This window comes from Spermophilus citellus, assembly GCF_964194105.1.
Source record: "Spermophilus citellus genome assembly, chromosome: 12".
Lineage (NCBI taxonomy): Eukaryota > Metazoa > Chordata > Mammalia > Rodentia > Sciuridae > Spermophilus > Spermophilus citellus.
The window spans coordinates 110,862,470-110,934,558 of NC_138198.1; the positions used below are offsets into that span (position 1 = coordinate 110,862,470).

At 37.2% G+C, this 72,089-nt stretch overlaps 1 long non-coding RNA gene across 1 annotated transcript; it reads left to right on the forward strand.

The window, feature by feature from the left end:
* Positions 1-44,058: 44,058 nt before the first annotated feature.
* LOC308631808 lies at positions 44,059-58,389 on the forward strand. The gene is made up of 3 exons (XR_014018346.1): positions 44,059-44,307; positions 49,448-49,512; positions 58,312-58,389. It is a non-coding gene; the product is annotated as an uncharacterized lncRNA (long non-coding RNA).
* The last annotated feature ends 13,700 nt before the right edge of the window (positions 58,390-72,089 follow it).

The following is a 72,089-nucleotide window of genomic DNA, read 5'->3' on the forward strand; positions in this document are numbered from 1 at the left end:
ATAAAATGAGGTATTTTTATTGTGTGTGTGTGTGTGTGTGTGTGTGTGTGTGTGTGTATATACCAATTTTCTGAAAATCAATTTTTTTTTTAGAAGAGAAACCTGTGCTTGATATTAGTGGCCCACAAAGAAAAGAAGCATGCCTACAAGAACACATTTAAATATATATATTTTTTTAAATAAAACATCCTAGGACTCTGCTGCTTTCCTTGCTCATGGACATGGAGAAATGAGAACTTCCTATTCCCGCCGTGTTTTCCTGCTTTCTGGTTGTTGTAAGAGACGTGGCCGCCAGGCTCAGGGAACATTAGACCACAGTCTTGGGGATTCCAGAAAGAAATTTTCATTTGAGGACATCTTGAAGCATCAGAAAGAAATATTTCTTCCTTCAAGATTTTCCAAAGGAGATGAGTAGATGTTTTAATCAAAGGCATCTGGATCAGCAGAGTGTAATTCAGAGGAGGGTGGTTCCAACGGTCACTTAGAGCTGAGTGACTCTGGGACAGGGCCTTCTTCCCTCTAAGCTGCAGGCTCCTTTCAGCAAGAAATATATACACCATATATATATAAAGAGGACAGGGCTCCTGTCCATTTTTCTAGTTCATCTATGAAATGTGCAGCGGAGGTCTTGAAATGTAGTAGCACTCTATATTGTTGAATGACTGCAAAAGACAAGGGGGACACTGAATCTTGTCATTGTGTGAGAGAGAGACTGTCCATCAAACAGGAATTAGAAGATATAGAGGAGGCAACAGATTATAAGAGGAGGATCACTTAAAGCTAGGAAATATGGGGAGCGGTCCACCTCCAGGAAGATCATACCTTCTGATTACTGCATTGAGTCAGAGAACACTGACCTCTCCAAGGGGGAGTGAGGGGAGCGCTAATACCTGGCTAAGTACAGAGTCCATTTAGAAAGGACAAAGTGGACGTATCAGTAGCCCAAGAAAGAGATCCTAAAGACAGTTCAGGAAAAAGAACGTTGCAACCAAGTGACAAATGAGTATTATGATGTGCCTTCATGTTTATGTCTCTATACATACTTATATAACATATAAATACTGAGGGAATCTACAACAATCTGCTAGCAGTGGTTCTTCCTGAAAAATAATAGTATAATAAGGGGCTTACATATTTATAATGAACATGTGCTGCTTTCTAACATCAGAAACAACAGGAATCCTACCTCAGGGCTACTGTTTATGGCCATACAATTGTTTTTTAAATTAATTCTAATATACCGAAGGAAATGTGCCTTTTCTTTTGTGTGTATCTTCATTTCTCTTTTACAAATCAATATCAATGTAGTTCTGCTGAATATACTAATGGAGATAGATTTTTAAACAAATCCTGCTACACGATGTTTCTTCTCTTTGGTTCTAGCATCAACTTAGGCTTTTTCTTCATGGGGGAAAGAGAGGAAAGCTACAGGGATAGATCATGATTCGTGTGTCAAACATCTAGGCCTCTGATGACTCCAGATCCATGAATCACCGCATATGTTCCAAATTCACCCTATAATTGAGTCAAAACTCAATCAAGTATTATACAGCTCAGCTTGTGCTATCATTGCTCTTCACAATTGTATTTGAGGTAAAGTATTCTCTACATGAAATCTAAAACAACCAGGCCTCCAAAGATGTCTCGAAGCATAAGAATACAGAGCAATAATAGCTCACAAACTCTCGAAAAGTAGAAGTGGGCTTGCAAATGACTAAGCTCTCATGAGGCAGGGACCATCAAAGCCATCATCCCTTGGTGTCCAGATGATCAGATCATTCCTTTCAAGGTAGAGTCCAAAGGCTTTGAATTTCTTACCTGGTCTTTCCTCTAAAAATAAACCATCACTTCTCAGCTCTGAGTGTGATTCTAAAAAAGATGTCCCAAACAAGTGTTTGTAACCCTTAACTATTTTCATAATTATTGCCTATTTTCTGAAATACAGGGGAAAAAAATCTATGCAAAGGCTAGAATGGCATCTACAGATTTTTCTAAGTGGCCCATTATTTGTGAATTTCCTAGTTCCCACCGATCCTCTGCTTGGCCCGCTGGATTCGACACAGTTGGCTCTTTGTCATCATGGCTATCAGAATGCAATAAAGCCAGTAGAGTGCATGCGATGGGAAGATTGGATTGTGAGCACACCAGTCCCTCCAGACTTCCAATTAATGGTCCCAGCTTATTGGGCAATATAATTGTCTACATAGCTGTATTACACAGGGCTTATATGCAATGCTGGAGAGTGCTGTTCAGTTACCATTCCTTATGACAGAAAGAAAGGAAAAAAAAAAGTTGGAAAAGCCATGCCAGGAGAAATGAAATCAACCAGTAGATGTCTCTGTGGTGCTTCCGTTCAGTCATGCTGCCTGCTCACCTACAGATGTCTGCTGGGCTGCAAATGTAACGATAGGAAGATCTGTACCTTTTCTTTTGGGCGGGTGGGAAGAGAACAGAAATATACCAGAATTCTTTAATAATATCTTTTCTGTACTTACTGCTAATTAATGTAGCCATTAACATCTGTACTTCTTATCTCATCTTTTTAAAAACTATGTTTGACTTGCTTGAAGATAAGCAAGAAGGAAACTTTGAACAGATTTTTGTAAAAGGATCACATTAGTAATTTCAGAAATGCATGAAAAAAGTTTATCCCAAAGGGAAAAAAATACTATTTCATACTAACTTATTCTAATCCCTGAATCATAGAGGAAGGGACACTCTGGAGGGAAAGAGGACATCACTGAAAGATAAGTCAGAGGTTCCAGGGGCCAGAGAACTCCAGCTTCCCGACCACTTACTTTCCAAGCCTCCCACTACTCAAGTAGGGGGTTCCTGGGTTGGAGCACAGGATATCACACAGTGCTGGGTACCTGCCCTTGAAAAATCAAGCATTTCCAAAGACTTCCCTTTGATTCTTCTAAGCATCTTGGGGTTAGAATTTAGAGATTCTCCTAACATCAAAGCAGTCACCTCGAATCCATTTTGTAAGTAGAATATTTGAAGGATGATCATTGCAAAGCGGGACTTGCCTACTCTTTAATAATGAAAGGAAAATTTGACAAATGCACAATGCATTTTAAACAATGGCAGATTTCTGCAAAATGTAGAATCTAGTTCTTTTTCCTTGTGAATTTACTACAGAAAAATATATTATGTAAATTTAGTTAAAGAAAGAATTCTTGTGACAATTCTCTTGTGAGGGTAAAAGTATTTTTATTTAGTCAAGCAAATGACTTCCTAGTATTTTCTCATAAGTGTAAATCTTTAAGTCCATTTTTAAACTGGCATTTTTATTGAGATGATTGTAGAGTCACATGCAGTTATGAGAAATAATATAGAGAGATATTATATATTTATTTCTTAGATGTTACAAAAATGAAATCATACAATAGATAAGCTGTTGGGATTGGTATTTTTTTCTTCAACATAATTCCCTGGAGATTCATTTAAGTTGTCACGAGTATTCATGGTTTGTAGAGTTTTATTGTAGGCGTAGCATTTACTAATGTATGTACCACAGTTTGTTTAACCACACCTGTTGAAGAACATCTGGACAGGTATCAGTATTTCACTATAGCTGCCGTGAACGTTCACTGACAGGTGTTTGTATGAACATAAATTTTCATTTTTGAGATTAATGGTTAGGATTGCAATTGTTGGGTCATGGAATATATTTAGTTTTTAAGTAACTTTCTAAAAAGTTTTCAAAAATGAGTATATCATTTTTAAGTTCCCACTTATAATGCACAAGTGACCCAGGTTCTCTGCATGCATGTCAGCATTTGGTGTTGTCACTATTTTTTATTTTAGATATTCTAATAATTTCATAGTAAGACCTTGTTGTGGTGTTAATTACATGTCCTTAATAGGTAATAATGTTGGAAGAATTCTCAAATGCTTTTTCTTCACCTATCTTGCCTCTTTAATAAATGTCTATTCATTTCTGTTATCCTTTTTCTAACTGGATGGCTTAAAGGTTTTACTGTGAGTTTTGAAAATTTGTTGTATATTCTAGATACCCATCCCTTATTAGGTATGTGACAGGCAAATATTTTCTTTCAATCAGTAATTTGATGTTTCATCCTTTTCACATGAGCTTTCATAGTGTGAATTATTTCTTTAATGTTGATAAGGTCCAATTTATCAATTTCCCCTTTTATGAATCATTCTTTTGGGGTCTATAAATATTCTGCCTAACCTTACATCCCAAAGTTAGGATTTTACATTTCATATTTAATTCTATGATCCATTTTGAGTTAATTTTGTAAGGTATGAGAGATTCAGGTCCAAGTTCCTTTTGCCTGTAGATTCCAAATTCTCTACCACCATTAAATTGATTTTGCATCTTTGTTAAAAAAAGGAAGAAAACTTGAGCATATTTATCAACATCTGTTGCTGAGTCCTCTATTGTGTTCTATTGATCAATGGCAGTATAGACATTTATTGTTTGAGTTTTCTCAACATTGAATACATAGATAAGCCTTCCCCTGCTTCTTCTTGTCCTGGGAGTCTTCATTCATTTTTTCATAATCAACTCCCATGCTGTCTCCCAATTATAAATTCTCTTCCTGGGTTAATCATAAATCCATGCTCACATATCGCTTTCTGTGTCTCATCCAGTGTTAAATAAACTCTAACTTGAATTTCAAAGACCTGTGAAGGGTCTGTTTCCCCCAAGGAGCCATTTGCTCTTTGTGAGCACAGACTGAATCTCATTCTTTTTTCCTATGTCCCACAACAACTGAGCCATGTGCTCTGCACAAGGAGGATGGAAGAGGTTCAAGAAATGTTGTTAACTAATGAACTAATGACTGATACACTTAGATTGTTGTTGAACTAATGTTGCTGAACTAATGAACTAATGATACACTTAGATTGAGGAGATGGAAGTTTAAAATTTTGCTGCCTAGGGAAAAAAAAATCCTCAACCCCATAGGGTTGATAAAATATAGACAAAATTTCTGTCCTTGTTCAGTAAAAAACGAGTGTTGTTGTTATATGCAAATGAGTATTCTACGTAATTGGTATAGTTCATTAAGACTTGCCTATTACTGATGGATTTGGGGTTTAGTTTGGCTAAGATCTGCACTCTACTATAAGTAAACATAATAATGCTGCAGAATTTTCCTTGTGAACAGACATAGTAAACACTTAGTCCAACCAACTAACCAAGTAATTGACACAAGGACTGAATGGAAACCAAGAGAAGGGCTCACCCAAAGAATCAAAGTCACTGATGGAAAACCCCTAATTTTATTCTAATAGTTGGGCACATGATGTCATAATGACATGATATTTTTTATTTAATTTTTTCACCATATAACTCATGTTTTCTTTTTTAAACACCTGAAATTACTAAAGTGTGGAGGAAACAAAGTCAACAAGAAGTAAAAACTCACTGTTCTACTTTACACTTTTACTCCATGCATGTATCTATTTATATATTCATTTGAATTAAGTCTGGCATATGTGTGTGTGTGTGTGTGTGTGTGTGTGTGTGTGTGTATAGATAGATATATAGAATGATTCATTTAACATGAAATCATAAGCATGTCTCCTTTTAGTCAATATTTTATAGAATGTGATTTTAATGGTTTTCTAATATTTAATATTATGATTATTCAGTTACACAAATCCACTAATCATATTCAGATAATTGACATTTAAGAAATTTCCAGTTTTTCATTATTTGATTGGAGTTCTTTGGTTGCAAGGAGTAGTAACAACTTTATCTAATATAATCAAACAGGTAATAAACATTAGAAGGGACCTAGGAGATAAAGGAGCAGGCCGAGGGCAAGCCAGAGACACAGTGGCCCTGGAAATCTGAGTCAAGAGCTCCTTAGAGCTCATTAGATGTCACTGTGACAGGTCTTCGGACCAAATGAGTCTCTCCTCAACAGTGAAATTCCTGGGAGATGCCTGGCTTGGAAAGTCCCCCTAACCTTCAGAGTCTGACCAGAAAGGGACAGAGAGGTAGAAAATGCTCCAGGCAGATAAGAAGGGCCATCTCCATTGACTTCTCAGTTTCACCGACACTCACTCCCGGCTCACCTGGACTGCCTCAGCCTAACATCATGGTGACACTCCACATAAAACGCTTTAAAACACTTACATATTCTTCAAAATCTTGCCTGGATCCCAAGCCTAGAGACCATGTAAGATTTGGAGAAGAGGAATGCGGCTCAAACTCAGAACTGGCTGAGAGCATAAGAGCACGTCATGTTTCCCAAAGCCTCCCGGCGCCCAAAGGATCTTCACAAGCAGGCAGGAAGACTTTAGAGATGCCAGTTGCCCTCCTTCCTTTGCCACTTCTGTGCTCACTGGGATCATGAACAACGTGACAACTTGTGGCATAATTGGAGGCTCTGTACCTCATCCATTTGACTTGTTCAAAATGCAGCCCAGATTAAAAAATACAGGGTGTAAATCCGAATCTGAAAACCCAAACATTCCAGGTCGGCTAATTCCTGGCTTGACTGGTGTTGCTATAGCAGAGAGGCCTCTTGCCTAATTCCATGGGGGGCGAGTCCTTTAATTCAGGGTTAGTTTTTGTGCTCTTAAGAAAGAAACTTTTCTAGTCATATACTTCCAAATTCTATGGCCAGATTTACACCTTAAAAAAAGAGAAATAAACAAAGATAATAAATTAACTTGTTCAGCTTGTAGTGTGAAAAAACTTAAATATATTAAAAAGCCAAGAGATCACGAAGCCTCTTCTACCTACCCACCCAGCCTCAACACTTCCCAGTTCATTTCCCCATATACTTGACAATGACTCTAGCTTATTTCTGTACTGTCTTCCAGAGCTTTTTTTTTTTTTTAAAAATCCTACACCAATTCTGTATATCCCTTTTCAGATTACGTACCACGTTTGGCATGAATAATGGATCAGGTGAGAAGGGTTAGCATCTGAGGGTTTGGAGGTAAAAGATACCCCTTCTCTGGAGGGGTATCTTTAGGCAAAGGAGCTTTCCTGGGTATTGGTAGGATTTACTTCTGCCATTAAAAAGCCTCTTTGCTATTTATTTTCTATGTCTTAAGTGTTTTGTTTCTCTGTCTCCCCATCTGCCTTTTAAATGAATAGTTATTTTCTAGTATACTACTTTGATTTCCTTGTAGGAATGGGATTAAATTAGAAATCAATAAAGGAAAGAAATTTGGAAAATTCAAAAATATATGGAAATATTTGCCAACCAACATAATTCTAAATAATTGACAGGTCAAGGAGACATTACAAGGATAATTTGAAAGTGCTGTCATATGACTGACAATAAAAACTTATAGGATATAGCAAAGGCAATAATCAGAAGAAAATTTATATCTGAGAGTTCTTACATCAAAAAAGAAGAAAACTCTCAGATAACCTAATTGTTCACCTTAAAAAGCTGAGGAAAAAGATGAGTAAATCAAACAAATAATAAACCAAAAAATAATAATTAAAGAAAGATAATAATAATGATAATAATAAAAGTAAATAATAGAGATAGAAGGAACACAGAATCGAAAAGCAAAAATATCAACAACCTCAAAAATTTATTTCTTGAAAATATCAACAAAATGGACAACTGGCTAGACTGAACAACGGGGGAAAAAACAGAGGAGATTATAATGAGTAGAATCAGGACCCAAAAAGAGAACATTGTGCTACCACCTTACAGGAATTTTAAAAGATTATAAGGGAACGCTGTGAACGATTATATGCCCTTAAATTACATAACCTTTTATATAACCTATATAAATCTCTTTTAAGAGATGAACAAATTCCTAGGATGACAAAAACTACTGAAACTAACTCCAAAGCAGTAAAGCTGAATAGAACAATGACAAATACAGAGAATGAATATTAGTAATTGTTATAGTTTGGATCTGAAATATCCCCAAACACTTATGTTGCTGAAGGCCTGCTCCCCAGTGTACCCATGTTCAGATGTAGGGTGTTATGGTTTGAATATGAGATGTCCCCCAGAAACTCATGTGTGAGACAATGCAAGAAAGTTAAGAGAAGAAATGATTGGGTCATGAGAGCCTCAACCCAATCAGTGAATTAATCTTCTGATGGAATTGAGTGGTAACTGAAGGCAGGTGGGGTGTGGTTGGAGGAGGTGGGGCATTGAGGATGTGACTTTGGGGTAAACATTTTGTATCTGGTGAGTGGAGTCTTTCTCTCTATACTTTCTGATCATCATGTGAGCTGTTTTCCTCTGCCTCATTCTTCCGCCATGATCTTCTACCTCACTTGAGCCCCAAGGAATGGAGCCAGCCTTCTATGAACTATGAGCCCCCCATATAAAGTTTTCCTCCTGTACAGTTGTTCTAATCAGATCTTAGTCCCAGCAGCAAAACAGATGACTAAAACACAGGGTTTGGGGAAGTGATAGGATTGTGAATGCGCTGACCTTATCAGTGGATTCATCCATGGATGGATTCATACTTTGATGGCCTTATTGGCAGGTGATAAAACTGTAGGAGGTGGGGCTCAGTTGGAGGAAGTATGTCACTGGGAGCATGTCATTGAAGGATATATCATGTCCATGTCCCTGACCTTTCAAATAATATACAAGAGAAACTCCAAGAAGCCAGACGAGGTCAAACACCCTGCATGGTGTGGGAAGGGGAATGTGAAGAATGGGAAATCCTTAGGAAGACAACTCGTAGTCATAACTCTGTGATGAGCATCCTTGAACTAAATCCCTTGTCTGAATGTCAGTTATTTCCTTAGAATGGATATCTGGAAGTAAATTGATGGGGTTTAGAAATTGGAAAATAAAGTGAAACTATAGTTTCAAACACTTGATATCATAATAATTGCCCCCTAGAAAGTGTGTACTAATATGCCAGGCTCCCAGAACTACAAAACAACCATTTCACTGTGTTTTTATCAACAAAAATTATTACCTCTTTAAAAAAATTGACAATTTTGTTGGTGAGCAGTGATATCTTTTTGTTGTTTGTTTTGGGAATAGGATAAAATAGTCCAAATGATGAAATCAGATTCAAAAATTTCTTTTTTTTAGATGCTTTAGCTTTTTGGGGGTAAAAGTTATTTTCACATATAAGTACCCACATTTTAAAAATGAATTATTTAATTTAATTAGCTTTTGAACTTTACGAATGTTTTCATGTACTTTTTCATCTTTATGTAGTATCATGTGACATTTAATATATATGATGTATAATGATGAAATGAGGGACTTGACATGTCTATCACCTTAGCCGTATATAATATTAATTAGGTTTCAATGTTAATTTTCTTGGGGGAGAGAACTGACATCATCAGACTACGGCGGAGGAGATAACTTCATTGAAACCTGCGGCTACAGGTGTGTAATTCCCTAGCCTTCCCTCTCCACACATCGGGGAAACCTTAAGGGCCCCTCCCAGCTCTCCCGTGAGTGCGATAGCCAGCCCGAGGGAATCAGAGGTGGCGCGGGACCCCTGAGGTCTCTTGAAACCAGCTACCAGGGGCGTGGCTACCGGAGGGCAAGTAAAATTCGCTGAGGATTCTCAGCCCCAAGCTCTACAAACTTAGGGTCCGAGGGAATGGCAAACTGGAAGAGTGTGCCCAGTCATTCATGAAAACAGGGCTCCTGGGAGCAGCAGACCTGGCGTATAGCCAGTATTGTGGTGAGCGGCACCCGTGAGAGGGGCCTGGCTAGAGGAAAAGTGGGAAGTGACTAGACACAAGAGGAGGCCCTAGGCACTCAGGATTGGAGACTCGCCCAGTCTGGGAGGAGCTGTTGCACAGTGATTGGTTCCCGCGTATTGACAGGAGAAACTTGGCCTGGTGGGCACAGCGCCACCTACTGGAAGAGAAGTTAATCAAACTCTAAGACTGCATTTATTAGTTTTTTTTTCCTTTTTTTCTTTTCTCTTTTTTTTGATTTGGGTTTTTCTTTCATTTTCATTTTTCTTTCTTGTTGTTTTTATAAATTTTTTTTACAATTCTTTAAAAATTTTTTTTCTTCTAATTTTAATTTTAACTTTTTATTATTATTATTTTTTTAATTTTTTTTTCTTTTTTTTATTTCCTATTTTTTTTCTTCTTTTGTCTTTTCATTTCTCTTATCCACCCTTCCTTGAATTCTACCTGCTTACTCTCATTCTCTTTAGTGACTTCTTCACTTCCCTTCTAATACCTTTCCTCCCAAGCATCAAATAAATTTATAGGAGTAAACAGTAACTCAGCAGTCAAAAAGAACAAGAAGTAACATGAGCAGATTCAAAAAGCAAGGAAGAAAAGGCGTACAAACAATGCAGGACAGCCTAAATATTCAGGAGGACCTAGAGTCATCAGAAAAATGGTCATATAAAGAACTCAAGGAACACCTTAGACAGATGGAATGGAACCTTAAAGAGGATACAAGACAGCAAATTCAAGCAGCAAAAGAACACATTGAGAATGAATTACATAAACAGATAAAAGAAGAAGTTAAGCATCTTTATCAGGAGATAGAGATTATAAAAAAATAATCAAACAATAATTCTAGAAATGAAGGAAACGATAAACCAAATTAAAAACTCAATTGAGAGTATCACTAACAGAGTGGAGCAAGTAGAAGCCAGAACGTCAGATAATGAAGACAAAATATATCATCTTGAAAAGAGTCTAGAAAAATCAGAAAGGCTGGTAAAAAATCATGAGAAAAAAATCCAAGAGTTATGGGATAACATAAAAAAACCAAACTTACGAGTCATCGGGATAGAAGAAGGTACAGAGATTCAAACCAAGGGAATGAGTAACCTGCTGAATGAAATAACTACAGAAAACTTTCCAGAAATAAAAAAGGAAACAGATATACAAATTGAATATGCATTCAGGACACCAAGCACACAAAATCACAGTAGACCAATGCCAAGACACATTGTTATGAAGATATCCAATATACAGAACAAAGAGAAAATATTAAAAGCTACAAGAGAAAGGAGACAGATTACATTCAGGGGTAAACCAATAAGGTTAACAACGGATTTTTCATCACAGACACTGAAAGCAAGAAGGTCATGGAACAATGTATTTCAAACACTGAAAGGCAATGGATGCCAACCAAGAATTCTGTATCCAGCAAAATTAAGCTTCAGGTATGACAACGAAATAAAAATCTTTCATGATAAACAAAAGTTAAAAGAATTTGCAGCCAGAAAACCAGCATTGCAAAGCATTTTGAGCAAAACACTACACGAGGAAGAAATGAAAAACAATAACCAAAACCATCAGTAGGAAGTGCCTCAGTAAAGAGAGAGGGCGAGGGGAAAGATAATCATGGAGAAACAAACTAAATTTTTTAAAAAAAGGATAAATAATCAAACATGGCTGGAAGTACAAACCATATATCAATAGTAACTCTGAATGTTAATGGCTTAAACTCTCCAATAAAGCTACATAGGCTGGTATCATGGATTAAAAAAACAAATCCAACAATATGCTGCCTCCAGGAGACACATCTAATTGGAAAAGACATACACAGGCTGAAGGTGAAAGGATGGGAAAAAATATACCACGCACACGGTCCTCGTAAGCAAGCAGGGGTGGCCATCCTCATATTGAATAAAATCGACTTCAAGACTAAGTTAATCAAAAGGGATAAAGAAGGTCATTATATACTGTTAAAAGGAACCATTCACCAACAAGACATAACAATTATCAATATTTATGCACCAAATAATGGTGCTGCGACATTCATAAAACAAATTCTCCTCAAGATCAAGAATCAAATAGACCACAACACAATAATTATGGGTGACTTCAAAACACCTCTCTCACCATTGGACAGATCCTCCAAACAAAAGTTGAATAAAGAAACTATAGAACTCAAAACCACGATCAATAACCAAGACTTAACTGACATATATAGAATATATCAACCATCATCAAATGGATATACTTTTTTCTCAGCAGCACATGGATCCTTCTCAAAAATAGACCATATATTATACCATAGGGCAACCCTCAGTAAATATAAAGGGGTGGAGATAATACCATGCATTTTATCTGATCATAATGAAATGAAACTGGAAATCAATGATAAAAGAAGGAAGGAAAAATCCTACATCACATGGAAAAAGAACAATATGTTACTGAATGATCAATGGGTTACAGAAGACATAAAGGAGGAAATCAAAAAATTCTTAGAGATAAATGAAAATACAGACACAACATATCGGAATCTATGGGACACAATTAAAGCAGTTTTAAGAGGAAAATTCATCGCCTGGTGGTCATTCCTCAAAAAAAAGAAAAAAACAACAAATAAATGAGCTCACACTTCATCTCAAAGCCCTAGAAAAGAAAGAGCAAAAGAACAGCAAATGTAGCAGAAGGCAAGAAATAATTAAAATCAGAGCGGAAATCAATGAGATTGAAACAAAAGAAACTATTGAAAATATTAACAAAACTAAAAGTTGGTTCTTCGAAAAAATAAATAAGATCGACAGACCTTTAGCTATGCTAACAAAGAGAAGAAGAGAGAGAACTCAAATTACTAACATACGGGATGAAAAAGGCAATATCACAACAGATGCTACAGAAATACAGAAGACAATTAGAAATTATTTTGAAAACCTATATTCCAATAAAATAGAAGATAGTGAAGACATCGATAAATTTCTTAAGTCATATGATTTGCCCAGACTGAGTCAGGAGGATACACACAATTTGAACAGACCAATATCAATGGATGAAATTGAAGAAGCCATCAAAAGACTACCAACCAAGAAAAGCCCAGGACCGGATGGGTATACAGCGGAGTTTCACAAAACCTTTAAAGAAGAATTAATACCAATACTTTTCAAGTTATTTCAGGAAATAGAAAAAGAGGGAGCTCTTCCAAATTCATTCTATGAGGCCAACATCACCCTGATTCCAAAACCAGACAAAGACACCTCAAAGAAAGAAAACTACAGACCAATATCTCTAATGAACCTAGATGCAAAAATCCTCAATAAAATTCTGGCGAATCGAATACAAAAACACATCAAAAAAATTGTGCACCATGATCAAGTAGGATTCATCCCTGGGATGCAAGGATGGTTCAATATACAGAAATCAATAAATGTTATTCACCACATCAATAGACTTAAAGATAAGAACCATATGATCATCTCGATAGATGCAGAGAAAGCATTTGACAAAGTACAGCATCCCTTTATGTTCAAAACTTTAGAAAAACTAGGGATAACAGGAACTTACCTTGACATTGTAAAAGCTATCTATGCTAAGCCTCAGGCTAGCATCATTCTGAATGGACAAAAGTTAAAGGCATTCCCTCTAAAATCCGGAACAAGACAGGGATGCCCTCTATCACCACTTCTATTCAATATAGTTCTCGAAACACTGGCCAGAGCAATTAGACAGACAAAAAAATTAAAGGCATAAAAATTGGAAAAGAAGAACTTAAATTATCACTATTTGCAGATGACATGATTCTATACCTATAAGACCCCAAAGGGTCTACAAAGAAACTACTAGAACTAATAAATGAATTCAGCAAAGTGGCAGGATATAAAATCAACATGCATAAATCAAAGGCATTTCTGTATATCAGCGACAAAACTTCTGAAACGGAAATGAGGAAAAACACTCCATTCACAATATCCTCAAAAAAAATAAAATACTTGGGAATCAACCTAACAAAAGAGGTGAAAGATTTATACAATGAAAACTACAGAACCCTAAATAGAGAAGTATAGGAAGATCTTAGAAGATGGAAAAATATACCCTGTTCATGGATAGGCAGAACTAACATTATCAAAATGGCGATATTACCAAAAGTTCTCTATAGGTTTAATGCAATGCCAATCAAAATCCCAACGGCATTTCTTGTAGAAATAGAGAAAGCAATCATGAAATTCATATGGAAAAACAAAAGACCCAGAATAGCAAAAGCAATTCTAAGCAGGAAGTGTGAATCAGGCGGTATAGCGATACCAGATTTCAAACTATACTACAGAGCAATAGTGACAAAAACAGCATGGTACTGGTACCAAAACAGGCGGGTGGACCAATGGTATAGAATAGAGGACACAGAGACTAATCCACAAAGTTACAACTATCTTATATTTGATAAAGGGGCTAAAAGCATGCAATGGAGGAAGGATAGCATCTTCAACAAATGGTGTTGGGAAAACTGGAAATCCATATGCAACAAAATGAAACTGAATCCCTTTCTCTCGCCATGCACAAAAGTTAACTCAAAATGGATCAAGGAGCTTGATATCAAATCAGAGACTCTGCGTCTGATAGAAGAAAAAGTTGGCTCCGATCTACATATTGTGGGGTCGGGCTCCAAATTCCTTAATAGGACACCCATAGCACAAGAGTTAATAACAAGAATCAACAAATGGGACTTAATTAAACTTAAAAGTTTTTTCTCAGCAAGAGAAACAATAAGAGAAGTAAATAGGGAGCCTACATCCTGGGAACAAATTTTTACTCCTCACACTTCAGATAGAGCCCTAATATCCAGAGTATACAAAGAACTCAAAAAATTAGCCAATAAGATAACAAAGAACCCAATCAACAAATGGGCCAAGGACCTGAACAGACAGTTCTCAGAGGAGGACATACAATCAATCAACAAGTACATGAAAAAATGCTCACCATCGCTAGCAGTCAGAGAAATGCAAATCAAAACCACCCTAAGATACCATCTCACTCCAGTAAGATTGGCAGCCACTATGAAGTCAAACAACAACAAGTGCTGGCGAGGATGTGGAGAAAAGGGTACACTTGTACATTGCTGGTGGGACTGCAAATTGGTGCGGCCAATTTGGAAAGCAGTTTGGAGATTCCTTGGAAAGCTGGGAATGGAACCACCATTTGACCCTGCTATTGCCCTTCTCGGACTATTCCCTGAAGACCTTAAAAGAGCATGGTATAGGGATACTGCCACATCGATGTCCATAGCAGCACAATTCACAATAGCTAGACTGTGGAACCAACCCAGATGCCCTTCAATAGATGAATGGATAAAAAAATGTGGCATCTATACACAATGGAGTACTATGCAGCAATAAAAAATGACAAAATCATAGAATTTGCAGGGAAATGGATAGCACTAGAGCAGATTATGCTTAGTGAAGCTAGCCAATCCCTAAAAAACAAATACCAAATGTCTTCTTTGATATAATGAGAGCAACTATGAACAGAGCTGGGAAGAAGAGTAGGAAGAAAAGATTAACATTAAACAGAGACATGAGATGGGAGGGAAAGGGAGAGAAAAGTGAAATTGCATGGAAATGAAGGGAGACCCTCATTGCTATACAAAATTACATATAAGAGGTTGTGAGGGGAATGGGAAAATAAACAAGGAGAGAAATGAATTACAGTCAATGGGGTAGAGAGAGAAGATGGGAAGGGAGGGGAGGGGGGATAGTAGGGATAGGAAAGGTAGCAGAATACAACAATTACTAATAGGGCATTATGTAAAATTGTGGATGTGTAACTGACATGATTCTGCAATCTGCATTTGGGGTAAAATTGGGGGTTCATAACCCACTTCAATCTAATGTATGAAATATGATATGTCAAGAGCTTTGTAATGTTGTGAACAACCAATAAAAAAAATAAAATTTTCTTGGGGGAATAAAAATAATATAGATTTTAATATATTCAGTTGTTCCAAGTAGGCTCTCAAATAACCACACACATTTTGTTATCTAGTTTATGAATGTTTACAGAAAAACAAGTCCATTGAAGAATAAAATGTAGTTATTTAAATTTTGACCCTAAGTCTAGAAAATCTCCGGAATATTATGTGAAACCTAAGGTAAATGTCAACAAATTACTATTCTGAAATGTGATTGCTCCAGTGCTTACAACGCAATCCACAATTAAATAACCAGATTGAAAATGGACATTCCATAATGAGAGAATGTAAATTTGAGAAATCTTAGCTGGTTGACAGTGAGAATTGTGCCAAAAGTTAATGAGAAAGGAGAAAAATCATGGCCCACATTAAAAAGGAAGATTTCCTGGAGAAGCCAATCAGGCATAAATCAAGAGTGGAAATCTCAGGTCTCGCACACGGCAACAGTTTGTCAAAACCCAAGACTCAGTGCCATTGTTGAGAATATTAAAAAGAATTACATTCAAATTGTGCCTGAGTAAAGCACATAAAACAAATCATGCATCTGAAGGAAAGCACATGCACAGTAAAACTGCCTCCCATGGGTCGTTGCTTAGCAACCTACTAGAAATGAGGTAGCAGGAAAAGTCTCAGCCAAGAAGGAAGCAGGTCAGAGGCAGAATTTCAATGGCCAGAGAATTTCAGGGCAGCAACAGTGTGCAGGAAATAACTCTACAAAAGGACACCTGGGATTCAAAGGGAAATGCAATTGTCTGTTTTTTGTTGTTGTTGTTGTTGTTATGACAAAACACGTGAAGTTGAGTGGCTTGTAATGAAAAGAGGTTTATTTAGCTCACAAGTGTGATGCCAGGGAAGCCCAAATAGCATGGAATCTGGGGAAAGCTCATGACTGCCTCACAACATGGCGGGTGGCAGCACATGACCAGGATGTAAGTGAGAGGAATGCTCAGTGCGTGGGGAAAAGTTCACATGAAGTGGGAGGAAGCAAGGGACTGTTGAGGGGCGAGGTTCACTCTTTCACAACAATGACTCTTGGGAGAACTAATCCAGTCCAGCCAGAACTACATTATTGCCTTCCTAGGGTGGTGCCCCATGACCTAATTATCTCTTCAACACTCCACCCCTTAGTGCCACTATGTTGGGAATGAAGTTAATAGCACATGTAACTTAAGGTGACACAGTCAACCATATCCAAACCATCACAACAGTCATAGACACTAATCAAAAGAGATCTAACTGCTGAAACTTCTCTCTAAATTTCCAGAGAAGTTTTTATAGTTTGGGGAAAAAGTAAGTTCATGAGATTATTGGGGCAAAAAGATCTTTGGCACTCCCAGAATACAAATACTTATTAAATATTACAAGCACAAATTATGAATGAATGGACCTAGTGAGGGATTTTGGTTTCTAAACTTAAATGTGCCTGAAAGATGTGGGGTGGGGATCTAGTTCATGGAACAACATTTACCTAGCACATGGGAGGCCTGGGTTCTATTGCCAGTACTGCAAAAAATAATAAAAATAAAATTCTGATAGACAAAAAACTATGAAAAGGATTACTTGATACTGAAAACAATACTTCACACACACACACACACACACACACACACACACACACACCCCAGAATATTGTTTTCAGTCTATTCAATAAATATTTAATAGTCTCCACTATACTTAAACGAAGTAGAAGTCATACAAAGAAATATAAGATAGTCTTTGCCTTCAGGAGAACTGCAACATAATTGTTGCTCAAGTAGTTGGGAAGTTTGAATAAATGAGAAAAGAAAAAAGTAAGTGAACAAATATTTATCCAGTCCTCTATGTACTGTGCTAAGAATTTTTCATTGACTTAATGATAATTAAAGAGTCATCATTATGTTATGTTTCTTAAACCTGGTCTTAACCCTGTTTGGGGACTCTTTTAAGAATCTAATGAAAGCTATGTGCCCGCTACAGAAAAAAAAAAATGAAAAATATGTACATCTATGTAATTTTGCTTAAAATAGGAAATTTGAAGACTTGTTGAATTTCAAGTTCAGAAATCTGCTATTAGACTTAGGAAGCACTGCACCGAATTAATTGAGGATGCAACTGAGCATTAGAAATTTATCTACTTTAGTTACTCTACAAAGTCATACGTGAAGTATGTCTGAGTAATGGTTATGAGACCCCAACTCCTTCTTCACTGCATAGAGGAAATCCCTTTAGTAAAATTGTCAAACTATGAAAGGAAATATGAGGTATGAAAATTATCTTAAACCTTGAAGAACATATTAGAAATTTTGCAGAGAACTCTAGGATAGCTCTAGGATGTTGTTCTGCCTCTCTGAAAGATTGCCTCGTTTCACTAGAGCATTCCCTTGTTAAATGTTGATGAAAGCTTTCTGGAAATTTTAATTATAAGTTTCTTGAGGTCAGTGTCTGTGAATGCCTGTTTTTTTCCCCCAAGGAAAAGAAATTCATTTGTATTCGTTCAAGCAAGTAGACTACTCAATTAATGAAATTGTTCCGAAAATAAAGAGGAAAGGGAATTTTGTGAAAGGTGAGAAGAATACCACACACCTGGAACGAGGAATGAGAGAAGTATCAAGGGACTAGGAGAGAAGAGAAGAATGCTTCCCTCTCACTCTCCTTTTTGGAATTTTCTGGCTCATCTTTGCTTCCTTATCACATGTTGGATGGTGGCCAAATTTAGCTTCCAAAGTAACTTGTTCTCACCGTCAACAATTAGAAACACCTGGCACATTGTCTTAAATTTGTGGAATTCCAACTTTTACTCCAGTTTCCTTCCAATTTTACTTGTTCATTTTGGTTCAATTTCCAACTGTTTTCTACAAAGCTATTGTTGAGGGGAAGGAGGAATCAGCTATTAAAAACACGATGTGAGGGACCCATCTCATGCATGCGTACGAGATGGGGGGCATTAATTCCAAAAGGAGGAAATATTTTTAGGGTTTGTGTGCCACATATTCTTTGTCACGATACTCAATTCTTATTGTAGCACAAAAGTGGCCATCCTCAACACACAAGCTATGAAAACATTTGTGTTCCAATGAAACTTGATTGGTAGACACTGAAGTTGGATTTTTATAAAATTCCACGTATGGCAATAAATTATTCTTCTTTTGCTTTTCTTTCCCTATCCATTTAAAAAATATAAAAATCATTCTTAACTTGAAAGCCATACCAACACAGATGACAGGCCAGATTTGGCCCATTGGTATAGTATGGTAACTCTTGGTTTGGAAAGCTTACTTTTACAGAAAGCTTACTTTTCTATAAAGTTGTTGTTGGGCTTTCCTCCACCTAGTGTCCTGGAGATCCATGCTTTATTCATCTTGCTTTGTCCCTGTTTCAGAATGTGGCTCCCGAGTTCACGGTAGCAATGGGAAATAAAGAATGGAAGGAGCACAAAGACTCTGAACTGCCCTGACCCGGGAGGGTGCACATCACGCATTACTGTTGATAGTCCATTGACCAGAACTAGTCACATGATCCTAAACTGCATTAATTAGGATTCTCTAGAGGAACAGAACCAATAGGAAGTATAATCATAAAAAGGGGACTTATTAGGTTGGCTTACACAACCAGAAGGTGGATAGTCCACAATGGCCCCCTGCAGGCCAGAGAGCTGGGAGAACCAGTAGCTGCACAGTCCAACAAGCTGAAGCCCCAGAACAAGAAGGATCAATGGTGCTCCTCTAGTATAAGACTGAAGGCTTCGGCAGAATTCACTGGCAGAGTCTGGTTTGGAGAATGAACAAGCAAGAGCCTGATATCCTCAGACGATCATAGAAGCAATCAAGGAGCTGTTCCAGAAGAATGGAGCTTGCATCTGCTGCTGGTTCCTTGTTCCTTGTTCTTATCCTTATTCTATCCAAGCCATCATCCTATTGAATGGTGCTGCCCACACTTAGGGAGGGTCTCCATTTCAGTTGGTTCTCACACATGCCAATCATTCCTAGGCACACCCTCATTGACACACCCATAAGCTTGATTGATTAAATCCAAATTTTAAAACCTGCCTGGTAATGAAACTTCTCCATCAGTTGACTTCATCTCACTTATCATCTCAGAGTATAACCTTCAAATTACATAGCTCATCCCTTTACCTTCTTTGCTTACACTTGACTTAGTCCCTTTACTGTCATTATATAAAAATATGCTATGACTCTCGTCACTTTCTGCTATCCTTCACCTTATATTTCATTCAAATAAATGTTTACACTTCTGTGTTACACATGGTGACACATCCCTGTAATCCCAGTGACTCTGGAGGCTGAGGCAGGAGAATCACAAGTTTGAGGCCAGTCTCAGCAATTTAGTGAGGCCCTAAGCAACTTAGATCCTATCTCAAAAAAAAAAAAAAAAAAGAAAGAAAGAAAATTGAAAAGGATTGGGATAATATGGCTCATTGGTGAAGTCCCCCTGGGCTCAATTTCTAGTACAAAAAAAAATTTCATTTCTGTACTCTCTGAAGTCTTACCAGATGAGTCTGGCCTTATGTTACTCATCCCTAATCTTAATTTTCTCACTGGTGAGGATCTGAATCATATTATCATTCACTTACTAATATAGTTTCAAATGGTTTTATATAATTTCTTTAAATATTATTTCCTCACTTAGAGTTTAGTCTTCTCAGTGGCTGAGGTAGTGTGTTTCCTATTCAACACAAACTACATTACATAAAACACGCTTATTTTTTATATTAATCAATTGGCACATAAAGGAAAACAAAGACCATAGGATTTTTTAATATTTAACATTTTAGAAATAAAATATTATTAAATGTTACTTGTACATATTGCTGAATTTTAGAGGAATTGCTTTTAATTAGTCAGCTACTGAAAAATGTCATCTAGAAGACAGATGATCAATGCATTATGTGTGCATCCTAAAAGCATTTATAATCAATTCATTTAAAGCTTAACTCACAAGAATGAGCTCAAACCTGTACATGCATCATTTTATGGGGAACATTTTAGAGCACTATGCAAATATGAAACATGTAGCAGATATATAGAGCTAAAAATAAAAAGTTCTAAAAATGATTAGACTTTTTTCTCCATGGATTTTTTGCACCTTCTTAGGAAATAAAGTTGTGATCACAATTATTCATTTTCCTATACTGAGAAGACAACTGTTACAATGAGGTGTATCCTGGTGATTAGCTTCTTCAAGAAAAGAAATTGCCCAAAAGGGGAAGTACAGATCATCGTATGAGGAGGTCAGCTTAGTAGCTAAGCAACATGGGACAGAATCAGGGGCTGTAAACTGTAACTACAACACTGTACATGAGCTAGGGCTTTCTCAGCTGATTGCTCACATGTGGGGCTTACAACCTGGTCCCAAACCGAGTCAATCACCTCGGTTCAATCAGCTGAGAAATGAAGATGAAGTTATGACGTACTAACGATTACACAGAGAGCTTCCACATAGAAGAGAGATGAAAAGAAGTTAATTGAGGATGTGAGCAATCCTGGTGACTAAATATCAAAAGGAAGGAAACAAGAAGAAATATAGGAGATACTAAAAAAAAGTCTCTAATTCTCTGATTTCTAAAAATTCTCTCAAATTGCTTCAGAATTTCATTTCAATGACTACTAATGATGCAATTTCAGAAACCATTAGCTTCAAACATCTTGGTCCAATAGAAAGGAGTCTCAAGTTTCATAAAGAATCATACGGAGAATTCCCTTTGAAGGCCAAATTAAGTCATTTTAGATTTACTTGAGATATAGACCTGCTAATAGAGAAACAGTTTATACTAAAAAATAAAGGACTGATTCTAAGCACAAAAATAAATATCTCCCATTTGAGCACATTTGTGCTATAGTCAAACGAAAAGCACTGAATTTAGAGCACACAGAAAATAAGAAATCAGGTTAAAACTCTTGACTTGACTGACTCCATACCTTAGTTTCCTTGCTTTTTTCTGTAATTATAAGTTGAGATGAACAAATTTACATATATTAACTTTGTTCCCAATATTTAATCATTGTGAAGGTGATATAATATCTCAGGCATTTATTCAACATTTATATATTTTATGAGAGAGAAATTTGTTATGACTTAGTTTCTGACCAAAAAAAAAAAAAAAAAAAAAAAAACCTTGGTTCTTTTCATCACAGTAAGAAGGAAATTTCAGCAACAGAAGACAAATAATCTTCTGTTACATAAATTTATTTACAGTGACAAATAAGTTATATTGCTGTACTTCAAGAGTATTAGTCAGAGCATATTTAGATATCTCCCTTACTACTTCTCAGACTTTATCTGAAAGTGGGAAACTTTGTCCATTTAGATCATCTTGGGCTCTAGAACCCAGATAGATGTCCCATAAATGGAGTTCACAGGAAGCTGAGTTTGTCTACAACTAAAGTCCTGGGTTTAGATTACTTTACAAACCCAGGAGACTTTCTTATACAATGTACTTGATCACAAAGCTGTGAACTCCCTCCAGATGACATTCCAAGAGAGAGAGTATTCTACTTATAGATATAGAGACAGATTTCCCTTATGAAATCTGGTACATAAATACATGCAGAGAGATATCTGTGGAGATATGCAGATGCTTTGCAGGGTGGGTCCAAGTTACTGTATGCAGCATATTCATTTCTCCAATATTGGTCCAATGGAGAAGTCTTCTCTGGTCACCATTTATAAAATAACACACATACTTTCACTGTTACTCTTATGTCAACCTTTACTCTGCTTTATTTTTCATGCTGCTTATTATCATCTGAAATGTATACATTCACATATATTTGTTTAATTTCTGTCTTGCCAGAACCGAATATAAATGTCATAGGAGCAGGAACTTAGTTTATTTACTATGCAGACTAATGTTTAATAATAGTAGATTCATAACACTGTTCTTTGAATGAACGGATGAGTAGGTGGATGGCAGTATTTGGGAGACTTCCAAGGCAGTAATCCAATCAATTCATTCCATGGGGGCTCTTGTCCATGGATAAGAGTGATCATAAAGTGGCATGGAAAACAGAGGACTTGAGATTGGCTTTGAAACACGTAGTCAAGGATAAGGGAAAATAAAGGGTCCAAGAAAGAGAAATTATTTGAATATAGTTGTAAAGTAGGGATATATGCATATTTGATGAAGACCAGTGGTTGTCATCAGGTTTGTGTAAGGGATTATATTATTAGTTATATTATAATGTTATTATATTATATTATTAGTTAGAAAGCAGCCTTTTTAAAAGGCTTTGATTGCTACATTGCATCTAGATTTTAAATTTTATCCTACAAAAATGTGAATCACTGATGGTTAAGGAACAAGGGAAAGCAACATAAGAAAATCAGTACACTAGGAAGAAATTAAGAATGTATAGGGAAAATTTGAGGTATAGGAAACTAAAGAGATACAGAATAATTGGAACCTACTTCAATGACAAATATTCCCTAACGTGGAATTTTTTTCAAAGGAGGATAAATTCAAGAACTATTAAACACAGGAAATCAAGCAAATCAGTATAATTTCTTTTGAAACCCCTAGGAGAATAATGGAACCCATCTTCTTCCATAAGACACTAAACATATTTAATCTTATAACACTTTACAATCATCATTTAATAAGCTGGAGTAATAAAAGGAAACACAAAAAAAATAAAACTGACATAGAATGAAACAATCTTCCTAGTTTGCTTCAGTGATTTTAAAGTACTGTTTATAGTCTTCATATTTTTTGTTAGTCAAAATAAAAACAGAACCAGATGATTGTGCTCCCTATAGCTGATACTTGGCAAACTGTCATATGGGTAGGACTGACTATAACACTGCATGAATGCTTTTGAAGGATTGATGGGATAAAACTTTAAAATCTCTCAGACCTCTATAAATCTGCAAAACTCTAAAATATCAGCATGAGTTAGGAAGAAAAGAACAAGGAATAAAACCTTTTGGTAAAATAAAGTTCATCTTTCTTTATATTTTTATTTTTAATTCAAGAAAATGAGGAAGATATAATGAAAATACACACAAAAAAAGAATGTTTAAAACAAGATAGTGAGCTTTCCAGTTTGCACTGATTGAAGCCCAGGAACAATTTTCAGTTTAACACTGAAGGCAGATTGTATCTTTTAAGTCCTTTTTTGTACTCTACACAGTGGTGAGCATGTCTCCTTAGTTGTCAGGATAATAAATGCTAATCGGAAGGCACCCGAAGGTATAATTTTTTGATGCATTCACCTGTGCTTTCTACATATGCCTATTCACTTGTCAGTGTTACGGTCAAGTGACAATACATTTCATTTATAAATATTGTGGAATTAATCATTATAATGCTAATTGCAACTGATATATCCCTTCCCAGCAATATCATGGCATAAGAAAGCTCTGACATTCTTTGCAAAATTCTATTGACAGTTAGTGCTCTACTTTTTTTTTTTTTTTTGGTGTTTTCACATCTCACTACATCTGACATTTTGCCAATCTTTTATAGTTTTATTGCTTTTCAGAAATTGGTCAAGTGAGACAAAATATCACAGAGCACATTTGACAACTGGAGAAAGCAGATTTCTTGGTTAGTACACTCAAATTATTAAACATTAAGAAAAAACAATCACAAATTGAATTATAGTAAAATAATATACATATACATTCTGACACATTCACTCAGTGGACAGAGGGGAGGTGACACACTGGGCAAAGGAGCCCATGTACAAAAATTACAGAGCATGCAATTTCTTTTATATAAAATAACAAACTAGGCAAAGGTGATATTAGTTGTCAGATGTCAGGGGAATGAGTTCCTTTCAAGGAGTGATGGTGGCAGATTGTTGTTTATGTTAGGAAGGAAATGAGAAATCCATTGGGGTTGTTTTTAGGTCGGCCACCAGGTGCCCCAGATCAAGTATGAGAGTGAGTGACTTTCCGAACCCTTATGTCACTTACGAATGGGATCAATCTTTTAAATTCGGACAATGTGATTGACAAAACATACTAACTCATTTCTGTTAGAATGTTCCAGATTTGTAATGAGGGTGAGCATCTTTTCATTTTATCCTACCACATCTTCTTTTGGAAATTTGCTCTCCATCTAGTTTTGTCATTTTTCTAGTAGGTGCATTTTAGCTTTGTTAATTTGATATTATTCACTATTATTTAATTATGCATGTCCATCTTTTCCTTGATACATAGTTGGTATTTAAATTTTTATAGTTCAAATTTTTATGTATCATTCTTATAGCGTCCATATTTAGTGCACTGTTTAGGAAAACTTTCCAAATTATAAAAACATTCCCTTAGAGTTTGTTTTTGTTTATTTTTAGTTTTTAATTTACTTAATATATTTGGATTTATTTTTGTGCATGGCGTAATGTAGAGGTCTGACATCTTTTCTGCAAATGGATGACTGAATGTGCCAACACTATTTATTAAATAGTCTATTATTTGGTATAATTTTATTTTTAAAATTTATTTATTTATTTACTTATTTATTGGTGCTAGAGATTGAGTTCAGGGCATCATGCGTGTTAAGCATACGCTCCACCACTGAGCTATTCCTCCAGCCCTCAGTACTGATTTTAAATTCTACATTGATACAAAATTATATTTTGTACTTTTTACACTTAAATTTTCCATACTATAATGTGTAGATTATGCACAATGCCAAATTTAAAAAATGAGCCCAGCATATGATATGGTTTGACAGTTCATAAGACAAGAGAAATCTGTGCTTTTCCATATCAATTTGTTAATACTTAGAAGTTTCTTTTGGTGAAATTCATTGGCATTATGCTAGTAGATGAAATTGATAAGACTTACTGTTCCTATGAAATTAAATTCTTTTAATATAGAACTCCCACCCATGTCTCTCATCCCCCCTTTCTATTTGTCTTAAGGCTTTTAAACACCTTAGTAAAGACCCACAGTTTTCTGTAATTCTGAATTTATTGCTAATTGATATGTAAGAATTTTTTTGTATTTATATTGATATTATGAATACTGAACTTACATAACCGATCTTTATCTCATTGGTTTTGAAAGTTTATAGATCCATCATTCACATCAAGCCCACGTTCCTTTCTTTCTTATTCCCTGCGGTTGACTTCAGGTCCTCTCCACACTTACCTGACGTAGCCACTATTCAAGCCAAGTCCTTTCGTGGTTCCTCTTGTCCCACGTCCTTCTTACCCCACTTCAACCTTGAGCTCTCTCTCATTCCTGGACCCATGTTGCATTTAACCAGAAGCTTGTTTTCTTTTCTTTGTATATTTAGAGTGCTGCTAAGTTGCATGATTAGACAAACATAAATAAGGAAGAAATAGTTTTAATAAACATTTTCGATCTTTTGTTCTTTTAATACATCTTTTATTCAGAGCATTTCTCAGAATAATAGGGAGCAAGACCTGAAAAAGAGATTCAACTAAAAAACTCCACTGTGTCCTGGTGCTTTCCTCCTCCCAAGCTCACCTACTGTCACAACCACCTTAGCATTTTGCAACTTGTTTCTTACAGCTATTTAAGTAGCGTGCATACAGGACACTTCCAGTGGCCGGATGAGGAGTGTTGTAAAAGAAAAGGTGATTCTTTCACTGTAATCTGGGAAAGTCTTTAGGAGATCTGGATGAAAAGCACTAGGGAAAATACTTCTGCTAGGTCTGCAATGATCAACCCACCCACAGTGAGATGTCTGCTCTAAATTAACCTGCAGATAGGATCATTCAGTAAATTAACCTGCAGACAGGATCATTCAGAACCATCTCTTAGACTTTTCCTCACTCTCTCCAGCCTGGGTTCTCCCTCAGAATAAGGCATTGCTGTTATAGATTTGCTTCAGGCTCTATTTTGTAGCAAACATAGGCTAATTTAGGGACCTCAAGTGGTTAAATTCCCCTGGTCCTCAGTTTTCTTGACCATAAAATGAATGGATCGACCTAAATTATTTCATCGATTATATTAAGCTCTAAAATGACAATATTATGCTTTCACTACTAAAACTTTTGAGCAAGAAAGTATGATAGAAACCCTGGTAGTCCAGTAAGGATTGTTGGGAATAGAAGGAAAATGAGCCGAAGCCACCTGGGAAGAACAGATACCTGCAAAGTGTGCTGTCCTGGTCTGATAACTACTTCAGAGGAGAAGATACAATCACAACTTTCAGAACCGTTGCTGAAATTGCACTATTTTAAACATAAATTTAAAAAGAAAGATTTACTAAAAACCCGTGCAAAACATGTGACCATTGCTTACAGCACCATTGAAACAAGAAGGGCTTCCTAAATCCAATGATTCATGCTTCTGAGCAGGACATTGTAACTACTTTATTTAGAAGGCTGTAACTCCTAGACGATTCTAAACTGGAAATAGCATATTTTTATATATGAAAGAGTTCCTTTACAGCTCAGTGACTTCTAAGAAGCTTTAGTTCCCCAGGATGCTGACTGCGTCTTTTTCAATACACTCAACTCTGTTTAAGCCACCAAATAAAGTGAGTTCAGTTTTGGGTAAGGAGGGAGTTGTTCTGGGAGTTCTCCTAATACAAAATCCACCGAGGGCAGCCACACAAAATAACGTAGACTTTAGGTGGGTAGGTATAACAATTGGAGACATTGTCCTTTGTTTTGTATATTTGATGACAAAGTATCCAGGCACTCAGAAACGGACAATTGTAGATAGTACCTCATGAGCCCTATGTTGGTTTGGTTTGTGTTGCTATAACAAAATACCTGAGACTGGGTAAATGATTTATCTTAGAGTTCTGGAGGCTCAAGGGCATGGTTCAGTGTTTGGCTCTGGTGAGAACCTTATGGAGATGGCATTACAATGTTGGGAGCCCCTTTAGATAGATCACATAATGAGACAGGAAGTAAGAGACTGGAGAGGGGCCAGGTTTGCTCCATGATTGCCATCCCAATTATGCAGGAACTAATCCAGTCCCAGGATACCTGCGTTTGTGTCTTCCAAGGGTGGTGCCACCATGACCTAATTACCTTCACTGCGCCCCATCTCTTAAAGTTGCACCACCTTAGTACTGTCTCACCGAAGACCAAGCTTTGTAATACTGCATGAACCTTTGGTGGGCACTCTCAATTTATCCAAAGCCCAGCAAGCCCCTTCACTTCACTTGTAATAGAAACCCAGAGAAGTAAAATAACTAACCCAATGTTACACAATCAGCCCTAGTGCTGATTGTTTTATCTCCACACTTTATAAAAGATGATAAGCCGAGCTGTTGTTCAGCAAAAAGAAAGTACAACACATCATGCTGGAGATTTGTTTTACTTTCTCTACTAGCAAGGGCTTTGCAATGAACTGATGGTGTTACATTCTATGGATAATATTAATTATGGGTAGTACATTTGTCTTATTCCTCTGGTGTCTGGGGCATTGTAAATATGCAACTCTCTGATATATTATAAAGAGATGACAAGTATAACCCACTGTATAGTTGGAGCCTGATGTAATGAAGCAAAATAGAGCAAGAAGCCCACACGGCTCTTCCATTGGGCAGGTGGCCTCAGGTTGGTGAGGATAACACCACTCAACCCCTATTGAGCAAATGGATCAACTGGAACTGCCCTTGTCAAGTATAATTAGACGCACTTTCATCCCTGGTTGGCTTGATGTGCTAATATTGAGTCTTGATATATGATGAGGTGTGCGTATTGAAAAGTACACTCTGAATGTCAGCTGGCTGGGGGAAGTGAGGGGGAAGCCATCTTGGGGCGAGCACACAGCCAAGGCCATGGTGGGACCCAGGAGATCAGGGGACACACACACAGAGCCACAGTGTCCCAGCAGGCGCCTATCTAGAGACCTAGGCTGGGTCTGATGGAACATGATGCAGAGTACCCAGGAGGACTTGAGTAGAAGGGCCAAGGGGTGCCCAACTTGCTTCTCCCTTGTGTGGCCACTCAAGTGACCTGCTGAGGCAGGCCAGGAGTCTGAGTGGGTGGGGGTGAATACACTCACAGATGAAACCCCGGGAAAGGCTGTGCTCCTGGACAGCAGAGCGGAGGATCGCCCTGCTGCCCCATGATTGGATTTCTTGGGAGGATCCTGAGAACCAGACAGAACCCACAGAAGAGATCTTCTAGAAGAGATCTAGCCCTGAGTGGAGGGGTCAATCTAGTCCCTCCAAAGAGGGTCTCATCTAACCCTGAGGCCCAATTAGACCTCAGTGCCAACTGCTGCAGCTCCCCTCACAGATCCCTGCAGAAGCAGTACCCTGGAGAACGCACTGAACTGGTCTGAATGACAAAATGCCAATCGGCAGTACTTCCTGACCCATTCCACCTTATACTGGTGAGAAGGGAAGCTGAGTCTTGAAGCAAACAGCTTCTAACTTAGGCCATTCCAACTATCAGCTCAGAGAGCAACAACAACAACAACAAGTAAACCAGGAAGGGGTTACTATCCCACCCCCTGCTCTCTCTCTGTACATAACTCAAGAAGAATTGGAAAGAAAGACAGTGAACACCTTGTGGCTGTTCATTTCCTTCATTTTTCACTACGATTTTGGATTTAATTTTTTTTATTATTTTATTTTTAATTTTTAAAAATTTCTGTGTGTGTGTATATGTGGGTGTGGGTGGGTGGGTGAGTGTGCATGTATGTGAATTCTGGCTGTGATGATTGGCTTAGATATATATATATATATATATATATATATATATATATATATATATATATATATATATATATAAAGTTTGTTTATTTTTCTCTCATTTTGAGTATTTTTTTCCTAGAATTGTCTTTTGAGCATTCAGTTTCTTTGGATTGTATATTTTTGTTTGGTTTCATATTATTTTCATTTGTTTATTTCTCTTTCTTATTTTCTCCTGCTGACAGGCAAATTCTATTGCTCTTTCTCCCTTTCTTCTAATACTTTGGATCTGCTATTTCCCCCATCCATCTACATAAAGGTCACCCACTGTATCTCTTCTGCATTCTCTCCGTTCACTTTTTGAAATGGTAAAGTCTTTTATAACTTCCTAACATATTTTCTTTTCCCCTAATTAACTGTAGTTTTACCATCTTTCTTGACTAATTGGCTTATATAACTCCTGCCTCCCACCATTAATACTAATACAGTCATTACTGCTGTGGATTATTTAGTGGACACCTGCTCTTTGCTCTAAAGCTAAATAAGGTTCACAGTTATTGTTTTTACTGTTGACCTTTGCTGAACCCACCATTCCTCTTTATTGGTGGCCATGAATGTTGAAGCTGTCATAGCAAGAACTGGGTATTTAACACTGTGTATTGCTTGTTGCTTGCAACGATTGTTACTATTTTTTATTTTGCCTCTTTCTGTGAGGTGCTGGGAAGGTACAGGGACACTAAAAGTTTACAGGTGAGAGACTCTGCCTCTGAACCTAACATTCACCGACATTACTGCACCTTGAAGTGCAGAGAAACAAGCCCCCAACCAACAACAAGAACCGAGGGGGAACAATCAGAGAGAGAACTCAGGTCCAACCCTCTGACATGTACACATACATCAAAACTAAAGAGAAGTCCCAGAACAAATAGGATAATTACACACAAAAGGACATGTGCCAAAAAAGAGTAGAGGAATCGCCTCAATGGATGTGCAAGTCCAAGACCTCTGAAAACATGAGAACACAGGCAAACAAATCTCCTCCAATCCACATTCCCCAACGAAGAATCCCAAAGATGGTGAGGTGAATGAAAAACCCAGAGAAAGGTTATAAAAGACTGATTATTAAAATGTTCAATGAACTAAAAGAAGATCTAAGGAAGGAATTAGGAGAACAATTACAGAAGATGAAAGACCACTTTAATAAAGAAATAGAAATAGTGAAAAGAAACCAAGCAGAACTCCTAGAAATAAAAGACACAGTCAAATTAAACACTCACTTGAAGGCATCACTAACAGGTTAGATTGTGCAGAAAATAGAAATCACCCCTTGAAGACAGAAACATCAAGCAATGAAGACAGGTTATATGTTCTCGAAGTTAATAAAGGAGAAAGTTATAGAATATAATCAGAATGTACAAGAACTCTGAGAAAACTTTAAAGGTTCGTAGGACTAGAAGAGAACATGGAGATACAAACTAAAGGCCTAAAGAACATTTTCAGTGAGATAGTTACAGAAAACTTTTTTCCGTATCAGAAATGAAATAGATATCCAATACAGGAAGCTTACAAGAACCCCAATAGACCCAGTCAAATAAGAAGCTCACCAAGACATATCATAATCAAAATGCCTAACAGAAAATAAGGAAAGTATTAAAAGCAACAAGAGAGAAACATCAGGTCGCATTCATAGGCAAACCAATAAGGCTCACTTCTGATTTCTCAGTTGAGACCCTAAAATCAAGGAGGTCTTGGAACGAGATATTCAAAGCCCTAAAAGAAAAGAACTGCAATCCAAGGTTACTATACCCAGAAAAGCTCAGTTTCAAATTTCAGGGGTAATAAAAACTTTCCATAACATGAATAAGCTAGGATTCATGAGCACCAAGCCAGCACTACAAAGAATACTCAAAGATAAACTGCACAAAGAGGAACTAAAAAACAATTCCAAAATCTTACCAAACAGAGGAAGAATAATTCACCAAGTAAGAATTAAGATAGGGTAAAAAAAGAGCAAAAAGACAAAATGACAGGAAACCACAAACAAATATCCTGAATCCAAATATCCTGAAATAACACTGAATGTTTATGGTCTCAACTCCCCAATTAAAAGACACAGATTAGCAGAATGGATCAAAAAACAAGATCTAGTTCCATGCTGTTTAGAAGAAAACAAGCAGAAGCTATTCTCATATCTGACAGTGCAGATTTCAAACAAAAATCAGAGGAGACAAAGAAGGCCACTACATTCTAGTAAAAGGAAAAATCCAACAAGCAGACATAGTAAACATTTATGCCCCAAGTGTCAGTGCACCCAATTACATGGAAGATCTGCTTCATGACATTAAATTCCACACAGACTCCAACAAAATTCTGCTGGGTGATTTCAATACACCCTTATCACCAATAGGCAAGTCATCAAAACATAAAATCAATAAAGATATCTCCAATCTAAACAACAATATACATTAAATGGACCTAATAGACATCTACAAGAGTATTTCACCCCAAAACAGCTGAATTTAATTTCTCAGCTGTGCATAGAAATTTTTCCAAAATAGATTATATTGTAGGCCACAAAGCAAATCTTAGAAAATACAAGAAAATGGACATACTCCCATATATCTTATGAGACCATAATGAAATGAAGTTAGAAATCAACAGCAGGAAAAATAATAGAAACAACATAAACACATGGGGATTGAACGATACTATCGTAAATGATGAATGTGTCAGAGGAGAAATGAGATAAGAAATCAAGAAACTCTTAGAGATGAATGAGAACAGGAATACAACCTTTCAAAATCTCCGGGACAATATGAAAGCAGTTCTGTGGGGAAAATTTATATCACTGAGTGCCCACATTAAAAAACATTAGAGGGTTGGGGTGTGACTCAGGGGCAGAGTGCTTCCCTAGCACATGTGAGGCTTGGGTTCAACACATAAAAAATTAATTAATTAATTAATTAATTAATTAAAGTTACATAAAAATTAGAGACGTCCCAAATAAGTAAGCTTATGCTCGACTTCAAGGCCTTAGAAAAAGAAGAACAAACTCACCCACAATTCAGTAGAAGACAGGAAATAATTAAGATCAGAGCAGAAATCAATGTAATAGAGAATAAGAAGATGATACATAGGATTAATGCAACCAGAGTCAGTTAGTTGAAAAGATAAATAAAATTGAAAAACCCTATAAATATGATTAGCCAAACAGACCTTAAGAAATTGAGAACACCCAAATCAACAAAATCGGAAATGAAGAAGGCAATATCACCACAGATAGTCCTGAAATTTAGAGCATTATCTATTTTGAAAATTTATGCTTTAATAAACTAAAAAATAGAGAAATTGTCAAATTTCAGAAAACATAAACAGAGCAATATTAAGTAATGAAATTAAAACAGCAATTAAAAGCCTTCCAAAAAAGAAAAGCTTAGGACCCGATGGTTCTCAGCTGAGTCCTACCAGACCTTTTACAAAAGAACTAACACCAGTCTTTCTTAAATTACAATATTGAAAGTGAGGAAATACTCCAAATACTTTTTATGAGGCCAGTATAACCCTGATACCAAAACCAGACAAAGATGCAGCAAGAAAAGAAAACTACAGACCAATATCCCTGATGAACACAGAGGCAAAAACCCTTAATAAAATATTATGAAATCACATTCAAAAACACATAAGAAAGATAATACGCCATGATCAAGTGGGTTTCATTCCAGGGATGCAAGTTTGGTTCAACATATGAAATCAATAAATGTAATTCATCACTTGAACAGAATTAAGGACAAAAATCATCCCAATAGATGCAGAAAAAGCCTTTGATAAAATCTAGCACCCATTCACATTAAAAACACTGGAGATTGAAGGAATGTACTTCAACATCATAAAGACCATTTATGACAAACCAAAGCCAACACCATACTAAATGGAGAATAACTAAAAGCATTTCCTCTGAAATCAGGAACAAAACAAGGCTGTCCACTCTCACTGCTCTTATTAAATATAGTCCTCAAACATTAGCCAGAGTGATCAGGAAAGAAAAGGAAATTAAAGGAATACAAATAGGAAAAGAAGAAGTCAAACAATCTCTGTTTGCTGATGACATGAAGCTTTATCTAGAAGACCCAAAAACATCTACCAGAAGACTTCTAGAGCTTATAAATAAATTTGGCCAAGTAGCAGGATACATAATCAACATACATAAATCGATAGCTTCCTATACTCCAACAGTGATTCAGCCAAAGAAGAAAACAGGAAAACTCAAAAAAACAAACAAACAAAAAAAAATATTTGGGAATTAATCTAACAAAGGAGGTAAAGGAGCTCTACAGTGAAAATTATAGAACACTGAAGAAAGAAATTGAAGAAGACCTTAGAAGGTAGAAAGAAATCCCATGTTCTTGGATAGGCAGAATCAATATTGCCAAAATGGTCAGACTACCAAAAGCAATATACAGATTAAATGCAATCCCCATCAAAATGCCAATGACATTCTTTACCAAATTAGAAAAAAAAAGCAATTAAAAAATTTATTTGAAAGAATAAGAAACCCAGGATAGTCAAAGCAATATTATACAAGAAAAGCAAAGCATGAGCCATCACAATGCCTGATCTGAAATTAGTTTACAAAGTTGTGGTAACAAAACAGCATGCAGTCATGTAAAGACTGTGCCATTATAGCCTTAGATAATATGGAAGCCAATGCGCATGGCTGTGTTCTAATAAAACTTTATTTAGAAACTTTATTTAGAAAAATGGCTACCTTTTGCCTAAAGGCTATGGTTTGCCTACCCCTTTCATTAAAAAGCATGTTATGAGTTAGGACAATATAACAATATTGACAATAATAATTAAGGTATAAGAAATGACAGTCTGTAATATGTTCAATTTCTGAAGTGTAAAGTCGTGTGTGTGTGTGTGTGTGTGTGTGTGTGTGTGTACCAATCTTTAAATAGAATGCATCAGTGAATGTTGCCACCATTTTGGATTTTACTTTTTCCTATTCATATTTTCACATTTTATACAATAACTACATATTACTTTTTTTTTGTAACCAGGAAAAATGCTATTTTATATGAAATCCTGTAGTGAGAGAATTGAGATGAGATTACAAATTGAGATGGTACATTAAAACCTTAACTCCAAACTAATAAAGCAAATCTTCACAAAGAATTAGAAAATTCCATTGACACAGGCATTCTGAATTCGTGGTGTATATAACCTTGATGGTCTCTGGAGCTCTGCCTTTTGGGAAGTCTGCAGTTGTTGCATGCCTAATCAGCACCCTGGCTAAGAGAAGCAAGGTCAAGTTTGCAAAGAAGATCTTCCAAACCCGGCAAGCACTTTACAGGTAGCCACAACAACATACTCCCCCACCCCCCCACTTTCCATTGCCCTCACCTGGCTTTGGTAGCTTTCCTTTTGTTTCTCCTTTGGTCTGTGGGTTTACTTTGATTTACCCTTTCACTGCTGTTTCCTCTGTGTAGACTAGGGCTTGTCTGCCTCTTAAGAGGCTAGGTATTATTCGTTCCTAAAGGACTAATACAAGATATATGTAAGATTAAATACATAGTAACACAGTGAACGTCCATACCCCAAGAATTAGATCATAATATAGATGGCATGTCATTTCTTTACCATCTCGCCACATAAGTAATCATTAACTTAACTGTGAAACCCTTGCTTTTTAAAATATCTTGTGTATTATATTTGCACATATGATTAAATAAGAAACTGTTTAATTCTGCTATTTTAGTTCTATAATCACCGTATGTCTGGAATTTACTTTTGAAAGCATTTTTATTGGTACATAATAATTATATATGACATTGAGACTCATTGTGACATATTCATGATATAATTTGATCAATTTTACTCTCCAGGACCACTCCTCATGCTCCCCTCCACCACTACCCTGATCTTCTTCTTCTACCCTACTGGTCTCCCTTCTGTTATCGTAAGATTTCTTTTTTCTCCCTAACTTCCACATATGAGAGATAACATGAGACACTCAACTTTCTGAGTCTGGCTTATATTGCTTACCATGCTGACCTCCGGGTCCATCTAACTTTAAGATCATATATTTTTATAGCCATATTTTATTCTTAGTGTAAATAGAGCATGGATGATTTACCTAGTCTCATTTTCATGGCTATTTGAACATTTCAGGTTTTTATCACTTAAATATTGATGTTGTGGGCAGTCTCACACATGTCTCTGTACCTTTCCATGGGTAGAATTGCTACATTACCGAGTATTTTACATTTTTTTTCTTTCATAATTTTTGATCTACAAATTTTCAGTCCATTTTGTTAATGAAATATAACTTTATTAATCTTCTTGATGGATACAGCTATCTTCATGAGGTATAATGAGGAACTAAACTACTCATCCAGAAGTGTTCACCCCTATCCCTACGATGTCTTTGTCTCAGAGCCTCTTTTGATAAGCTGTTCCAGTTTTATTTTGGTCAACATTTGATTAACATCCATGCTTCGTTAATTCAAATTTTCTTTGTTATTATGCCTGAAGTGTACCTCTTAAGGACAATAGCATTAAATCTTTTTCTTTTAATCCAATCTGATAATCTGTCTTTAAAATGGTGATTTAAATATTTATTACTTTGGCTATTAAGATGTTTTTACTTATTTCTCTCTGTTACTTTTGCTTTCTAATTATATGGTTGTTTGGGGGCTATGTATGTTTATCTAATTCATTCATTCCTATTTGATATACAGACACACACACACACACACACACACACATATATATATATTCTAGATTTTATATTTTCAGTGATTACACTCAAAATTTTAACTAGGCGTGGTGGTTCATACTTGTAACCCCCAGCGACTTGGGAGACTGAAGCAGGAGGGTTGCAAGTTCAAAGCCAGTATAAGCAACTACCCTAAGCAACATAGTGAGACCCTGTCTCAAAAAAAAAAAATCCCTGGGGATGTTGCTCAGTGGTTAAATGCCCCTGGGTTCAATCCCCGGTATCAAAATTTAAAAATTAAAAATATACAAAAAATAAATAAAATTACCATGCATATTTTCTTTAAAAATCTGAAGAAACTTCAGTTATATCATATTCTTCCCAATAATAAAATATATGTAAAACATTTTGATTTTCAAATTTCCCTTCCTATTACATGCTACTTGATTCTTTTTTTTCCCTCATTTTTTAGCTACAGAATATTATGCACTTATACATACTCATATTCTGTACCTGATTTCTCAATTACAGTTTTTGATCATTTAAATATGGTCATTTGGTCATTTGACCCATTCCCCATCATAGTGGCTTATGTTTTGTGTGTATGGTGATATGTAAGTATGTATTACTGCTTGATCTCAATCATTGGGAATGCTGAATTTCTAGATTAGGAATTGGGAAGCTTTTCTTTTTAATCCTGGAAAGAATTTGCTTCTGTTCAAAAAAAGGAGCAGATGTGCCCATCCTGGGATGAGCAACCAGCCTGGGCCAGCCTGCCCTTCTGGCTGCCCATGGTGTGATTGTGTGGTGCTGGCCTGGGATGCTTTTTATTACCCAGCTCCAGCTTCTGTCTTCTGTTTTGATTTGTTTTCTTTTTTTCAGAGTCAATGACGATGGTAGTCTGTGGAGCCTTCCTTGGTCTCCTGTGGGACCACCGTCCCAGAGAGTGTGTGCGTTTGTGTGCTCAGTGTGACTCGTTTGTGTTTTAAGTTTTTGTTTTGTCCTGGACTCCACGGGTGCTGGTGTCTTTATTGGCAGCATCAGGCAGAGGCCCAGGAGGAACAGGAATAAGGCTTCATATTTTCATGCTTGAGTACAGGGGAGGCCGCACATGGGATTGGAAGTCCTAGGCTGACTCTAGCAGAGGACAAAGGTGGACAGCTTGATGGCCTTTGTGGGTTAACAGGGGATCTGGTTTCTTTGTGCTGTCCCCGTAAACATGGAGTTGAATTGGCTCCTGTGCTCCTCATCATGTGTCTTCATGTGACAACTGTCTCCTTACCATCTGAGTCTCCCCTGGTGCTGTGGTTTTTACCATATCATTACGGGTAGCTATGGGTTCCTTCTGTGACCATTCTACACATGTGCTTTCCCCTTAGCACTTGGGATTTGCCCCTTGTCATCTGGGAGTAGTCCCCTATTTTCAGATCAGAGTGGTCTATTGTCCTGCTTCAATGGATGTGATTTTAGTGCCCTTGGCTTGGCTGCATAGTCTCGGAAGGCCGAGTTGGCTTTCTAGTCTCCAGGTGTGTTATCTTAATTCCAGAGCCTGAAGATCTTTCTACCATTTTAACTCACAATTTTCTGGTATGTCTATTAACCCCATAAGATAACCATCCTGGGGTGAATCTTCCCCTCTAGGCCAGCTGAGCTGTCTCACCAACACCCAAAGTAAAAGTTGAAGATCATTTTTAAAAGAGCAGATTAATAGAATGTGACCAAAATTTTTAAAAAAGGAAATTGAAGAGAACAGAAGAAAAAAAAATAGTGCAGGTTACAGGTAAAAAAAAAAAAAAAAAGGCTAGGATCATTATGTGAAATTTTGGTTTTAATTTTAAATTAAATTGTGTTCACATGGGCATAGTAAGTAAAAAATATATCTTTGGCTGCAAAAAAGTCTGAAACCTACTGGTTTAGAAGTCTCATTCTTTGGCCTTCTTCCTTTTTTGCCTAATTAATTGCTTCTTACTTTTTAAAGGTTAGCTTGAAGGTCATTTCCCAAGAAAAGCCTTCTTTGTCATACGGTATAGATTTTGTCCTACTGACAATTGCTTTCAAGGTTAATATTTTTCACTTTAAGTCCTTCATCTCTGTAGTTGAAATTCATAATGACATTTGATTGATGTTTATCTCCCCAAAAGAGTATGAGTTCCATGAAAACAGGCTCCCCATGACTTTGTTTATTGTTGTATCCCCAGTGCCTAGAACAGTGCTTGAAGCTAAGCCAGCGCTTCACAACTTTAATAAATGAATTTCTGTTTCCTTGAATTCTTCCCTTGAGATCATGTTTTAATAGAACCAGCAATATTGGGACACCCTGCTGGCTAGGGCATGTTTAAGATGAGGGCATCTTGTCTCACTAGAGGTGCCCCCTCTCTGTGAGTGCATTCTTTAAACTATAAAAGCACACAGCTACTGGAACAATCACTGAATGGAGATGATTAAAACCCTTCCCCCATTGAGATGCCCAGCCGCTTTAAGTAGAAACTGAAAAATATTTTAATAATTACCTGCAGTTGAGCTTTTCTACTAGCATGAATGCCATTTACATTTCCCAGTAAAATATAAACCGGATCCTCCACCAAATCTTCTGCTCCAACTTCCCGTGAAGGCAGGAGAATGCCTCTCTATAAAGAAAGAGCAAGGCATATTTAACACCTGGCTTTTATTAACAACTCTGTGATCATGAAAATTCTAAAGAATACCAACATCTTTAATAAAGAATCCAGTGCAGGTGAGCAAGTATTCCAGAAAGCAGACATTAACATATTATTGTTATATTAACCATAATCATGTTTACTTTCTGATATGTGTGTATGGCAAATAATATATATATAAATATATTTGTGTGTGTGCGCGTGTGTCTGAGGCTTTACTACCAGGTGAACAATGAAACAGCCACTCATGTCGGCTAATCAGATTATCCTTGACCATTTCTTGTTCTCATTTACACCAATTTTAAAGAAAATATTTTCAAGACATTCTCCAGGTGGCCTTACCCACTGTGCAGTGTGGCTTCCACACTGTGACACAAGGCAAAAACTGTAGTCGCTCTCGGTCTGACTGGGATTTCATGCGTGGACGTGTTCTGTCTGTGCCACACTCCCTGGGTTCTGCTTAGTCTGTTGGCAATGAGTTTCTGTGCTACAAAGCATTTATATTAGAATCTATTGCTCTAGTGTCTGTTATACATAGTGGAGCAGAGTCCTTGGAAAGGCCTTTTCTTGCATCATTATATAGGTCTAATTGGGTTTGGGCCAGGAAGGCTATTATCCAAACAAGTTACAGGGAGGTGGGATGTGGTCAAGATGTAAGGTTGGTCATTTAATATAGAATGCTAGTTAATGTAGGAATTACCAGATTTCTTAAATACTTATTGTATTTCTAATAGAAAGTATTTCCAAACATTTCCTAAAATATTTCCTAAGCATGTTGCCAAAACTTAAAATATTTTAATGTTAACTTATTTGCCAATCTTATAAAGTAAGGCTAAGTGAGTATGTTTAAGTATTAATTAGTGTCTGTAATTTCTAGTTTTTGTTCTTTTAAATGGAGCAAGAATGCAAAAATCTCTGTAGAGTCATCTGGATACAGAATCCTATATTTTTAATAAAATTTACCTTTAATCCCCTAGACATTATTTTTTGGTGCATACCTAATTGGAAGTAATTTCTTATAGCACTTCAACCTTTATCTAATTTTACAAAACATCACATTTATTTTTCTTAGAAAGGATAACTCTCTTTTGCACTTATATTTTATCAGTGTGAACACCACTCCATTAAATGATACAATCACAGCGAAAGTACATCTGACAAAAAGAGTTTGGGAGTACACACGATTGCTTCATGCTTTGTGGACAAGTTGATCATAGAATACAAAGAATATGAATATGCCCAAGGTCAGACACTAGCCTTCAGCCTGTGTGTGTCTGTAGTATGTTCTGTAGAGAGGATGGGGTAATTTAGTTGGGGATTCAGGGATTAGGGGACAGTGCAGGGGATGGCAATGCTGATATTCTGGAATTTTTTTTTTAAGAGAAAACTCTATCTTTAAAAATTAAGTATTATCATTGTTGATATAAATAACACAATCCTACAATAGTAGCAGGTAACTCCTTAAGAAGGTGCTGATTATACTATAGAATTCAAATCCTTACAGAGACCGGTGGGGCTTGTAAGAAGTGCATTTTCAATACAGTATAAATTGGTCTCACACCTGGTTCTTACATGGGTCATGAGAGTTGATTTTATTATTCAAAATGTATTTGATTATCCCAGATCATGAAGAGCATGGTGCACTCATTTGTTTTAAGATAGATATTTCTCTGACTAGATGAATCCAGAATGCACATGATATACATTTTATATGCCTTCAAGAGAGGTAAGTTCTGCCTTATTTTAATAACAATAACACTTTATTGACCCATTCTTTGATTCACTTATGGAATATTCATGCATGCATAAATCCCACACAATCCTTAACAAACTCTCTGCAGAGGTATTATTAACTAAATTTTACTTGCAAGGAAACGGATTCAGGTCCCCAGGGTTTCATCGTGAAAGAGACTTGAAAGTCATTGCTGTCTTCTGTGCTGAACATGTCCAGAGCAGCTTTAATGATACAAAATAGAGTAGTTTCTTTTTTAAAAAATAAAATTATTTTCATTTTTCTGGTATAGTTCTTTCTATTTTTTATTTTTATTTTTTGGTACCAGGGATTGAACTCAGGGGCACTTAACCACTGAGCCACATCCCTAACCCTATTTTGTATTTTATTTAGACACAGGGTCTCGCTGAGTTGCTGAGTTGCTTAGTGCTTCACTTTTGCTGAGGCTGGCTTTGAACTTGCAGTACTCTTGCCTTCTGAGATGCTGGGATTATAGACATGCACCACTACCACCTGTCAGAGGGACTGAGTTGCCGTGGCTGTTACACAATGTATTAATGGGTAGTTTCTGTGCTAGAACCTTGATTAAATGTTGTTTCCAATCAATGGTCACAAGAAGCCTATGAAGTAGTTAGTATTTATTCAACTATTATGGAAGCCAAAAAAGCCCATTTAAACCTAGGTCTCTAATCCCAAAGCTAGTGATCCCACTCTGTTCTGTTCCAGAGGTATTTGTGTAAGCATATGTTTGACCATGATTAACTAATATGTGTGTATAAATAAGGCCTCATGTGATTGACAATCCATCCCACGGGATTTGAGCCTTCACCTGCCCATCCAGGGTCTCTAGTCCCTTACAATATCCTTTACCTCACGATCATCTTACAAAGCCATAGATCCATGCAGATGATACTGTTCTCATAGTCACCATAGTAGCTTCTGGCCACTTCAGTCCAAAATGTGAGACCCCCCCCCCAACAACCTCCCCCCTGCTTTGCCAAACTAGGCCCTGTGACTTGGCTGTCCTGGCTGTCCATGGTCTGGTAGGACCCCATGGATTCCTCCAGATACTCAATCTCACACAGCTGTGTGAGCCCAGCAGACTGCAAGGGAAGAAGGAAGTAGCACCTCCACAGTTCAAGTTTCCTTGGGCCCCAAAGTCTTATGGAGTTTTGAAAGGTGTCTTAGTCCATTTGGGCTGCTATAAAAAAAAAAAAAAAAAAGGACATTAGACTGGGTGGTGAGAGCAAGAGCAATTTCTTTCTCACAGTCCTGTAGGCTGAAGGTCTGAGATCAGGGTGCCAGCTTGGGTTGGTTCTGGTGAGGGCCCTCTTCTGGGTTACAGACCTTTGACTTCCAGTGTGATCTCACATGTCAAAAAGAAGATGAGTCTCATCTCTGGGTCCTTTTCTGTAAGAGCACTAATCCCATTTATGAGATTATTTTCATCACAGTCTGCATCCCAGAAAGGGGCTGCACTGGAGGGGTCTTTTAGCAGTCTGCTTTCCCTCCCTCCATCTGGTCTTGTGACACACATAACAGCTTAGTGTATTTCTAGGATCCAAGCAAGGACATGGGGCATCATTCCCAGTGAAGGTCTCCAGCATTCATAAAAATCAAAACTATAGAGAGATGCTTGATGGAAGGGCATGGCGCCCCTCCTGTGCCAGCCATAGTCACTCCTTAGTCCTTTCTCTGCACCCTTTGTACTTACAAGCATCTCTTGAGGGTGCATGAACACCATTTCCTGCTGCACTTTTTATTTATTTATTTTTAACACAGTCTCATTTCAGAAAACATGCTGAATTGGGAAGAAGTGAAGAGAAGTGCAATAGATAAGCAAATTCCAGTTCCCTTGGCTCAACTGAGCAATCTTTTCATTGAAGCAGAATTATTCTGGGCTAACCCGACTCTCTAATAACCTGCACAACTCCCTATCCTTCTGCTACTCCCTAGTTACAGCTGCTTGATCTGAATGTGACTTCAGATCAATCATGCTGATTGATTTCCAAATGGTTAGATCATTAAAATACATCAGTCCCCCTCATTGTTGGGCTCACTCTGATCCTTGTCTCTTGAGTCTCTAGTCTTTCAAGGAGCTTATCTTGATCTTTTATTGATGAACCCCTGAGCCTCAGCTTTCCCATTGCATTTTATTAGTGGCTGATAAACCTCCTTGAAGTATGACTGCCTCAGTCTAGATACCTGGATCACCAGGTATGAGATGGCTCTCTCTGCTTCAGAAGGCAATCATCTGTTGATAGAAGTGGAGATGCTCCTATGACTACCACTCTCCTGCTGCCAATACCATATTTTAATCCAGGCCCTACAGCACCCACCCTAGAGCATCCCCCCTCTCTTCATCTGTCTTGCTACATGTAGATACTCTGTGAAGCTACTGCTAATAAATCTTACTGGTGTTAACTTTTCTGATTCTGGTCCCTTCTATACCAAGCTGCCCACTGTCACTCCAACTCTACGACATACTCTGGGAAAATGGAAATCAGTATTAAATATTCAGACCTAATCCTTCAGCTCTACACCATACTCAATATCAAAACCTAGAAGCCCCTAGCAAATATAGCACATCTTGACTTATATAGTCCATTCTCTATGACCAATATTTTACGCATACATAAATTTTTATTGTAGGTCTATATTAATATATTTTCTCTATGTTTAAATTATAAGTTTCTAAGAGGTAAGGGTGTCCTTAGCACAGTCTCTCTCTTTTTTTTTTTTTTTAGAGAGAGAATTTTAATATTTATTTTTTAGTTTTCGGCGGACACAACTTCTTTGTTTGTATGTGGTGCTGAGGATCGAACCCAGGCCGCATGCATGCCAGGCAAGCTCGCTACCGCTTGAGCCACATCCCCAGCCCCAGCACAGTCTCTTAATGAGAGTAGTTGCTTAGAGAGGTGTGCTACATTAAATTCAATTGGCTAAGAGACTGACTCCTGCACCCATGTAATATGCTGCAGTTTCTCAGCTTACAGCCCAGGTCAGGTCCTTCTTCTCAGACATTTACTAGGGCTTCTGTGTGCTCAGTAATCTTCTCAGGGTTCCTTTTTCAAAATAAATAGAACATGTTCCTTCCTAGATATTATAGTGCAGTGGGGAGTTGGTTGATAACTAAATAAAGAAAAAATAAATGTCACTTGAGAAGGTACTACAAAGAAAAAAAAATTGGGGCAGTGAATAGAGAAAGGTGAAGGGTGTTTCCATGAAGTGGCACTTGTACATTTTGTCACTTTTAAAGAATAAGCTGCTGGAGGTTTTGTTTTTGCCTTTGTTCCATTTTATAATTGTGAATAGGACTCACCTGAACTCCATAAGACCTTAATGAGCAATGTTTACAAATATAGGAATATCAGACTTTTTAAAAAAAGCCCTCTCTTCTTTATCTTTCTCCTTTGCATTTAACTATGGGGAAAAATAAAATGAAAAAAAAAAAATGGATCCGTAAACAAAACAATTGCATGTTGGTTTCCTTTCCAACTGCCTTCAACATTTTAACACGCACCTTTTACTTAAGGGATTTAAGAGATGTGATCCTTTTTGTTTTCTGTAACAGATGACACAAGCAAACTTATCATTTCTTGCATAAACAAACCCCCCGGTTACCCTGATGATCACCATCCCTGGAAGAAGAGCCAGAAGCCAGGAGCTCCTGGTGACACCAAGTGCGCTAACCTGGGGCAGGCGCTAGGACCGCCCAGACGCCCGGAGCAGCCACGCTTCGCCGCCCGTCAGAGGGACTGAGCCGCCTTCGCTGTTACACAAGACCGCGGCGAGCGGCGCTGGGCTGGCACCCTGCCCCTTGGGGCCCATCGGAAGGCATTTACCAGCTATTGACCTCCCGGGTTCTGTACCCAGTCGCGTGCGTTTAGTGTTCCTTGCCTCTGGTGCCCTGAGCCGCTGTCCAGCACTCACTGGGTCCCTCTGTTATTTGATGTCCATTTCCACAGCGGATGGAAGCAACAGTGCCCTGAAGACATGGGCTAGGTGTTCCCAGAGGCTGCGAGCTGGAAGCGTTTGGAGGTGTAAGTACATCGTTCACAGGTCTCTGGGGCTCTGGCTGGGTGGGTTGTGTCCTGTGACCTCCTTCTTGCTCACCGGAAGAGCCAATGTGAGATGCCATCTGCATATTTCATTCACGAAGGCAGAGCAACTAGACGGCGACACAAACCGCTAATGATGGGCCTGAAACTCCACTTTGGAGTGGCCGTGGTGTTCCCTCTTCTCGCTTGTGGGTTTTGCAAGAGAAGCTGGTTTTGCAGTTTGGATGGGAAAGAGGTTTTTTTTTTTTTTTTTTTTTTTTTTTTTTTTTTTTTTTTTTTTTTTTTTTTTGCACAGGGCTGCAGACAGCTTGCTTGATTTTTGCTTTCTGTTTTCAAAGCTTTAAAGACAGTCCTTTTTAAATCATCGCTGTGGTGCGGTGTAGGAGTCTTGTTATGCTTGCTTTATTTCTGCAGTCCAAATACTCTTATCATAAATGTGGACTGCCAGGAAGCTCTTAAGTCATTCTGGGCTCCCAGAGTAAAGCCACTGAAGGGAAATTCAGTTTGCCTTCTCTCCACCACTCTAAGCTCAATACCATGGTTAGCACACCACACACAGAAATGTGAAAAAACGACAGCCTAAGATTCCCTTCTCCCTTATGTATGATAAAGGAATAGCTTGCTATTAGAATACCCCCAAAGATGATGATTTTATGAGAAAAGTAAAAATTTTCTTTAAATACTTGACAAATCAATTGAAGAGGGTTTTCTTCAGGGCCTTGGTGTCAATTTCATGAATTAAAAGCTCCTTGAAAACTTTTAAGACCTTATCCAATTGTTAGGTGTAATTATTACCTCAGTTATTAGTTCATGTATCTTATACAAAATGCAATAGACAACTGTATTCATAAAATAAAATATTGAGTCCTATTAATGGCCAATTTATGGTAAATTTTAAGATAAACAGTGCCATTAAATTTTATCTCAGGAAAGGAAATAAAAAAGATACAATGCAAGACATCAATATTGAAATGTGACTTAAATGAAGAGCATTTATTAACCTTTAAAACACTCTTAATGTTTCAAAAATTTGTATTTAAACATTTGTATTTAAATATTTGATAAATAGAAATACCATAAATGAGATTTCAAAATGCTTAGTTATTAAGCTTTTGAAAATATGCCTATAGTTCTTCTAAAATTCTTTATTTGGAGGAGGAAGGAGAGATAGAGGGTATTATGGAGGGAGGTGCAGAGTTTTATTTCATTGAGCTATACTTTCTGATTTGAATATTCTGGTATAATGTTACTATGTTACTTTGCTACCTACATGGTTTTAAATGTAACTCAAAGTACTAATGGTTGTAATCATTTGCAGCATCTTGGAGGTGCTGTAAAGGCAAACAAATACAAAAGTAATTTTAAAACCCATAAAAATTGCCATATAATATTCCATAGAGTAGGAAAATCATTTTTTGAAGATAATATCTAGATTCTGACGGAAGTTAGGGAATGTTGTAAGTCTTGCCCAGTACATAGTGATTTGCAACCTTAAACTTCATTCAGCCTTTACTGCATTCATTCTTATACATATGTCTTACCACAAATGATTTTCAAATAGCTTCATTATATGTTGAGTCTACAGACTCATTGGCTTGAGTCTAAAGATTTATGATGGGGGAAAAAATCCCAAGAACACACATTTTATTCAGTGAGGCTTAAGCTCAGAATAAAACACTTGGGCTAAAGCTAATTTATTAAATTGTGAAAGCAACGATCATCTGGAGATTTTGTTTGATGCCTCAGGATAATCCCCTGAGACCTTGATAAATCTTGGTGCCTGGGATTTAGGAAAATGGCAATATTATCTAGATTTACTGGACAATAGCAAGGTAGATGCTTAGAAGAGATGAATTTTAACACACAGCTTTGACAAAAAGCAAATCTGGTCCCACTTATTTCACTGTCAGCATTTCTTTTTTTTTTTTTTTTTTTTAATTTAGAAGACAGAAGGCATTCCCCAATGGAGACTGTTGTATGAATAGAGTACTTGGTAAGACATTTTAAAAAGAGAGCTTTATATTGTTAAGCTAACCTCAATAATGGAAGAAGAGAAGCATCGACTAAGTTGTTCTGGTATTGAGTTTACCTTTATCTTTGTCTTCTAAGCACTCAAGCTTTGTATATGACATCTCCTAGTGGAAGCCACAGTAAGATGCAGTAAGTCAGCTAGGCCAACATCCCAGGGAAAGCCTGGGGAGACCCTGGTGTTTGCTGGTGGATAAAGAAACGAGAAGAAATGACAAATGGTCCTTTTTGATTTACCCTGAAAGGTAATAACAATCATAACATGAATTTTTAAGAAGTGGTTGGCCACACACATAAGCCACCATAAGCAGGAATCCCACGTAACTTGAGATTTTCTCTTGAAACCCCATTATGATCTCCCCTTGTTAAATGAAAGACTTAAAGGGAAGAGAATGAGAGTGTATTAGTGGCATGCCGCATCCACATTGGTTAGAGTTGTGTGAACCAGGAGGGACAAAGTTATGCATTTTATTGCAGCTTAGTGAAAGGGGAAAATTATTATCTAAATAGCTTTGAGAAGAAGTCTTTCTTAAAAGCAAAGTTCTCGTCATTTCCAAAACTGGATATTACTTATAAAGAAAAAAGTTTGTAGGTACAGCAGAAAGCTTTTAAATATATGAGATTCAGTCTTAGAGTATAAAAGACCAATCAGTAGTATGAAATGTCTGTCATACGTTTGCTGATAAGCAAGTTTCTCCAAAACATTGTTTGAATTTATCTTTCCTGGTTCACACAACTATATCTGATGGGCACATAGGACTCCACTAACATAGTCTCATCCCTTGCCTCATAAATCTTTGATAAGGAGAATGTTAAAAGAAAAAAAAACTCTTAAGGAAACTTGTCAATAAAGATTAATCGTGATTTTACAGATGTTTATGTTGAAACCTAGCTTTGCTATGCCCCAAAGTGTAATATGATCCTTGTAGTGTGCACTTTGGAATTTGTGTACAATTCTTTGGTCACAGCATTTAATATCTTTGGACTATTCTTTTTTGCTAGATATTTGTTGATCCCTCACTCTATTCCAGGTATGGGAATGAGAGTGGTAAGCAAGATAAGTCCTACCTTTCATGGTCTCCATCATTTGGGAGAAGAATATCAGCAATAAACAAATAATTGAATATTATTAACTGAATAATAATACATTATTATTAAAATGATTTTACTATTACTCTAACTTATTTCAAATTAAGTGAACCAGAATGTATCTGATAAATGCTAACTTGAAAATGTAAGGAGAAGACTACCTTAAAAAATGGTAGCAAGCTACAGTAAAGTACAGGCTTAGAAGCTTATGTATTTGTTTTGCCCACACTTTAACTTCTGTCAACTGACATATTTTAGAAATACCAAAAAATTACACCCTTTTGCTATCATTATTATAACTATGATTCATTTATGTGACACAAGAACTTTAGTTTTTTTATTTACCTTTAAACATCATAAAACAATAAAGGCAAAAGTTTATAATCTATTCATGTATGTTTTCATACAATCATTTCTGTCCAGAGAAGAAATCATGTTGTAGCTATTGACTGGAAGCAAATCCACCATGAATTGGCCCAAATACTTACTTTTTAGGATCATATTTTTAAAAGTTCAAGTTTGGCTTTCCAAAGATGATCTCAATGGGGAGATGTGTAAAAAACATGGGGGATTTTTTTTGAATGAAGAGTTTCATGTTAAAGTCAATTAGAGTAATAAAAACAATGTTGATCAAGGAGAACATATGGATTTTTGTAAGCATTCCAAAACTAAACTAGGTTGAAAAAGAGGTGACTTAACAACATACGTGTGGAAAACACTTAATAGTTTGAATCCTCAGTAAATTCAGGATGGTGTGGCTGCTAGAAACACTAGTGAATGGTTAGCCTACATTAAAGCAAGCAAAGAGTCTAGAACCCAAGGTGATGATCCTTGACTCACATGGTGCAGGTTCTGCTGTGTGATTTTACACATCATGAGGCTCTAGGTTCATTAGAAATCACATTCAGGTTAACAGGGTAGAGAAGTTTCAAACCTTTTCAAAAGGTGAGCATAGGGTATGGGATGGGGAAGGGAATAGTTGAGAGTGACAGTGACTTTTGCTTTAACTTAGCCATTTGAATGGTTGTGACATAAAAGAGCATTAAGACTTGTATATTGGAGCACAATACAAGACACCTCTCCTGGACCAATGGTGACAGCTTAATGGAGACAACTCAGTGGTTCTCTGCAGGAATGATGAGGCTGATGGCAGATGGGTGTATCTGAGGCAGAGTGGTGTGGGAAGAATGCGGTTTGGGGAATCAGATCTGAGTTAACCCCTACGTCTGCCATTTTGGACTTCTGTTTCTGACCTACACTTCCTTATGTGAAACAAAAGGAAACCAAACTGTTACATGACTCACAAGGTGCAGGTTCTGCTGTGTGATTTTGTTTAGCAATAAACAAATAATTGAATATTATTAACTGAATACATTATTATTAAAATGATTTTACTATTACCCTAAAATAAATTTGGTGGTAAGAATTTTAGGAATAAATTAACATTGTTAAACAAGGAATAGATATAATATATAAATGTCTTACAGACATTCTAAATGAAAACTGGAGTGACAGTAATTATAGTAGGCGTATTTTAAAGTAAAAAAAAATAGGATTTCAAGTTGTGAAATAATGATAAAATGTACAATTCACTAGTAAGATATCTATCCTGGATCTCTAGGTACCTAATTAGACAACCTAAAATGTATAAACAGAATATATAAAGCATATATATATATATATATATATATATATATATATATATATATCAGAAATTTAGGAAGCTAAATTAGCCCTGTACAATATAAGGTAACATAGTCCATACTTCACAATCTTGAAAACAGTGTTCAGATTTCCTTACTTAAAAACAGTTATGAAACCTAATTTGATCACATTCAAACTCCACTTTTATTTAGGCATCTCATTACTCCCAGCCAGATACACTTTCCCCCCCTACTCCAGTGTACCATGCAAAGATTTAGACAAAACAACCAGATTCCTACCAACAACCAAGTAAATAAGTAATTTAGAGTAGCTGTGGCTCAATTTTTTTTTTGTTTTACAGTAAATGCATGATTCTGATTCTGATGCCAAATTTCTACTGGATCTGTTTTGGTAACTTTATGATCTGTGAGTAAATCCTTATTTTTAAGGTTAGAATCAACCAATAATTGGATTTAAGATGGTCTGTATTGCAATATCCCTTTTATTTATTTATTTTCTGATTTTTAAAGATTTATTTATTCTATTTAGGTATACATGACAGCAGAATGCATTTTTATTCATTGTACACAATTGCAGCACAACTTTTCATTTCTATGGTGTACATGATGTAGCGTTACATCATATGTGCAGTCATACATGTACTAAAGTAATGATGTTTATTTCATTTCACCATCTATCCTGCCCCCATGCACCATTCCTTCCCCACCCTCCCCTTTGCCCAATCAAAGTTCCTCCATTTTTCCTGTGCCCCTCCCCCCCATTTTTGGATCAGCATCCACTTATCAGAGAGAACATTGGCCTTTGGTTTTTGGGGATTGGCTTACTTTGCTTAGCATTATATTCTCCAACTCCATCCATTTACCTGCTAATGCCATAATTTTATTCTCTTTTAATGCTGAGTAATATTCCATTGTGTATATATACCGCAGTTTCTTTATCCATTCATCTACTGAAGGGCATCTAGGTTGGTTCCACATTTTTGGCTATTGTGAATTGAGCTGCTATAAATATTGATGTGGCTGTGTTACTGTCATATGCTGATTTTGAGTCCTTTGGATATAGACCGAGGAGTGGGTTAGCTGGGTCAAATAGTGGTTCCATTCCCCGTTTTCCAAGGAATCTCCATACTGCTTTCCAGATTGGATGCACCAACTTGCAGTCCCACCGGCAGTGTATGAGTGTTTCTTTTCCTCCACATCCTTGCCAACACTTATTGTTCTTTGTATTCATGAAAATATGACTGGTATGAGATGAAATCTTAGAGTGGTTTAGATTTTCATTTCTCTAATTACCAGAGAGGTTGAACATTCTTTCATATATTTGTTTTTCAATTGTACATCTTCTAAGAAGTGTCTGTTCAGCTCCTTAGCCCATTTATTGATTAGGTTGTTTATTTTTCTTGGTGTTAATGCAACATTCCTTTTCTTTTAATCTTTTATTTTAATTGACATATAACTGTACATATTTACAGGGCACAGTGTGTTAATTTAATACACGTATACAATGTGTGATGACAAATCACAGTAATTAGCAGTTCCATATCCTTAAACATTTATCATTTCTTTGTGTTGGGAAACTATGCTTTTCTAATTCTTTATAAAATACATGATGAATTGTAGCTTGTTATAGTCACCTGAATGTGCTGTAGCACACTAGAATCTGTCCATCAGTCCTCCAACCCTTATTTTCTAAATACCAAAATCTTTCAATCACTGTATAAAATAAATACCAATCACATCCATTATTGATGGATGAAATCCCAAAATTATTTGTCTGGCATCATGAATATTGTGGGTGTTATACTTGTATCTATGTTGCATTAACTATTATCTTGCTTTTTATTTCTTTTATAAACCATATTAAAAATAAGCATACAGAACACTTTTTGACCCTTGACAGATCATTCCAATGATCTTCTTTGAAAATTTTTAGTTATTGAAAATTTTCTATTTGTCTAAATTCAAACTAGATCAATTTCCATTTTAGATCTGTTGCGATTTTGCTGTCTAAGAAGATTGGGAAAACATACCATCTGAGTATTGCATATGCTATCTGATAAAGGATGACCTCATTTTATGTCTTGGCAAGAAGAAAATAGCAGAAAAGACATAAATCTTGAATTTTTCTGTGTGGATGTCAGAAGTTATCTATTTGAAGTACAAATGCTCAATTAAAGAGCGATTCCTTTTGGCAGAGTTGTTCTTTAAACATGCTTTTTCATTTAGAAGAGATCATGATATTGTAACAAGATAGTGTATTCCAGGTCCATTTGAGTTCTTTTCAGAATGATCAAATTTCTTTCTTTCAATAATATCCAATCTTCATTAGTGTAATCTAACTTCTCAGTTTTGGCATAAACTGAAATTTGGGAGGGAGTTTTGAAATCTTGGCCAGCACCCTCAGTTTAGAGCTAGCCAACCTGAAGTTCCAAGAGGTCGGGTGTAGTCTATCGTTACCACATACCGTGTCTGGAAGGAGAAGCCATGTCTATTACTCTCAACCTGGTGTTTGTTGTCCTAGCATATAGTTTTGTTGAAATATAATTTTGAAAAGAAAAATCATAACTCTGTAAATATAAAATGGACATGTGTAAAAGATTCTCTTTAACTCATTAGTTAATGTAAAAGGTATCAGTAGGATGCACTGAATAATCAGAGAGCATTTAGGAAATTAGGCATGTGTTAGTGAATTTTTAAAAATGTAAGTGGAAGATTGCTAAGTTTAAAAAAGAAGGGCAAGGTGGAGGGGGCAGCATTAATTTTTGGGCTTATCCAGTCTACCAGACAAAAATAATTTCCATTGCTATGGGACAAAAGTCTACCAGCTAACAAAAAGTTCACTAAATATGAGACTTTGAATTAATAGTGGACAAGAACATGACCCTTCCCTTAGATAGTCCTGAGTAGCCTTTGTCTTCATATGTTATTGAAAATATTTTTTTGTTCACCTTTTGTTTTATTTATGGCTTAGATTAAGGGTCAACCAATCAAGCCTTTGTGTAAATCCAACCAACACTTATTTTGCAAAGAAAGTCTTATTGGAGCACAAGTTTGGTCTGATTACTTCTATATGTGTATCAAATTAACCACACAGTTCTCCTCACCTTTGCCAATGTAGGGTTTACAGTATCTAGCAATGACTGTGGCCACAGAATTCCACTTCTGTTTGGATTTCCATAAGGGACTTTGGATATGTATTTTTCTTGCTATTGATGTTCTAACCCAAGGCTACGAAGCCAGTCCTAGAACATTCTCCCCACTAGATTTTACATGTAGGTCCTACAAATTTAAGTGAAATCTTTATTCTAGAGGTATCCCAAATTTGTTGAGATCCTCAGCCTGCCTGAAGTGACCTCTTTATTAGTTCCAGTGTTTTGGCAGTGGGTCTAGATAGACCAGTTGTTTCCTAGAAAGATTTGAAGTTATCAGCTCCATAAGGATTCCTTAATTGTGACCCTTTACACTTGGTTAAATATGGTACTGCATGTACAGAGTTGGTTGCTACATTGATTTTTGTAGTTATATTCTGTTAAAAAATGGTAGTGATTTCTTACTGATATTATGCAGATAATTTACTATCACAGAAAATAAGAACAATCTAGAAAAATTTGCTTCTGGATTCTGAGCGATTCAGTGAGACTTTGATACCATTTTGAAAACTTAGTTTCAGTTTCTAAAAAAATTACCTACTAAGAAAAGGGTTAAAAATAGCTGAAGAGCAAGGCAAAGTGTTTCCTTATCTATTTATTATTAAACAGAATATTAAAACATGCCTTATTCCAGACAAATAACTGCAATGATATTTTCCTCCTTTGGCCCAGGTGGTTAATTCTTGCATCCTTGTACCTGCTAGCATGGGGCATGCTTCCATGTTCTCTGTTAGTGGACCAAAAAGAACCCAAGAAATCATGACTTGTTCCACTGGCAGAGCCTGAAAGTGGCCCAAGCCTATCCCAAGCCTAGTCTTTGAAGAGTACTTGATGATATCCTCTTAGTCCTGTGAAGCTCTAGGACGGTCCTCTGTTGAAGATATTAACTCTGTCTTACAGCTTATAGCACAGCTTTCAGACATACCAAGGTGCCACCATTTATGAGACTGATTGGTCATGGTTAGTTTATTATTATAACCCATAATATCAGAGCAGAGGAGACTAGAATTCTCCAACAGGTTCTCATAATGATTTGACTAATGTTTTCCCTGACAGCCAGAACACTGTGGGAGGCCTCCTCGAAAAGTATATAATTTATAAAAGAAGTCCTCAAAAAACATAAATTTATATTTATATTTTTATCTTATAAACTTAGACTAAGGGAGACTGAGGATCTCTCCTGATTTTACAGTTCTTCCCATAGAGTTCTTACAATAGTATTAAAAAAAAATAGTAAGTGTGAAAGCACAAAATGAATTTAATTATTTCTAGCATTTTTATTTATAAAAAATAAAGGAATAAGTGTTTGTAATTTTTCAGTTAGGTGTTCTCTAGAGAATTTCATAAACAATTTTATGAGTGAATTTTAAGGGCTTTGGGGGATGGCCTCCAAAATTATTAAATATTGTGAAATCATGACTCTCAGGAAAATATAAAAGGCGTCTATATAAATGTTATATAATTTATGAAGGGAGGCTGACACTGTGATCAGTTCAAAAACTGAAAAAAATTCTGTGTAAATATAAAATTTACCAAAGAACTAGAATAAAAATTTGAGCTAGATTTTTTTTAATTGGCTAATATCTACTATGGCATAAATCTTTGGGGTTGCTTATAAAAATCATTTGCTTATCTAATAAACACAATTCTACAGATAAACAAGTTATTTTACTGGTCTGGGACCTTTAATTAATAGTAGAAAATGAGATAAACTGAGTATATATAGACCTAGACCTTTATTGTCCAGAAAGGGAGCCGTTTGCTATTTAAATATACCTGTTGGAATCCAAGCTTAAACTACTTCAAATGCAAGGTAATAAAGACATTAGCTCCTCAGTGACGCTCTCCACTTTTCAGGTGCTCCCTGGCTCAGCTTGCTGAGAGGATACCATATGGAGCAGTGTTTCCATCATGAAGAAGAGTCTCAGGATGGAGGATGGCTCTGTGCCTGCCCAGATAGTTCTTGGGTGGCTATGAACTTTGTGTGCTATGAAAGGAATGTAATGCCATCCTTTCAGCTTATTTACAAGTTTCAGATGATTTTTCTGATGGTTTTGGTTATGATAGAATTTATAAAAACGTAAAAATAAAATTATACAAATGAATACCTGCTATGTGCACGAACTTTACACACATCATGATCATGCCAAATTGGATAATTTTATGAATAGACCAAATGATACATGATTTATTTTAGCAGTGTTATTTTAAAGAAGCAGCTTTTAGAATAATATACATTTTTTTGAAAAGTGGACTATTAGCAAAGTATTCTATATACTATTTGGTTTTCTCAGGGTGTTTTCAGTTAACTCTCACTAAACCGTGGACGTGGGATACGGTGAATGTCTGGTAAAACAGACTTTGGTCAAAACAGAAGGAGGTGACCACAGTATCTAAGGAAATGTGTACTGTCTTTTGCTTCACATAAAATTTTATTTTTCTATGTTTAATTATGATGAGATTGAATTATATTTGTCATTGCAAAAATAACATGTTAAATAGAGCCCAGGCTTTGTAATAACACTCAATAGTGCTATAAGGAAATACAACATTCTCCAGTGCTATTAAAATCGAGAGTTAACTGTGTAGTACAGAATGATTTTGCTATGAATATCTCATTAGTAAAATGAAAGAACTATTTCCCTGAATTTCATTATTGCTGCAAATTTGATCATTTAACAAATACATAGCTATTAATAGCTATTAGGTGCCTATTATGTAAACAAGATAGAACAGAGTCTGTCCATGTGGAGGGTTTGAACTGGTGGAAGACAGAAAGTATATAAATAACTAATTAATTGCAAGTATCATGAATTCGGTGAAGAATGATGAGCACTTCTGAACCTAGTCTGCTGGGTAAGAACTGGGTGTGTGTGTGTGTGCGCGCGCGCAGTGGTGCAGTCCAGAAAGTCATTTCTGAGAAGTGACATTTAAATTAGGACTGGGGGATAAGTAGGGCTATTCCAGGCTAAGGGGGGATCACAGAGGGGATGGAGCAGGAAATTTTAGAAAGGAAACTTACAAAGGAAGGCCCTGACAATCAGGTGAAATGAGCACTGAGTTTCTGCTCGGATGGGACACCATCAGGTGGTCATATGTCGGGACAAGACAGAAAGCAAGTGAGCTTAGTTTTGCACAACCGAAGTGTACACTCACCCATGAGAATTTAATCATCAGGAATGGAAAGATTTGTTGACTTGAAAACACTGGGTTTTAAAAAATGTTTTTATTGCCTTTGTTCACAAAAAGAAAAGAGAGAAGAGATGGGTGAAAATTATCTTCTTATACCAAGTTGCAATCGAGGAAATACATAATATCCTGATGACCAGCTTCTTGTTAAAAATTGCCCAAAATATTTCTGTCTGTGGGAGAAAGAAAAAAAGACGTTAAGTTTATTTGACTGGTTCTCTTAAATGAATCTTTGACTTTAAAAGGATATTACTGTATCTAGTTTGACTAAATAATTTGAAGATGCAAGATTTTGGAGAAGAGAAAATATCAATTTTATCAACAGTACATACCTCTTTATTTAACACTACTATATGCAAATTGGCCATACAAAAGAGGTATCAAACATGGTTCTTACCTTCTAGAAGTTTATGACAAAGTTGAAAAACAAAAATATGTGCTTAAAATTGTAATGGCCAGTATAGAAAATATTTGACAAATGCCAAATGAGTACAATAAAAAGTGAAAGATACCAAAATTTGGAGATAAATCCTAAGTAACATCTTAAAAACCATGAAAGAATAAAGTTCTTCTGTAACTGACTCTTTGGATTGGTTTTAGATGCCTAACCACCAACTCCACCTGTCCTGCATTTATCTCTCAGTATTTATTTTATCACTGCTTGCCTTGGAACATATTACTTATATTCTCCATCTAAGAGGAACTGGAAAGGAAAAGAAGCCATTAATATTTGTTGATCACCCACCATATCCCAGGTTCTGCAAGCAAATTCTTCCATAGGTACCTCAATCATGAGCCCCTTTTCACAACATAACCACATACATGATCTTTCTAATTTCATCTGTGCCTTTTGCTAGTTGTGGAAGACATCTTGATCTAGATGCAAACACTTTTGAAACACAATTTTGTGGTATACTTCACAGAAAAGAAACCTCGCCTCTTGTAAATGTACAACTTACTGATTCTTGAAAAATGTATAACTCTTCATTCAAGATACAGAATTCTATTGTCACTCCATCAAATTCCCTGATGCTCCTTTGCAGTCAACCCTGGCCTTGGGCTACCCCTGATATGCTATTTGTCATTGTAAGTTAATTTGCCCTTTCTGGAATTCCATACAAATGGTACCATAGAGTAATGTACTTTTAAAATATATATATGTGGCTGCTTTTGTTCAGTGTAATATGCTTGTGAATCACCCAAATCCTTGCATATGTCAGTAGTTCAAGTTTTGCTTTGGTCTGATTTCATTGTAGCATTTCATCATATAGATAAATCAATGTCTGTTTATTCATTCTCCTGCTGATATAAATTTATACAGTTTTTTTTTTCCTTTTTGGCTACTATGATAAAGTTGCTGTAACCTTTGACTTTCAAGACTTTGAACAGACATGTTTTTATTGCTCACAGTAAATTCCTGAGAATGGAATGGCTAAGCCACATGACATGTATACTTTTAGTCTTCCAAAGATGCTGCCAAATTGTTTTCCAAATTGCTTGTTGCATTTTACTTTCCCAAGCAGAAACACCCAAGAGCTCTAGTTCCTCCACATCCTCACCTGCAGTTGATATTGTCAATGTTTTCCAATTTAGCCCATCTAGGGACTTCTTGGTGACTTGAATTTGCATTTCTACAATAGGCTAATGCAGTTGATCTTATTTATGTGGGCTTATTAAACATATCTTCTATGTGCATTTAAATCATTTGCTAATGTAGATGTGTAAGAGTTCTCTGTTCTGAATGCAAAACATTGGTAACATGAATCTATTACAAATGTATCCTCTCATTCTGTGGCTCGCCTTTTTGTTTTCTTGACAGTTCCCTTCTAAGAGTAGATAGATTAAATTTGACATAGTCCCATTTACTTATTTTTGTCTTCGTGTTTGCACATGGTCTGGTGACAAGTACACAAGACTAGGGGGAGAGTTCTTTCCGTGGCTACGACTATGAAAGTTCAGTTACATGGCTGAATCTGCACAAGGCGGTTATAGTGAGAGTCTTCCTACAGCACCCATTGCTCCTTATACCTCTTATTATCTAGTCACCTGGATAATGAAACACTTCTCATATCTTGTCCTCCTAACACCTTCCATGTGTAAATTGAAAGAATTACAGAGCCTCAGGATTAGAAGGAAGCGATAAGATGTTCTTTTCACCCTCACACTGGATAAACATTTTAGCAGTCAGATCATTTATCTAACATACACTTCTAGGACCTACTTTTCATTATAGACAGCAATGTGGCATAATTCATTTGAATGTTAGAAGAGGAAGGGAAATGGGATACTTCTCTCCAATTTGTCATTTATGGGAGCCTGCCAGTGTAGCCATGGCTTGGCAGTTGAATGTCGCCTGCCAGCGTGGCACTTACTGTCAAGTGGAGTCAGGCAGCCTTGGGAGTGGCTGAAGTGCTCCTATGGCGCAGGATGCGAGCTTTATAAAAAGGCAGAATTAGGCATGCGGGCTGGATTAGCAATTTGGGTAAGCCATGGTTTCCCTCATCTGTAAAAGGAAAAGCTTGGGACATACGCCTGAATATAGTTTGCTCTAACTAAATATTTTTTCCTATTTATTGGTGATATAAAGGATGAAATGGATATATATATATATATATATATATATATATATACACACATAAATACATACATACACACACATATAGATAGATAGATAGATATCAAATAGATATCAAATGTATATATTTGATGCTGCAATTTTATTAATAGGGGAAAAAAGGCTGAGAAATTGATGGAAAAGGACAAGATTAAAAACTTCATCTTTATTTTAAATAAATTTTACTTAGGCTTCTAATCATAATAATAATCTAATTGTGGTCTGCTTTCATAAGAAGCATATTATTTTGCAGGTCATGGATATGGAATAGTGTCCCTGGCATACAAAACCTAAGAGCTACGTGGTTATCAGAATTATTTTCAAAGGTAAGACAAACAGTTCAATGTTACTAAGACAGGCCATATCTTCCCATGGGATCTTTTAAATTGTTGAATAAGTAATATAAAATTCAAACAATGCACGGGTTATACCATGAAGACTAACCACCATGCCTCATCTGGTCACCAAATCCCCCATAGCATCACTCCTGAGAGCCTATGTGGTCTGTTACCTAATTAGTATCTCTTTATGCCTGTACAGGCAAACATGACTCTATGTCCTTTACCTCCTTTTTGTGACACAAAAATCACTATGCTGTGCACATTGTTGGGCATCTATCTAGCTTTAAAATATATATATATATATATATATATATATATATATATATATATACACACACACACACACACACACACACACACACTCGGATTAGCATATCACCACTTTAGAGTACCCACCATAGCTTCTAAATATCTTTCCAACCTTATATAATGTGCCTGAAGCAAACCCTGCTCTAGATCCAAAGCAACTACCTCCATGGTTTGATGGGTTGGATCTTCCCTTGTGGCCTAGGGGCACAAGATGTCTGAGGTGAAGAAGTCAAGGAGACTGTAATCTCTGAAGACATATTCTAGGGTTTAACTGGTTGTGAAAACAAGCTCTGGGAATTCTGACATCCTTCCTTCTGGCAAAATCAGTGTTGAGGGGTTGGTGTCAGGCTGAAGGCTTATGTTCCAGATGAAAGTATATTTCTACATAAAAACCAATGCAGTTTTCATGGGTGAGTGGATGCTTTTATGTGTAAAGCTGGAAAGGAGAAAAGAATCTAAAACAGTCTTAGTTTTCTGATTAGGACAAATGACTGGGAGGAAATACTTCTAAGGCAATTGTAAAGGCAATTTAATTGAAACCCTGCAGAAAGCTGGACCCCTCTTTGAACACTATCTCCCTGCAGGCCTTTCTGCCAGTCATATGGTAGGTGGTACACAGTGTTGAAGTCACTGTCATAAATGTAATTTATCTTTTTGCTAAAATGCCTGAATATCGTTTCATCTTTCTGACTTTATGAGAATCCTAGCTTGTTTTAAAAATCCAAATATATTTGATCTATGTAAGAATGGAAGGCAGGAGGAGGATGGAGTTAGTGATACAAGTATCAAAAACTGTAAGGTCATTTAAATCATTCATGTTTTTACTAAGGATTCATTTGCTATTTGTGCAATTGCTTTGCCTTCATTTCTATGTTTTTGCTTCTGCTAATAAATTTATTTGCATTTTCTGAGTACATAGTGACTAATCATAAGAACAGGTGCCCTGCAGACAGCTGTGTGGTGGGTGGAAGCCAGTCTGGCTTCCACATTTTCTATGTTGCTAGATGGTGACAGAGAACACAGCAAATCCCTGGAGCCAACCACAAGGAAAGGCTGCCAACTTGGACATCAGGACCACAGGCTTTCAGTTGGATACATTCTGGTTTCCTCAGTAGATGGTGGCCATATCTCAGGACATTGATGATAGGTCTCATCTCCTCAAGTAGGTGCAGGACAACCTTTAAATTTTGCAACCATGTCAACTCTTACTGTGGGGACTGCTTTTGACAGGATGATAAACCATGCATTACTTCTGGAAGCTATCTTCAAGTCTGTCTTCCAATTTGGGATGGAAATTTCAGCAGCCTAGACAGATACAGAGAAAATGACTTTCCTTTCTGATCCCATAAAACACAACCTCAGGCTTATGAGGTTTAGACATTAGACTTATTGTCTGTACCAATTATTGCCCAAGTGGCCTTTAATTCCATACCACCACATGGCATATCATTCAAGTATCATGCTATTGAGCTGTTATAATTTCATTTAAATATGTTTTTTGCTTCTTATATCTTGCCTACCAAATGATTATGATTTACCAAAATAAGGTTTCAGAGCCAATGTCAGTTTTCATATTATGAAATTAGAATTTCTTACTTGAGCATTTTATATTCTCTTTATTAAGATGTTCTCAGGGATTGATCTAATATTCTTTAAAATTATAATACTATATAGTATCCACAAAACCTTCTGAGTTCTCATAAAAATTAACATTTCTGTGAGAATTACAACGCAAAAATATAAGCTCTGAAGGGCTAACTTTTCAGTGCTCTGCAGGGAGGCCAGGAAGATGATCACTGAGGGAATTCAGTGAGTTTGGGCTTTCTTGGAACCTCCCAACATTCTCACCTCTGTGTCTTAACACACTTAACACATATGTCACACATAATTTCTTTTTTTTTTGTGTGTGGTGGGGTACTAAGGATTGAACTCAGGGGCACTTGACCACTGAGCCACATCCGCAGCTCTATTTTGTATTTTATTTAGAGACAGGGTCTCACTGAGTTGCTTAGCGCCTTGCTTTTGCTAAGGCTGGCTTTGAACTTGCGATCCTCCTGCCTCAGCCTCTGTAGCTGCTGAGATTTCAGGCACCACCGTTCTGGCTCATAAATAATTTCTTGTTAATAAAATGCAAGTTTCCAAATGAATGACCTACACTTAAGTGGATTTTGAAGTTCTCTCTAAAATAATGGGATCTAAAATATGAGGGAAAGGAGCAATAGTTATAGATGTTTTGCTTATGGCTTAAAATAAATGGACTCAGACTTTGGTGTGACTATGAGACCAAATGCAGATTTGTGGTAAAATGCAGATTTGTGGACCCAGACTCCAAGGAATCTGAGACTGTGGCTGAGGCACAGATGTGTACCTTTCACAAGCCACCCAGGTGATTCTGACACAGGTCACTGGAGATTTGACCTCACTCAAAGCAATAAGTCTCACGCACATCTTGGGACTTCCTTCCAGCCTGAATTCTTGTTCTAGCTCTCGGGTTCTAAGGTTTGCTGGAGTAGGCTCCCAGACAAAGGAGTTTGGCTCACAGACCCCCAACTCCCATGATAGGTGCTGACAGCTGCCAGTTCCTAACATGAGTCACCCTCCTCCTCAACTGTAACTTCGGAGACTGTAGAGAGTTCTGCAGATTACACTTCTCTTCCACCCACAAACAACAGCAAAAAGCTGAAAAACAATTTTTTTTCCCATTTCTAAAAAGAACTTGTTGTATGGGGGGAAAGCTACTAAATGGGTGGGATGATTCCAAAGACAACCAAATTTAAATTTATCAGTGAGGAAAGATAATACAGAAGAAAAGAAATTTTCTAAATATTCATGGATTCTACAGCAATACACAAAGAATAGCATTTTTTCTTTCTTCCCCTTTCTTCCTTTCTTTTTGCTTCAAGCTATAAGAATGTTAGCTCTACTTTTTATTACCAATTAATACTTATCCCTTGTATTCTTTACTTTAGGCCTCAAATGTCTACTATTTAAAAATATACATCTAAAATCTTTTCAAATATCTATTGTCCTTAAATCTGTAATCACTGATGTTTGAGATTTTACATGAATCAATGTTGTACTTTCAATGTAATTTTGGTTGAGCTAAAAAGATAAATGATCCATGATACACTTATGTTCAATAGAAGTTCCATCTTTCTTCATGTCATTATTGTATGTTTTTGTTCATTCATCCATTTAAATGGAACTATTTCCTTTAATTTCCAGTGAAATGATGATCCCTTGAAGAATCAATAGTGATCTAATTCTAGAATATTATAAGACCAACATACTGTTTATAGTCAACTATGTGAAGTTGTAACTCAAATAAATGAAGTTGGAACTTAAGTTTAGGAATCATAATTTTTCATTTGTTTGAGAAGTGAAGGATAACATTTCAGACTTTACTTGAATTTTTAATATTAGAGTTATCAAATTTCACCAAAGGATTATTATATGGAAATTGGACATTCCTTCCTTTTATTTTTCCTCCTTTCTTTCAGTTTTCACTGATAGAACATCTATTCATAGTCACAAAATATGGTTAACACTGAAGAAATAAAGATTTAACCTAAGACCTAGTCTTTGACAGCTCCCTGAAATTAATTATCTAGTTGAAGAGACTGAGGAAGGACACAGTAAATACAATAGAAAGTGATAAGTACCGTGGAAGCAGTACCAGGGAAGGAGATATTCATACATACAAGAACATTCTCTGAATTCAAGGAACCCACATTATAGAGGATGATGATTAATTATAATACAGTGCTAAGCATAATGGTGAAGAATTGCTGAGGACATTCCGAAAGCAAAGGAGGTCCTGGGAGTGAGGAGGGACAAGACACGGTTTCCTGGAGGGTGTTACAGCAATGAAGGGCAGGAAAGGGCCAAAAAATAAAAAAGGCAGAGAGCTGGAGTGAGATGATACCTTAGAGTAGTTTGGATTTGCATTTCTCTCATTGCCAGAAATGATGAGCATTTTTTCATACATTTGTTGATTGATTGTATATCCTCTTCTGAGAAGTGTCTGTTCAGGTCCTTGGCTCATTTGTTGATTGGGTTATTTGTTCTTTTGGTGCTTAGCTTTTTGAGTTCTTTATATACCCTAGTGATTAGTGCTCTGTCTGATGTGTGAGGGGTAAAAATTTGCTCCCAGGATATAGGCTCTCTATTCACCTCACAGATTGTTTCTTTTGCTGAGAAGAACTTTTTAGCTTGATTCCATTCCACTTATTGATTCTTGGTTTTAATTCTTGCACTATAGGAGTCTTATTAAGGAAGTCAGGGCCTAATCCCACATGATGAAGATTAGGGCCTACTTTTTCTTCTATTAGATACAGGGTCTCTGCTTTTATTCCTAGATGCTTGATCCACTTTGAGTTGAGTTTTGTGCATAGTAAGAGATAGGGGTTTAATTTCATTTTGTTGCATATGGATTTCCAGTTTTCCCAGCACCATTTGTTGAAGAGACTATCTTTTCTCCAATGCATGTTTTTGGCATCTTTGTCTAATATAAGGTAATTATAGTTCTGTGGGTTAGTCCCTGTGTCCTCTGTTCTGTACCATTGGTCTACCAGTCTGTTTTGGTGCCAATACCATGCTGTTTTTAAACCATCATTTGACCCAACTATCCCTCTCCTTGGTTTATACCCCAGAGACTTAGAAACAGCCTACTACAGGGACACAGCCACATCAATGTTTATAGCAGCACAATTCACAATAGCTAAACTGTGGAGCCAACCTAGATACCCTTCAGTGGATGAATGGATAAAAAAAAATGTGGCATATATACACAATGGAATTTTACTCAGCAATAAAACAGAATAAAATCATGGCATTTGCAGGTAAATGGATGGTGTTGGAGAAGATAATGCTAAGTGAAGTTAGCCAATCCCAAAAAAATAGATATTGAATGTTTTCTCTGATATAAGGAGGCTGACTCACATTGGGGTAGGGAGGGGGGAGCATGGGAGGAATTGATGAATTCTAGATAGGGAAGAGGGGTGGGAGGGAAAGGGAGGGTGTAGGGGATTAGCAAGGATGGTGGAATGTGATAGACATCATTATCCAAAGTATGAAGACACAAATTGGTGTCAACATACTTTATATACAACCACAGATATGAAAAATTGTGCTGTATACCTGTAATAAGAATTGTAATGCATTCTGCGGTCACTTTTTTAAAAAAACAATTTTAAAAAAAGGCAAAGAGCAGAGGTTACAAAGCAGCTTGGGGAGTGAGGGCACACAGTGTGTTGCTGTAGTGAGTGGTAAGAGGATGGGAGGTGCCTGTCCAGGGAGGGAGCGTGGTAGCTGGAGAGGACTTCATGTTGTCCCAGAGAGGTGCATGTGACGGGGGGCAGTCAGAAAAATTTACTTCTGCCCTCTGACTGGTGTATAGCTTCTTGGTCTGAGGAAGATCATTCTAGAAGCATGGGCTGAGTAATGCTTGTGAGAGGGAAGGGGCAAGAGTGTTGACAGGGCCATTGCAGGGAAATAAAAGGAGGTGAAATCAGCGGCACCTGGTGACTGATGGAGATGGGGATTGATGAAGAGGAGAAAAATCAAGAAAGACACCCAGAGTTCCATCCTGGGTCTCTAGATGAAGGGAGGTACCAAGAAATGAGAATTTGGGGTGGGAGATAGGTACGAAGATGAACACTGTTTACATTTGGACCTACTGAGCTTCAGGTACCTGAGTCACCCTTGAGGGAGCCATCACAAGTAATTAAATATTTGAACATGAGAAGAACCTGGAAAAGCAATTGAGACTTGGTGGGGGGGGATCCTAAGTCTACAAGGATTGTTGAAAAAAATCTGAGATCAGTTTGAAGCAGGCTGAACTCAAAAGCCACTGGAGTGTGACAACACCTCTCCAGAACTCCGAAGTGGGAGAGGTGTCGTGTCACTCCTGGTTTGATGCCAGCAGTATGCATGTGGACTGCATTTATTTCAGATTACATGGAATGCGATTCATGGGTGGTGAAATCTATCCATGCACTGGAGGAAGATGTGAAAGATGAAAAGAAATTCATAAAGCACAGAATAAAAAGGTCTATAAAATATTGGACATCACATCTGTTAGGTTGTAAGGAAGCAGTTGGGGAGAGGACATGGCAGAGAGGCTGAGCTGGGAAGCTGGTTTCTGAAATGAAAAGTCTTTCTACTTATTACTTTCCTGAGCCTGCAAATAACACTTTGTACTGACCCAGGTCAGTGGAGACTCGACCTCACTCAAAGCAATGGTTCTCACACACATCTCATGGCTTCCTTCCAGCCTGGATTCTTGTTCTAGTTCTTAGATTCACAGGTTTGCTGGAGTAGGTTCCCAGCCAAAGGAGTCTGGCTCACAGACCAAACTGTATGTCAAGTTGGGGATCCTCACTGGCCCCAGTGGCTCACCTTCTGGGATCCAGATGGGGGGTTAGGATAAGGACATTGGTCTGCCGGTCATGAAGGTTATATGCTTGCAGCCATTTGATTTGACACTTGACAACATACCAGTGAGGGTTTTACTCACTTCTGTGTACACTGAGGCCGTAGGGAACGCAGTGAGTGGCCGGCCCACTTCTAACACTAACTGTGCTACTTTAAACCGAGTGCCTCTGCTCGTTCAGGCTTGCGGGCTTGGCCCTGGCCACCCACTAGAATCATCTGGGAGCTTTTATAGAAGAGGATGAGTGTCCCACTTCCCTCAGAGGCGACAACGTAATTGCTGTGGCATCAGGCCCAATCTTGTACATGTTTAAAAATCCCTCCGGTGATTCTAATGTGCCGACAAGATTGAGAATCACTGCTCTCAAGAAAGGAAATACCTGCTTTGCCAAACAGAATGACTGCAAAGAAATCAAATCCAACAAATAATGTGTGTAAAAGTATAACCACGCAGTGAGGAGATACCAAGGAATACAATAGCAAAGTCCTAAGAAAGCAGCAAAAAAAAAAAAAAAAAAAAGAGATTTTTGTGTTGGTTTGTTGTTTGTGGCAGGGTAGGCGATTGACTCAGGTGGTGAGCAGCCTAGAAGTTTCTATGCTTCTTTCAGCAGCTAGAAGGTTGATGATGTCCTTGGTTGGAGCAGAGCAGAGAGGCATGCCCTAGGGGACATTCTGCAGCACCCCTACCTCACCATGGAGGAACTGTGCCAGCAGTACTTCTATAGTTGCTTTCCTTGGGATTTCTGCCTCCCTTTCCTGTTTTCTAAGCATGTAGTTGTCTTTCCTCTTTCTTTATGTCTATCTCCAGGTGTACATTCCAAGACTCCTATTCCAAATTGCAGTCATGGCTACTCAATACCTGTTTCACTTTGGGCAAGATCTTAAATTCCTCTAGTCTCCATTTCTTCATCTATACATAAATTTATAATAAGGGTTAAATCAGGTAATACATCTAAACTACCAATCTCAGTGCTAAACAGATCATAAACCCCTAGGGAAATGGTGATTTTTTTTTTAAGTGATAGCTGGAATAGGGCAGCCAGCCCTTGGGCAAATCATACAGCACTTCAGTTCTGTAACTTATTCATAATTTTCTGCATTATTTATTTGTCTTTTTCTTCACTCACACTTCTACTTAACAAAAACATGTTTATCTGTTTGCACAGTGCATTTAATGTAATGAAGAACAAAACGAATAAAACAATATACCCACGTAAGTTAATTGTTGAGTAATTTGTACATAATTTATTTCGATGCAAATTTATTTCGCCTATTAATCTCCAACAGTTTTGCTATTTTACAAAGTATTAAATTAATTCCCAACCCACCAAACCTATACAGACACATACACTTGGTGTTTAGAAGAATATTTACACAAGTAGACCCAACTATTTTTAATAGACCCTCTACTGTCACTTACAGAGATCAGACCAAGGGAACAGTGTCCTGTTTACAGGCTGATACTCTTTGACCATGCATTTTTGCTTTATTTATCTATTTTTGTTCTGTTTCAAAATTCTTCACGGGCAGCATTCATTATATGAAGATATTTGTAAACTGCTTGAGCTACACGAATGTTATTGTGTTTACTATTATTATTATAAAATGTTGACTCTGCTATGAAAGAAATCTGCTGAAAATAGGACATCTTTTATCCAGAGTCTCTTATTCACTGGCCCTGTGGAAAGGCTTGCTTACATGCTTTAAAACATTGCTTGAAACTTTCACCTAAAGGAGGGCTTTTGGATCCAGAAATAGATTTTTATGGCATCACACTGTGATTGGTTTATAGAGAGTCTCTAGAATTCTTTCCCTGTGTGACAGTGTAATCCACACAGTTGCAGACCATGTTAAATGACAACTTCCCCATTGAAGTCTTTTGGCATTTAGCCCTCTCCTGAGCCAAGGACAGCTCACGCAAATTAGGCCAATGGTGTGAACCTTGTTGGATCATAACTCAGTGGGATTCTTGTAATGCAAATACTTCATCTGACACCAGATCCATCTAACATTCAGTTAGAATTCTTGGGAGGAAAAGTCAGTGACAGTTAGTGCCCCTGATCTGGTACAGCCATCAGAGAGAGTCCCATCACCTCAAAAGCTCTGGGGACAGAAGATGGAGAAGCCTCTCTCCACTTGGGAGTCACCAAAACCAGAAAAGGAGGTACAAGGACACAGTGTCACCATGAATTTACTCTGTCACTTTGAATAAACTTTATTCATATAAAATCTTCTTCCTAAAATAAAGGCACTGGACCATGATTCTAATGTGTAGAGGTGGAAACAAATGGCAGAACAGCATATGGGAAATGGGATTTCATGTCCCTGAGGTAACTAATTAGCCTTGTGCCTCTTCACCTACCTGGGACCTTGGTGCCTCACTTAAAATCAAGTGGAAGGATCAGACGATGTCACTAATCTTCACGGAGCTCTGGAATCATAATTAAATGTAAGCACAGTTCCAATTTCTATTGACATTTGCTTACAAGAATTAAAGAAATGTTTTCTTATAATTTTTTTTTAAAGTTTGTACCCCACCTGGGAGAAGTCCTGATCTTTGCACACAGCACCTGGTCAATAAACACATGTTGAGTCACACTAGAGGTGATTCACCTGTGAAGTATAAGTCACCAACTGGTACTAAGAAGGTTAAACACAGTGCTTGAAACATGTTGTGTGTTTAGAGAGATGTAAATGAAAGATAGCTATAAATGCTGGATAAAAATCAAGGTAGTGCTAGAGAAAATAAGTGTTTTTTTATTCATTAAACAAACATGTAATTAGTCACTACTCTGTGTAGGTGGACTCCAAGACACTTGGAGACAATCCTGCCTCACGCGGTTCTGTTCTTTATCTGCAGAGAACTAAATTACTCAATCACTCAAGCATATATTTTAGGATGTGATAAGTGCTGTAAAAAAGTACAATATGGCGCCATGAAGACAAAATGCATGGTACCCCATCTGGTCTGATGGGCTAGAGAAGCATTTCTGAAAATGTGAGATTTGGGCTGAGATCTACAAGATGAAGTGAGTGAAACTGGGAAAGAGAATTGTTATTTCAGATTAAATGAGGCAGGCATCAGCATTGAAGGTGGGCCAGGAGTGAATGGCTTGCATTGCAGATGGGACTGTATCTTAGAGAGAATTTATAATCCTACTGAGTGAGATGGAAAGCTGCTGGAAGAGTTTGAACAAGGGATAATGCAATTTAACTTAAATTTTGAAAGTAGCATTTTAGCTGCTGTATGGAAAGGATGAAAACAGGGAGGCCAGCTATGAGGCAATTGCCTTAGTCTTGAACTTGGACATGGCAGGGCTAATAACATGTTAGTGGAAGGAGAGATGTGTGATGTGTGAATGGATGTCCCAGGGAAACAGAGCCGAGAGGAGGTGAGATTTAAGCCAGAGCATAAAAGCAAAGCTGTGGGTGGGAGAGGGATAACCCTTGTCTATCACAGCAGGAGAGCCTGAGGGGCCAGATGGGGTGCTGTGGAAGGACACTGAGAGACTTTCACAGAAGCCATGGATTTGTCCTAGAAGGAAAGGGAGGCATAAGGGTTTGATGAAAGGAATGTGAATACCAGTCTTAGAAAAGTGAGAGAATAATCCTTAAATAATCTATAACAAGAACCATTGTTAAATCAGTGGGAAGGTCCACGGAAAGGTAGTTTTAAATGAGAAACATTCTTGTTCTTTGTTTTGTATTGCATACCAAGAAATTTGCTTGTGAATTTGACATCATAATGGAGACAATTTATAGTATTTTATTTCCTCTGTTCTCCCTCTGTGTCCTATCTCCTGGGGGTTTTGACTTGGGAAGTAAATAAAGATTCACCTGAAACTGTTACTGAAGTTTTCTAAAGTTCATTTTTGAGCTTCATTATCTTTTTTTTTCCCCAGTTGAGTTTGAGTTTGACTCCTAAGGCTCTTTCAGATGCCAGCCTGTACTTTCCTCTTAGATAGGTAAGATCAGTTTCCTTCCCTAAAGAGAAATATTTTCATTCAAATAGATACAGTCAATCAGAACAGAGAGCTCCTTTAGCCTAGGATTTGCATGAGATGTTCAGAATCTTTACTTATCTTTGCCATGTGAATACATTTTCTATCTTCAGAACACCTCATTATCTTTAAAATTCTTTTATTTGAATTACAACAAAATATATTAAGCCATCAACATTCTTAATAAGAAACATTAAATAATAAAACTTTAGAAAGGCCCCTGGATCCCCCACATGTACTCGATGGGAGCAGACCATCATTCAGGTGGATCCTCTGTTCATAGCAGACTCAACAGGCAAGAATAATTACTGAGATGCTACTTAGCCTCGTCTCTTAAAAAAAATACAAAAAAAACCCCCAAAAACCAAAAACAGTGTTTCCCTATTTCTAAAGCAGTGAAAAAGAAAAGCCCAAGAAGGCCATAATTCAATGTGTCAATAAATCTTATCATCAGCTCTATTTAAAAATAGACCTGAAAAGACCCCTTCTCACCACCTCCATGTTACCCCCAACTGCAGCCACATGTTCCCTCTAGTGGATTCCCGACCACTGAACAGCCCCTAACTGCTCCTGAGGCTTTACACCTTGTTCCTTACAGTGGGCAGAAGTATCCCTCCAGGTCCCTGCTCACTGGAACCCTCAGAAGGGGATGGGATTTGGAATAAAGACTTTGCAGAGTAAGGATGGAGATGAGCTCCTGCTGGGTACAGGTAGATCCTAAATGCAGTGAGAAATCCTTATACAAGACAAAAAGTGGGGAGATGCAGAAACAGAGGGGAGGACTGGCAAGCAAACTGGAGGGAGGGAGCCACAGGATGCCAAGCAATACCAGCTTGAGATGCTTTCTTCTTACGGGTTTTAAGAAAGACCAATCCTAGCCATATGCCCATTTCAGACTTCAGATACATTTCTGTTGCGTTAAGTCACCCAGTTTGTAGTAATTGGCTAGGGCAGCCCTAGGAAACTAGCACACCTCTTCCTGTCTAACTTAATTTCCTTCTACTCTCCTCTTGGCTCACTCCGCTCAGCCACGTTGGCTTCTCTGCTATTCCGGAAACCAGCAAAGCACACTCCTGTTCTGAGAGTTGACACTGGTTGGGGAACGCTGTTCTCTCACCCGAGTGCATGGCTTGCTCATTCACTTCTTAACACTTTGCTCAAAGATGTCTGCGTGCTTTGAGTTCTTCTCCAATGATTTTCTTTAAAATAGCTCTCCTTCTTCCCCCATCCCCACCTGTTCCTTATCCCTGGTTTATTGTTCTTCTCAGTCCTTATCACTCTTTGACAAATACAAATATTTTGCTACTTGATTTGCATATCACCTGGCTCCTTCCTCTAGTTTGCAGCCCTGTGGGTGGAGATTTTTACTGTTTTTCTCTCACCCACTTCCCAGCCTCTGAACAGCGTGCACACAGGCATAGATGAATAAATGTGTAAAAGAAGAAAAGTTTCTTCCACTTCAAGTATATGTTTTCTAATTAATGCATTCATATACTCATTGAATATTTATTGAGTTTCTAAATTCAAGGCTTTGATGAATATTATGATGTAGAAATCTTGGTCCTTGCCTTCAGGGAACTTATAACTTAAAAGACTAAATAATATGGACAAAAAACTAAGTGTGGATAATAAAAAGGAACCAGAAGCCATGATTCACATGCTGTGTTGGCCCCTATTGTGAAGTTTAAAATATGTGGATGCATATTAATAAATTCATGCTTTTATGGTGATTTTTGTTTTTGAGAAATTTCAATAGTGACAGGCTCCTTCCCAAACTACAAAGTGCTGAAGAGCTCAGCAAGGGAGAGGTCATTTAAGGTTGAATGTGCCAAGCTATGAGGGGATGCATGACTTTGTAGGTGGAGATTATCAGGTCATGTTCTGAAGAAGATGATACCACTGAGTGGACAGATGTGCAGTGGGTCTAGCTTTAGTGGACAGAAGCTTGGAGAGGAGAATAAATATCCTGCCTGTGGCAGTATTTCCAGCTCACTTCCCAGTTTCCCCAGTTCTGTTCCAGGGAGAGAGAAACAGGGGTAGGAGGAGTCTGTCATTCAAGTATATGTGAAAGACTTAACAACTCAAGACATCTTCTCCTTAAATCCCTATGCATCAGTTGTTTCCTCTCCCCATAAATACATCTATTTTCAGTACTAAATTCTCACACTCAACCCAAAACTCCAGCAAGGGTCTCATCCTAGTAGAAACTGACAAGTTGGAGGAAGGAAAGGCATAACTGAGCCCGAGTTCCACTCTTGGTTTGCAAGAAGGGAAGAAGTACAGGTGGCCCCCTCTCCACCCACGGATTCAACCAACTGTGGTTTGAAAATATTTGAAAAAAATGACATATTTACTGAATAAGTACAGACTTTTTTTAATTGTTGCTGTTCCCTAAACACTATAGCGTAACAACTAAATAGCCCTTACCTTTTATTAGATACAAGTAATCTAGAGATGATTTAAGGGATACAGGAGGATATGTGTAGGTTATAGGCAAATGCCATTTTTTATGAGGATCTTGAGAGTCCCTGGTGTGTGGTGTCTGCAGGGGATCCTGTAACCAGACTCCCATGGATCCTGAGGGATGATGGTATTGAGAAGTGAAAACTTTCTAAATTCTCCTCGTCTGGGGGTCTGTGACCAGTGACAACACTAATCAAAGCTCTCCGCCAGCTTTGACATGCAGCATCACACTGTATCCTGTGCACCACCATCTCGGTCACCCCGCCCCGTCCCACACATGGGAGGTTCTCAAGTAGTCCTTGATTTCCATTCAGTGCAGCTCCTTCACTATTCCTCTTCCTTTCTTGTAGCTTCTACTAGGTATCAGCTCTTGACCTTGTGCTCATCATCTTCTCATTGCCTCGCCAGGTCTTAGAGCCCCACACAGGCCAGGCATGCCACCTGCACCCATTGCACTGAACTCGATCCCCATGGAATAAGTACTA